The sequence below is a fragment of the Culex quinquefasciatus genome, chromosome 3 (assembly GCF_015732765.1).
Source record: "Culex quinquefasciatus strain JHB chromosome 3, VPISU_Cqui_1.0_pri_paternal, whole genome shotgun sequence".
Lineage (NCBI taxonomy): Eukaryota > Metazoa > Arthropoda > Insecta > Diptera > Culicidae > Culex > Culex quinquefasciatus.
Window position 1 is genome coordinate 183797116 of NC_051863.1, and position 54592 is coordinate 183851707.

Sequence of the window (54592 nt, forward strand, 5' to 3'; positions counted from 1 at the left end):
CCCCTACTCGGTTTCATTTTTTCTAACAATTTTTTGAAGAAAAAAAACTTGATAGAAACATGCTTGCTCGCTTCCTACTGATTGAACGTCAAAGAGCGGATATGCCAACATTAGGGGCTCGATGGAATCTCATGGCGTTATTCTATCTTATTTCCAACAACGTTGCATGTAAGTTCTTGGAGTCAATGTCAGTTAAGTCGGGTCTTTTTGAAGAGCTATAGTCGGAATCACTTAATCCTTAGGCATTTTAATCAGGGTAGTTATATCTTCAGATACTGGGGTTGGAGTTGGCAAAGTTACACGACATCGCAATCCTTAATTAAGATAATCATAACCTCAGTATAAGTGATCGTAAAAAACATTTCATCTGATTGTCACTGTCAGAACAAAGAACTTTACATTAATTGCTCATTCAGTTTCGTTCAAATGAACTGACTTATTTGCCACACCAAAAGGCATTTGTGCAATAATAGCGCAGAGCTCATCGCTCACATACCACAGGCTGAGCTGCATTTTCTACATTCTGTTGCTCGAAAGCAACGGCCATAATCTTCCTCCTACTCAATTTTTATTTTCCTCACCCAGCGTGTGCATCTTTCGTGAATTTTCCTCCTCTCGCAAGTAAACATTTGCCGGTACGGCAATCAAAACATCAAACTGTTAGGGTAGCTGTACCAATTATCACCTTAAAAATTCAAAGTGACGTTTCTTAGTGACATACACGAAATTTCAACCGACGCAGGGCGTAATCGTTAAATCGGACAGTTATTGGACAGGTTGTGGGCACACGCCGGAAAATTTGCATATGCAATTTTTCGCGCGCGGAAAAAGTGCATCTGTTTTTAATATCTCGCGTGTTTTCCCCGCCACCGACTTGGTGCATGTTTTGCGCACTGCCATTTAATTGCCTTTTTGCGCGGGCAATAAAGATCTGAAACCGTTTGGTTCACGACGCGGAAAATATGTGTGACAATTTTCCGGCGAAAATTTATACAGGCGGTATTTTTATGGTGGCGGAGAGGTTGGTGACACTTTCTCCATTCGCCGTTCGCCGATTTGACACGTGCGATGTGCCGCCACACGTCACAGTGACAAATGTTCATGCAAATTCCAATCTCCGACGGGTTTCAAATTATAGAAGCCAGGACTCGACGTAATCTTTTCGCAAAACATGCGGTGACCGCGGAAGCTCGACCTAGACATAAATATCGGGCACAGTTGTCTGTCCATCGTCGCCGCGATTTTTTTGTTTGCCCTGTCTATTTTGAGTAGAGAATCCGATAATGTGGTTCGAAGCTCGTTATGTTCTATTATTGTAAGCAGACGACCCACACTTGACGGCCCCAACCGGAGGTCTCTTGAGCCACATGTGTGCCGTAATTTACGGCGTGATCGATTCATAAATTCGATCCATTAGTGCGTCTGGCGTTTTCAGGAATCAGATCGCTTGCGCAGCGGGAGCGCACATCGGAAAATCTATTTTTACACGTCCTCGGGATGGTGTCGAATGGCGTCACTGCACGCTGCGAGATGTCAAGTTTGACGGTGCAACAACAAACCGCTATTGTTTATGAAACAACCGCGCGAAATCGCTGTGCGAATTTTTCTCCGTGTACCGGTGGCTGCGTACTTTTACGCAAAGTAAACAAGTAGCTGTCAGAGAAGTCAGTATGAAATTTGTGCAAAAAGTGGTGTTTCAAGAGGATCTTAGCTTTCAAGAAATATGATGACAAAACAGTGCCCTGTTCCAGCTATTTGTTCAACTTTTGGCAAACATGATCACGACAACTTCTCGAAACCGAATCCGACGTTGCGGCGGCTCAGCTAATTGCGCATTCTGCGGACATCAAATCTAAACGATGTCAACGGCGTATTGCCCATTGTTTTGCGTCCCCGTTGGCAAAAGGGCTAAGCTGCCCGCTTTCGCCACATAATTCCAAAACAATGAACATATTTGTCGCGTTGGGCAATCAAAATATGCTTTGCCCACCGAGCCCACGTTTAGCCACGTGCCAAAATTTGCATACATGACTGGTCCCGGCCGAAGATTCCGAGGTCATCAACGGTTTTCCACCGGCGACACGCGCTCCCACAGGTAATTTTTGGTTAATTCATAACACGTGAATCCTTTCGACCGCGGCGCGGCCCATTTGCCTGTCGGAATGTATAATTACGGCGGTGTCACCGCAACGGCGGCTGCTGAAGATGTCAAGCTGGCTCGTAAATTATCACAATTATCGTACCGCACCCCCGGGAACGTTGTTACCGTGTTTGTTGAGGGTTCCAAAGTTTACTGCTTCCGTGCTGGGCGCGAGATCGACCTGGAAAGATTTCGGTAGATGCTAACAAATTGTTCTGGCCGTTTGCTTTCTTCCCGGCTTTCGGAGGCTGGAACGTGGACCGCTTCTCAAAGCATCGTCGGCATGAATGGGGGCTGGGTCGTTCTGGGTCGAGAATTTATGTTTGTTATTTCGTTTATGGCTTCCACCTTGGGGCCAAATTAAACTCGACTCTATAGAGTTGGTAGATCTTCTTTGGTTGGACAATGGCCGACCAAAAAAAAGTGTTAATTTTCAATTCAAATCATTCAGTCGGTATTTGTATTCGGTTGAACGGTTTGAAATTAACCTTCTGAATGTGGTGAGAGGCGGCGTGATGGCATGCACACAAGTGCCGGGGATCTTCCACTCTGTCATCGCGGAGTTTGGAGTTTGCTTTCCTAGGCGTAAAATTCGTTTGGACCGCCGCCGAGAGTCGTTCTTTAGCCACGGGGCCTCCTGCGTCTTCCTGTATAATTATTATCGCATTTACTTTTACCAGGCAACACTGCCTTCAGCACTCTCTTTCGCTCTGCAGCGTTCGTTATGATTGCAAGAAGGCCGGAATGTATGCTAAAATGTTGGTGTTCACAAATTATAAGGGATCGCGTAGACGCATACATGACTAGTTGGATAATGGTGGTTTTTGCCAGGGTCTTTTGAGGACCTAACCTAGTGGAACCCTTCGCTTCTTCTTCTTCTTCTTCTTTCCGGGAGAAGGTGTGCCAGCGCTCCGTACAGGTAATGCTCCAACACGAAATTATTAAAATTAACCATAAAGGAGCTGTTTGAACAGCGGCACACACACACACAACTTCCAAGGTGTGAATTAACGTGCGGGATAGTTGTTAGCCGAACCGGCAATTATTGGACCCACCGCACCAGAATGGCCACCGGGTCGGTTGAGCGATCGCGTAATTTTTGCTCACACGGCCAAGCCCTGCAGCCAGCTCCTAGTTGATAGCCTGGAACACGCGAATTGCTGTGTGCGGTAACGCAATTTTGTTCAGTGAAACGTGCGGGCTTCGTGAACGGACCTTTTAATGGGTTGCGTTTTGTAAACGTCAGGAAACGGTTTGTAGCACGTCAGTTTGCCATAATGGCGTGAATTTGTTTGACGATTCACCATAATGTCACGCCAATGCTATAAAACCTTCATGCCAATCTCAAGCCTGATTTACATAATCCCACTTAACAAAAAAACAGATTTCGCATTGATCTAGCTTGAACTAACTAGCTTTACAACCAAAACAGCCATTAAAACAGTAAACCACGCTGATTAAAGGTGAGATAATTCAAAACCGCCCTTGTTTTCATAACATTCCCTTTCATCGAAAAGTTATGTAGTCATCATCATCATAACCGGCTTCGCCGAGCCGTATATGGTGTGGTGTGTGGTGGTTTAGTTCCGATCGAAAAAACCTTATTTTCTCCAATTTGATTTATTTTCCGTCCCGATTGCCGATCGATTCCACACGATGCGATGATGAGGCAGACCTCGGAAGGGTCCGCACGAATATACCCCCGAGTGGACCACGTCCAATCAATTCTTCACGAAAGTTACGCATTCATGAATTGGCTGCTGCTGTTGGTAGCCCCGACCCGATTACCAGCTCGACATGACCGCGTGGTTTCTTCTAATGGTGCGCGGGGGATGATTAGCCGCAAAAAAATAAATAAACCCACCATAGGGTATCGCTCGAGAGGGGCCCTACAGCAAACCCGGTGTGGTTGATCAGCGGGACACAACACGACGCAACCTGAGACCCTTCCGTCATGAAACCAAACTGCTTTCCAAACGGTGTTCGATTGCGGTTCATTGATTACTTGCAGAGTACACACAGTGCATGATTACAACAATGACAGCCACAGTGACTTTCGCTTTTCGCAGCTCAAGTGACACCTCACACAGAGGAGATTTAATTGATTTCTGCCGAAGAAAGCCGGAAGCTTCACTTGTTGGTAATTACACAGAAGCCATACAAACAGCCGATGCTTGAGGGATGGAAAAGAGCTTGAGTTCAAAAACCTCGCAATCTTGGAGTCCCTCGTTTTTTTTTATGGCAGCCGCCATTATGGCAGCAAGCTGTCATCCCACTCTTAATGACAAATGACCAGATTTGGGCAACGAACAAACGCAAGTTTGGCACGCGCCCATCATCTGATGACCCCGTTACAATGCCCATTGTCCACCTTGAAGTCTGTGTGCGCCCAGCAAATGATTAGGCCCCGATGGTAATCCGAAGAGGAAACTGTCAAAAAGAGAAAACACCATTTTGCTCATAATGAGCGGTACTGGTCATCACGGTCGCACTCCATAAACAAACAATTAGTGGACCTCGGATACCCTCCCTACGGGTTATTGATGTTCCGAGATGGACCGCCCCGATTGCTGACCACAACAAACCCGAATCGCACCTTCTCCGGCGAAGAGACAAGCAGATTCGCGATTCGAAATTCAATCACGTGATTTTTGGTGACTGGCTGCGTCCTGACATAACTGCAATTGCGTGTATTTTTGCATGATGGAGCTAGTGTAACAAATTGCAACAAAATCAATTCTGCTTGTCTGTGACCTCGTACCTTAATCATAATCCGCCGTAGTGGGCGCGAAAGACATCATCGTTTGAAGAGCGATTGGACCGGACGGTTCGTCGGATGTGGCCCTTGTTGTTTGGCGGTTACGTCACACCGGCATTGCCGTCGCGCCGTGGAGAGATTAGATAAATTTATGTTTATAAATCTTTGAACCCCCAACACGAACCCTACAGGCGCGCGAGAAGAGGGAAATGGGGGTCAAGCTTCGACTGGTCATAAGCCCTTTTATGTGAATCAAACGGGTCAGGACAGGTGGGCGCTCCGGTGGTGGTTTGTTTGAGGTTGTCTTCCGGTGTGCGTATTTGTGCGTGATGTAACCAGTTTAGGGTAAACGAGGTCGCGTCAATATCTGAGTGAATTAAGGTTGCTTATTTCTACTTGTTATTTATAGCTTTGTTTTGCAAAAGGGTGTATCCCTTTCATGCCAGATGTAAACATCCTCTAGCGTTGAATTGGCTCAAACTTTTTGGGGACTTTCCCTATGGCCAAAAATGCCATTTTGTTTCACCCTTACAAAATCCATTAAATTGGGTCCTAAAATTAAGCTTAAATTTGTGATATTATTGATCACAACGATAAAGCTTTTTTTTTTTTTTTTGAGTACAATGACCCTTTGCACGACCACAAAGGATTAGAAATGGATTTTTTAATCAATTTAAAAAAAATACCTTTGGGCCCTTCTTGACAGAAGAGGTCCTCCTTGACAGCTCGTTTCAAGGGGACCATAGTTGATCCATCAAAAAAATGTTCAATCGTGTTTTTTACCGTTGTACATAAAAATTTACATAGGGCTTCAGGACCCTATTTTGGCAGCGGCCCAAACAAAAATGATACGTAAATACAGTTCAGACTGGATTATCCAAAGGTTTGTCTGATACACCCCGGTGGATGGTCATCTATTCGTTTGACACTTTTTTAGTTTGGACCCCGTTGGTTGGTCAAAGTCGAACTGAAAAGTACGAACTGTCACTTTTTGCACAGCGCTCACACACACTATCAAAACAAACGTTTGGTGGTGTGTGTGACCTCCGTGTAAAAGGGGTGTCAAACTAAAAAGTGACCCCGTTCGTTTGACAACAGTTGGTGTCAAACCATCGGGGATTGAGTGTGCTTCGGAAAATCGAATCATAAAAAAGGGTTTTTTTCACGATCAACAAATTCGAGTTCTGTAGTCAAATTTGAACGGTTTATTGCCCTTTTAAATTACTAAATTCGTATCGCCACCATTTTGGCCGAAATTTTGGATTAAAAAAATCTAAATCACTTTAGCGTTTTTTAGAGGTCAAGCTCTACAATCAAAAATAAGACAAAGACAAAAAATGTGATTCGATTATCGGAGGTGCAATTTTTCCGAGGACTTCGGAAGCCTTGGAAAATCTGTATCTTTTGAATGAATTTTCTTATCGGTTTGGTTTATTAAATATAACGCCCTTTTGAAATGTTTTACACTCAACCCCCGGTGGTTGGTCACTTTTTTGTTTGACACTTTTTTAGTTTGGACCCCCTTGGTTGATCAAAGTCAAACTAAAAAGTAACGAACTGTCACTTTTTGCACGGCGGTGACGCCCACAAAACAAAAGTTTGGTGGTGTGTGTGACCTCCGTGTAAAAGGGGTGTCAAACTAAAAAGTGACCCCGTTCGTTTGACATCAGTTGGTGTCAAACCATCGGGGTTTGAGTGTACAAGATTGCTACAGGCTATTGAAAAAAAGCCAGTTTTTCTCGTGACGTTAGTCCGGAAACGTTTCAAAAAACAAAACGTTAAAATTGGGCCAATCTCACCGACGTTTCAAACTAAATATTCTTTTCAATACGCATTTACTCACATGTCTGGTTAATACTTCTCGACATCAATCCACCGCATGTCCGTGTCAGGAGCGTTGCGAGGGTACCACGGGTGCGGCCACCTCTCGTCTCCGATGATTGATGGGAAGATTACTTACTGCCTTCCCCTTTACTTCTCTTCTGTCACTTTTCTCCCACTTATTCCTTCTTTTCTTCCTCGCTAGCACTTCACTTGCTTACCATTTTCAAACAAAAACATTCGCTACCAAAATTAATACTCAACCAGGCACACACCGTTGAAAATAAAACATGAATAAAGATAAATCACCTCGGCTGCGATCGTTAACCTACAAAATGCACATCGTTTTTTTTTCTTCTCCTTTCCGACGAACCCCTGAACTACGCGCGCGAATGCACTTTTGTTTTCACTTTGCTTCTTTTCTACCCAAAACAAAGCCCTCATCCGGAAGGAATCTCGCTGGCATTGATTTATTTCCTTTTTACCGTGCAGAAATAGCACTAACGAATTCCACTTGAACGAGATAAATTTAAGGTTTAGAACAAAAAGCCAAACATCAACACCGCGATCGCGCTGCACTTGAGCGTAAAATTTTCAATTAGCCTTAGAATACACATAAAATTTTAATTACACGATCAACGGAAACACGTGTGCCGTAACCTCGATTTCGAAACGTCAGCGTGACGTTAACGGCGATCGCCGCCTATTGATCTCGAATCGAGCGAATTTTTGAAAGAAGCGACCATTTGGAAAACATTTCGGGCAGGTTTGACTAACTCGAAACCGAACGTGATCGCGTAAATTTAGAACCTTTCAAGCACTTTACAATCACAACAGAGCAAATGCTTTCGTTTTCTCTCATTTTAAAACCTGCAACAGAGAAACAAATCTTCTATTTATAGGTATGGACCCACCCACACAAGCATAGAAACGTGACACACTGGCTTCCAGGTCTTGGGAAAATTTTCAATGAAGTTCGCCAAGGAAAAAAAAGAGCAACACTGCACGGGAAGCATTCATTGAGAATTCGCCAGTCGCGTGCCTCCGCTAATGAGAAATGATCTTCGATTCATCACACCTCTTGTGGCGACCGGCAAAATTCAAGCCAAATTTTGACAGTTGTCCAAAAGAAACACTGGCGCCACGCGACGGCCCGTTCTGGCACTAATCTACACACACAGATTTAAGAGCGAAAAATGTCGATTTGGTTCACCGGGAACCGTTTCGGAAGCGTTATCTAAGCGGATCACGGGAGCGCTGTATCGGATCGCGGAAATCGAAGACCGGACGACGACACACGGACGGAACGTCTGAAATGCGACTGCGGAGAGAACGGCCGATCTTCGGCTGCCGGGAAAACTGTCTCGCGCGGTGAAAACACGCGCGCTAGGAAAAATCTAAGCGGAAAAAGATGAGGAGAATTCGGTAGGGGGTAGAACATTTTCGTCGACCAACACAGGCTCGGAGAAATGAGAGAGAATGACCGAAAATGCTATATTTATAAATTTTCTGAAACCGCTAACGAGAGTCACCGCGACCGAGGCTTACGGCGCGGAGATAATGAAGAAAATGCTGCGTGGAAAACTCGAGAGGATCGAGGGAAAGAAACGCGAAGACAGGAAACGTACGCGTACGCGTGAAAGATAAGAAATGTGTCGCCCTAGAATAGATCGCATACGGCAAGAGGTGAAGAAACTATAAGAAGGCGTTGAAACGCATAAACAAAAAGAAACGCAATTTTTGTGATGCGTTTCGCGTTAGGTGTGCGTTTGTGATGACATCGCGGAATTACGCAAAACTCTTTCGCCAGGTGTTTTGCTCTTCGTTGTAATGTTTGAAAGTGTGAGTAAATCTCAAAAGTCGTGTAGTGCGCGCCTTAAAAATCACTCAATTTTCGTTATAATTGAACTGACACAGAATCGAGTTAATTTCACTCACGATTCAACAAAAACTGAGTGAAATTCACCCAGATCTGATTAAAATTCACTCAAATCTGATAGATGACATATTTACTCATTTCTTAGTAGGTTCGGCTTTGACGAAAACTTAGTGATTTTGAACGTGCGTGTACTCAGCAATAGAGTAATCTACGTGCGTATGTATTGCGTGTACGTACACAAAAATAAAGTGAGGTTAAATTTTGTCAGCCAGCAGAATCAAATTGTGCCAGGAATGTACGCCGCGAAAATAGTGTGCGTACGTGAAATGTCATAAAGCTCTAAGGGTAAATTTGTCAGATTTGAGTGAGTGTCATTCACTCAATTCTCGTTGAACAGTATTTTTTTTTAGAGTAAGTTCTAATATCATAAAACTAAGTGATTTTGAAAGTTATGACATTTCCCGCACTCACACTTGTGCACCATAAGGCTTCTCAAGATTATTCTAATGCAACCTCATTTCACACACACTACATTTGCACGCAAATAGCTTATAAGATTTTTTAGGCTGGAATTTTTTGCAGTTTAACATGCAAATGGTATTATTCAATAACGTTTCCAAAGTCAGTAGATATATGAAGGATAACTGTATTGCATGCTTACAGAGCATTTTTGCATTTAAGTGGTCACTTTCTCTTGAACATCTGGGAGAGAGAACAACACATGTTTCTCACCTGATCTATAGTTTCGACTAGTTCTTGTAAATGTTGCAAACATTTTTTTTTTTTTTGTAATTGTGCCAAAATTATTGTGCAGAGCGGGTAAGAAAATTTCGTTGTTTTCGTGCTTGTTGAAAATTAATTTTCACCACAAACACAATTCTATAGTTGTGAGGATGTAGGAAGAAATGTTGTTTATTTGTCTCTTTCATTGCCATCTGCTTGTTCTTTTTTTCAAATGCTCAAAAATGCATGACCTCAGCTCTAGCCTCAGCTGTTCGTTGCTGCCTCCCACAAAATGACATCCATTCGATAGAAATTGGTTCAGCGTTTGGATGAGTCAGATTGTTAGAAAATTGTTTTGAAATGTCAGTATACTGTATACATTTTCTTTTTTTTAAAAAAAAATACATGCTTTATTGCTCTGATCTGTTTAAACTTCTATGATTAAGTTAATGGTTAATTTAGTACTTTACCTTGATCTAAATCATTTTTCCTGCTAATTGAAAAGACACACCATTCTATTATAAATGCGTACTAAAGTAAAGTATTTGTTTAAACATTTTTCATCATATTGTAAAACTATTTTTGAATTTAAAATACATACAATTTTTGCTTACATTTAAAACAAAAAATAGGTTTTCAATCAGCAACTTTAAATATTGAGAAGTGACTCAAGAAATCGTTAAAATATGCCCAAACAATAATTAAATTTAGAAAAAGTAGCCTAAAATAATTTTCATTGGAATACCTTCCGAAACTTTTAAAAATTAATGATTAACTGGTAATTACGAATAAATTAAATTATTCGAGCAATTCCAGCTCAAATCAGGAATTTTTCTGGTACTTTTGTACCCGACTCTCTCCGATTTCAATGAAACTTTGTAGACATGTTATACTAGGCCCATATAAGCTATTTTTGTGTATATGGAGCCAATAGAACTCGAAAATAACATTTGAGAAGGGCGTAAGGTATTTAAATATTTTTGTATTTTGCAATTTAAAAATTACTGTATCTCGAAGCCATTGCATCGTATCAAAAAGTGGTCAAAGACAAACTTGTAGGAAATGGAGCACCCGCAGTCGAGCAGTTTTTGACAGTTCGCTCCATAAGAAATACATTGTAGAAAAAAGCAAAAACTGCTCGAATGGAAGTGCTCCATATTGGACGGGCTTTCTGAAAAAAATACACTGAAACAAAAATACACGCCACTTCTATGAGATGCTTCAATCTTTCCGTTTAAAAGTTAAATTTGATGGTGATGTCACGATTTTTTCACTCAAAATTTTTGAGTAAATAGTCTAAAATGTTACCAAAAGACTCACGAAAAATGCAGGATGGTATGTCTCTTCTAAAAAAATACAAAAATCATTTACTACAACTGTTTTTTTTAAAGTGGTCTAAACGTCAATTTTTTTCAGAATCGATAGTGGGAATGGATTCCCTAGACAATTTTACATAACAGTCTCGATATTGACCATTGTTCTAAGTCCAATCCTTGGGAAGATACAGCGGTTTTAAAAATAAAAATGTTGAAAAAATAGGTTTTTTTGGTGGAAATGAAAAAAGTGATCAGAAATGGTTTTAAATCGTGTTTTTTATTGTGGATTTCGACGCCAACATTTCAAAAAGCATCATGTACAAACCATGCGTTTTGAGAAAAACGCATTTGAATGTTGAGCATCCATTTTCAATTCCCATTTTAATATAAAAGCAAAATAAGATGTTCTAATGATAACAAACGATGAAAAACGTTGCTTTTATGAATAATTGATCATCCAAATTCATTAAAACATTATTTCCGTAATTTTATTTGAGAAAAACAAACATAACTTCTTTTGAAATCACCAACGTCTATATCACCCTGCTGTCATTGAGGGGGACGCTTTGTTATGATTCGTTTTTCTTCCCCGAATGTACATGGCGCTTTGTTCATGTTGCTTTTTTTTCGTCACGAGGTTCATGTAGTCTTTTGTTTGACAGGTTGACAGGGCTATATAAACAGGGACTGCTGATGGCAGAGATTTTGTTTATGTAACTTTATTTAAAATCATGATTAAACAGACTTTACTGAAGTAACTTTTGCTCATTTTTGGTGGAAAGGTAGCTTATTAGGAGTACTTTCACAATATGCAATATCCCAGAAAGTGTCAAATTGTACATTATGCCTTTTGAAATGTTACCGTCGATTTAGCTCGTAGCTGGATTTTCTGGCATCTTCTCACGGTCATTGGAAACGGTCGTGGATAGACCTACCCAGTCAAGACGTTCTATCAGGATTCTAGCAGAGTTCTTACAGGGCTGGATATTCTTAGAGCATTCTAGCAGAAATGTTCTATCGTTCTAGCAGGATTCTGACAGAACCAGCTTTGCTAGAATATTTCGTGACTGGGTAGGAGTTCCCAGTTGGAGTGAAAAAAATCAATTTGTAGAAAAATTATGGATTAAAATTTTGCTTTTTTATCACTTCTCCGACATCAGGAATAATTGTTTGAACATGCTCGCAATTTTTTAATTCGGTCGGAAAAATAATATTTTTCTTGAGAAAACGTTCATTTTTAATCACATGATCACCCCTAATTCTGGCTCGATGCCGCCATCATGCGACCGCGTGCTCCGTTTGTTTGTCAACAAAGCTGCAGCTGGATGGTGAGACGAAGTGAGGGGGGAAGCAATTTTGACATTTTTATGCCCGCATCTGGCCCGCCGCCTATTTCATCGGTCGTTGAGTCGCCGGTCGTTTCCAGCGACCGAGTCCAGCTAGGAACTGATCGTACAATACCGTTGTACATTAAAATTGACATAGGGCTTTTGGACCCAATTCAAGTTAAAAAAATATGTCTTCTAATGATTTCTAATCATTCTGTAAAACCTATTTTTTATTGGTCCTAATGTTCTGTGTAGATTTTTATGTATGTACAACGTTAAAAACATGATTAAATACAATTTCTGATCAGTTTTTTTTATTGTTATGCAGAAAAAAAAATAAACTGACAAGACATTTTTTACAATGGAATAACTATGGCCCCAATTGAACGAACTGTCAAGTAGGACCTTTTTGAGTCCAGAAGGGTCGCAAAGTAATTTTATTTAAATTAATTTAAAAATCTTTTTTAAATCCTAACCGGTCCTATAAAAGGTTATGTATACTCAGAAAAATATGCAATAATAATATCACAAATTTTAGCTTAATTTAAGGACCCTTTTAGAAGTTTTTCACTTTCAAAATGTGCTCCCAAACCCCAAAGACATTTGATTTTTTAAAGGTATGTGGTTTGACAGTTATTAAACAACAATTTAAGCTTAATTTTAGGACCTTGTCAAATCAGCTGCTTCCTTGCCGTGAAGAACTCTGGAACAACATGTGAAAATGGCGAATAAGAGTTGGAATGGCAATGTTATTTTAATAAGCAGCATTTTTATCAAATGTTTTTAAAACTATGTACCATGGGCGGGCTTTGAGTGTATGAAAAACAGGGACGAACTCAGCCAGTCATAATTTTTGGTTAGAGTTTTTTGTCTTTCAAGAAACGTCTATGTTAGATCAGGACGCAGCCACTCTATTCAAATTCCAACCTTGCCCGCACAGAAAACCCATGCGCCTCCTACTTTGACAGTTTCTTATTTATTTTATATCATCTCGATCTGCCACCACTCTGACACGAGATTAAAATTTGATTTCATAACACGCAAAGCAAGAGTGCGAAAATCTAAGTTTCCCCAGCAAAAGTTCAGGGTCAGCCAAGCGAAAACCCATTCACCAAAATCTTCATCACAACACAAAAAAAACAACCAAAAAAATGAGTGCCCTCGCCAAGTTGTTCCGTGCGCCGGCCGTGTCCACCGGCATCCGCTCAATCTGCACCGGCGCTGCCCGGTTCGACATTTTCAAAATCCAGAGCCCGCAAGAGTTTGACGAGAAGGTGAAAAACAGCAAGGATCCGATCATCGTGGACTTTTTTGCAACGTAATGCTTACTCGGAGTGTTATCTCTTGGATGTTGATTTAAAACAATTGGGTTTGCTTTCAGCTGGTGCGGTCCCTGCCGGATGTTGACGCCGAGAATCGAGTCCGTCGTCGGCGAGCAGAAGGGAAAGGTCAAGCTCGCCAAGGTTGGTTTCGAGAAGGTCTTTGTATTTGGACTTGATTGTTGAATGAGTTTTTGATTCTAGGTCGACATTGACGAGCACAGCGACTTGGCCCTCGATTACGAAGTGGCCTCGGTTCCGGTGCTGCTGGCCATTCGTAACGGAAAGGTCGAACAGCGCCTGGTTGGCTTGCAGGACACTGATAAGCTCCGGAACTGGGTAGAGAATGTCGTCAAGGAAGGCAAATAAACTTCTGGATTGCGATTTTCTGGGATAGAACCTTGTTTTGTGTTAATCTGGGCAGATAGTTTTATTCTGTGGAAGCCAGTGTTAAAATAGAGATAATGAGCTTAGAATGCAATGTGGCATATTGATTTTCTAGAAGAAAATAAATGCATTTGAAAAAATTTGTTTGTTAAAAAATTTAAATCCCTAAAATTGTTTGAAGATTTACAAATGTTTGCAGATATTTCAAGCTACATGCACAGATATAAAAAATATCAGCGACGCTGTCAAAATCAAGCGTGTTTTTGTTTACGTTGTTTAAAAGTCGCACATTTTCCGTGAATATTTTGAACATAGAAATATCACAGGAAATCGGGTCAAAATCTGTAAAAATCCAATAAAATGGGCAAACGCAAGGATAAGCAACGGGATTCATCGCAGACCGCGGAAAAAACTGTAGAATCATCAAAACGTAAGTTTTCAAATATTTTGGAAAAAAGACAATTTATAAAAGTTCATTTTCTAGAAACCGAATCCACTGATAAAGAACCAGTCCCGACTAAAAAGTCCAAAAAGGGTGCCGCCGAAGCCCCCTCAATTGCCGCCGGAACCACGATCGACCAGGCCCTGGCGGTAATCCCAAAGCTCAAGCTGAACAAAAAGACCAAACGTGCTAAAAAGCGCGAAAAGCACGCCAAAAATCAGGAAGCTAAGCAGGAAAAGTCCAAGGACCGCGACCGGCAGGAAGTTCAGCAGTATCTGGAAGCGTGGCGGGACGACCGGGAAAAGTGGAAGTTCCAAAAGCTAAAGCAAATTTACATCCAGGAAAACGTGTTTGACGAGACGCGACTGGGGACGGAAGTGTGGCCGATCGCGCTGGAATATCTCTCCGGAACGAAAGGATCGGGAAAGGAAACGCTGATGAAGCAGGCTCAAACGGTTATACGAGAGATTGACCAGCAGGCCAAGGACGGCGAGGACCAGGAAGGAAGCCGGTACCAGAGGGCGCGAGAATTGCTGCAATATTTGGGGTAGGAGGGAACTTGGAAGGGTTAATGAAACTTTGTTAAAATAAACAAAAAAACTGATTAATGGAATCCTTTTTTATTGTGAAAGAAAATTAATTTAAAAATGTCTTCTGAATTATATATTTTTAAATTTAGAGTGTCAGGTCTCAATATCTATGTTCTATCATATAAATAAATTGATGGCATTGGCTTGTTACACCGTCCCTTTGAACCGCTTTCACAAAAAAAATAATCTGTATTGTCGTGGAAAAGTCTGTAACGTGAACAAAAAAGTCAGTCATGAAAATTTTGTGATTTATATTCTAGCAGAGCTGGTTCCTGTTAAAATGGTTGAACATTTCTGCTAGAATGCTGTAAGAATATCCAGATCTTTAAAAACTGCTAGAATCCTGCTAAAACGTCGTGACTGGGATGCTACCCTAGATTAATTTTTTAAAAGGTCCTATCTGCATTAGGGTGCTTCAACCAAACAAAAAAGTTCTCAGATTACGGCAAACCGAGGTTCCCCTTGTAGAGGATACCCGTAGGGACTCTCATGCTAAATATCAGCCCATTTGGTTGAGAATTGGCCTGTCCCCAGTGGTTTAAAGTTTTATGGAAATTACTATGGGATTGTTGTGCTTTTCGTTCAATCGTTCCTACAGGTCTGGGGATAACATGGATTTACTCGGAATAAAGACAGGTGTGTAGGGGATGGTCTGATGAACATATTCCAGAAGGAAACAGGGTTTTCCATTCTGTCCCCAAGGTGCGCATTGGATCGTCGACGTCTGGTGTCTCCAAAATCAATATTGTACGATCAGTTCCTAGCTGGACTCGGTCACTGGAAACGACCGGCGACTCAGTGACCGACGAAATAGGCGGCGGGTCAGATGCGGGCATAAAAATGTCAAAATCTCTTCCCCCTTCACTTCGTCTCACCATCCAGCTGCAGCTTTGTTGACAAACAAACGGAGCACGCGGTCGCATGATGGCGGAATCGAGCCAGAATTAGGGGTGATCATGTGATTAAGAATGAAGTTTTTTCAAGAAAAATAATATTTTTCCGACCGAATAAAAAAATTGCGAGCATGTTCAAACAATTATTACTGATGTCGGAGAAGTGATAAAAAAGCAAAATTTTAATCCATAATTTTTCTATAAATTGATTTTTTTCACTCCAACTGGGAACCCCTAGGTCTATCCACGACCGTTTCCAATGACCGTGAGAAGATGCCAGAAAATCCAGCTACGAGCTAAATCCACAATAATTCACCCTTCAAAAGCATCGCATTGTTCTTGCCGTCGAAGCATGGGTGGTGAAAACCACGAAACCCCATGTCAGAACGGTTTTTGCTTGCTTGAAACACCACGAACTCATAGGTTGTTTTGAAAGTTTACCGAGAAATTTACTCTAAACGCACGTTCAAAATCACTTAGTTTTCGTCAAAACCGAACCTACTCAGAAATGAGTAAAGGGGGAACCTGTCAAATTTGAGTAAAATTTCAATAACATCCCCTTCTCGTTTTTTTTTTTTTTTTTTGTAAAAATATGTACACTGTAATCCCGATGGTTTGATACCGATTTTTTTCAAACCATCGGGATCCTTTTTTAGTTTCAATGAAGAATTAGACAAACAAACAAACAATTTTTTGACATTTTAACAGTTTGCCTGCTCTGTTTGTTTGCAGAATTGTCGGCCTGCATACATTTGACTTTGTTTGCAAGTTTGGAAAACTGCCAGATACATAAGAAGTGCGAATTTATTTGTTTGCTTGCCTTAGTCTAATAGCTCCTTGACACTCCTTTCTTATGTGTAAAAATGAAAGTCTTAAAAGCTAATGGTTTTTTTTGTAAAAGTGTGAAAACAAGCATGAAAAAAATAAGTGACTGGAAAAAAGATAGCAAAAAACACACACACAATGGGAGGAGATGTAGAAAATGATGAATACAGTCCAGACTCGATTATCCGAAGTTTCGATTATACGAAGTTCGATTATCCGAAGGTCAAATTTGAATAGTTATTAGTTTTCACAATTTCGTAGTTCTTATAACCTAATAGAGTTTTGGAGTTCCTTTCATCTATGATTTGTACTATATATCATTTTGATGTAATTGGATATTTTAACAATGGAGTTGCCAAGAGAAGGAAAAATTATATATAAAAATAAACCTTCGAAATGATTTGAATAGTTGATTGCCTTAAAAAAAAAATTTCAATATTTTCGGGGGTTTAGTGTAGAATTCTACAACTAACAAATGAAAAAAAAATTCCCTTTTTTTTCAATTGGGTCCTAAAATGAAGCTTTGATTGCTGATATTTTTGTTTACAGCGATAAAGCTTATTTTTCTGAGTACAATGACCCTTTGTACGACCACAAAGAGTTTAAAATGGATTTTTAAATCAATTTTGAAAAATTAACCTCGCGGTCCTTCTTGACAGAAAAGCTCCTACTTGACAGCTCGGTCCAAGGGGACCATAGTTGATCCATCGAAAAAATGTTGTCTTGTCAAATTTTTTTTTGAGTTAAAATGAAAAAAAAGATCAGAAATGGTTTTTAATCGTGTTTTTTACCGTTGTACATAAAAATTGACACAGGGCTTTAGTACCCAATTGTCGACCCAGTAATTTATTCAAACATTCATTGAATTTATCACTAGCGATTAAAATTTCATATAAAATATAATAACATTGAAAATAAAAAAAAATTACAGAATTTATAACACCGCCAATGAAAACATCAAATATTTGTTCAAGCTCTTTTGACAGCACTTGCTGCTCTTGCAGAAAATATTGAGGCAAACATTCATGCAACCAAGCAAGCTGATGTTGCTGTCAGAAGAGAGCGTAGAAAAGTTGATGTTTTCAACGGTGGTGTTATAAATTGTGTAACATTTTAAATTGTGGACGAATCTTTTCGCAGTTGTTCCGTGGAACACGGACTATGAGCTCATGAATTTTTTGAAAAATGCAAAATCGTCAAGGGACTCAAAACTGTCAAAAACCAAAACGCACCGATTATACGGGTTAAATCCTATTTAAAATTCAAAGTCAAATCGCCAAGTTCTGTCGCAACCAATCAAGCTCATATTTGAGAATCGGGCTCAGTACACCTAAAGGATCATGCCCATATAGGCCCGCAAAATTGACCCGTTTTGTTACATTCTAATGTATTTAGATAGGACCTTTTGAAAAAATAAGCGATAACAACAATAATTTTGACCACAACTTTTCATTTTTCACCCACAGTCCGATTACACCGCGAACACCAAACGTCAAAGTTGACAGACGAAGAACACAACTACCTCGCGCAAAAGCAAGCCAAAGAAGAAGCGTAAAATTTCGACAGGTGAAATTTTTCTCTAAGATTTGTCGTCGTGCTAAATCTCGGAATTGGCTGACCTTCCGGTGTTCGCAGGTGGTTCCAGCAATCGAAAAAACGACCCCCAAGCGTGGCCGGACCTGGTAGCGGTGGAATTACTCAGTTTCGAGCGCTGCTTGGCTGCGGAAGACGGTCGGAACTTTTCCATTGCTTCGAGGGGCTCTTTCTGGAACATCACACATAGTCAGTACTGGGTCGGGAAGGAGGAGGTAGGGCGGCAGCGGGCTACGAGGCCAAAGTGATTTGATTTTGTGTGTTATTCAAGCGAGCTGCTTCTGCCGAAGAGGACAAATTTCTGAAGGATAAAAAAAAACTAGTTTCGAGTGGGAGAGTGTGCGTTTGTGTTTGATCCGGTTTTGGCTGGCTGGCTAGGTGGGAAATCAGCAAGGCTTAGCAATGGCACTTCCGGTTGCACCCGTCCGGGGACCGATCATGGCCGTGTAAACATCGCAAAAATAAATTGAAAGCAACAACAACTTCAGGTAAGCTGAGTGTGGAGTGTTTTTGCAAAAGAAACCTTGAACTTTTTTTTCTTCTTGTGTTAATTGTGTAGGATGTCGCATAGAAAAATAATATTTCAAAGAATTCATTTCGCTTGTTAAAGGTAATTGATTGGGTTGATGTTAAAATAATTTTAATTATTATTAGTCTTATGAGCAGGATTGCCAAGTTGCCAGATAAATCGGGGAATGCCAGATTTTCAAGTGTCAGCCAGAATAAGGAGTCATGCTTCTCAGTGACAGATTTTTCACTCTATGCCCATTTTAAATAACTTTTCGATTGAAATGAACGAATTTAATTGAAACAAACAAAAAATGTGTTTTTCTTAAAGAAAATGTAAATTTATCATTTTTGTGTTATTTAATTTGTGTCGGTACTTTGCCAGATTTTCCATATTTTTAGAATATTTACGTACCATTTTTGTATGGACAGCTGCCAAAATTGTATGAAGACTTGTATGGGAGAAGCAATGACACAACATGGCTTCTTTGGTCATTGAAAAGGTCCCCAAAAAGATTGAGCAAAATCAAAGAATATACAACAAATTATTTCCGGAATTCGAGGAGAATCGCTGATATGTTTTGATGTACAAATCAAATAATATAGATTTTTTTATTTTAATGCGACTGAAAATTACAAACGATTAAACAATTTAGTATTCGCTCCTAACTCCATCCAATTTGCTGATTTTCACTATTTAAACAACTAATTTTGCACAACTTTTGATCGAAACTTGCTTGCTCACTTCTTATTGAGCTATTTATCACTCGATTTTAGTTTAAAACGCTTTTAATGAGCTGTAATCGAATGTCAAAGTACTGATATGGCAACATTAGAGGCACGCTGGAATTAGATGCTGTTCCCCTATTGCAAATTCAGAATTGCATTAAAAGTTTGAATCTCAAAACGCAGAATACTGAAGTGAAGAAAACTGAAAGAACGGATTTTTCTTTTGACCAGATTTAAGTAAAACAGAGAAAAAACCTATATCAATAATCATTTATCTAATTTCCGGCAAAAAAAAAATACAGAAATTTAAATTCAAAAAACCGAAATGTTTCAAATATAATGAAATATTGATATATGAAAAATTCAAAAATTAAGAAAATTAGAAATTAATTATTGCAAAAAAAAAATCATAGCTTGCAAATTTTCAAATTCATAAATTTAAGGATTAAAAAAACCCGAAGATTCTGAAATTTAGGAACTTTAAAATTCAAATATACATAAATTCAAAAATAGTCAAATTTAAAAATGAAAGAATTTTAAAATTCTGACATTGTTAATTGAAAAATTATAGAATTTTAAAACTTAATAAATTCAAAATTCAAAGAAATTTAAAATTCGTAAATAAAAAAATCAGAAATTAAAAAATCTCAAATATTAAAATTCAGAAACTCAAAACTTGAAAATTAAAAAAAAATTAACCCAGCAATTTGAAAATTAAAAAAAAACTAATTTCAATAAAATTCATAATCGATTTTCCGAAGACCTTTTTTAAATTTTACTCCGGATAATCGAATCACGACTTTTTATTTTTTTTTCTCAAAATTCTGGAGCAACATTTGAAAAGGGCGCATAAGCATTTTGACAGCTAACTATTTAACAAAACCTGCAGCGTTAGAAGGTAGCCGGGAAGGTCAGCTATTGTTTAACACTTCGAGTTTTGTGAAAAAGTTACTTGTTGTCTTGGAATTTTCAAAAAAGTTTCAGCTGTCAAAATGCTTATCCGCCTTTTTCTCATGTTGCTCCAGAATTTGTGTCTCTGACCTAACAACTATTCCAAATATGCTCCAAAGTTATCTTTTCAGTTTTTTTTTTGTAATTTCTAAACTTTAAAATTTCATCAATTTTCAAATTAAAAAATTTAATTATTTTGGAAATTTTAAAAATCTTAAAATTTAAGAGCATACAACTTAAAAACTTTTAAATTTTAGATATTCTATTGAATTTGCCTTTTTGAATTTTAGAATTTGTACATTTTGATTCTTGAATTTTGAATTATTTAGAATTTTAATCTTTAATGTTTGCTTTGAACATTCTTATCATCAATATTGTTTACATTTTTATTAAAAAATCTATTCAACATATTTAAATGTTAATGTCTACATACAGTCATGCCTCGGTTTAGCACCGCATATGGGGGATGCAAAACCGAGGTGTGCATAACCGAGGCACAGAGCTTATGGGATTTTGGCTATATGGGAGACATTGGCTTTAATCATACGAAAAATCATGCAAACATCTAAAAATATTGTAGTGTTTTGGAATCGTGATGATGTAAGCTATCCTTTAAAATTGTTATTTCATGAAAATTATCACAAAAATGCGTATTTTTCCTGTATTACGAAAATGCATTTTTTTTTCTCTAAAGAAACCAAAAATATATTGATATTGCAATATGCGTATCAAATGATCAGGTTTTTTTCATACATTTTGGATGCTTTAACAATTTTTTTTGAAAATACTCCAAATTTTCACAAAACTACGTCTTTTCGAAAAAAATTTCCGAAAAAATAGTCAAAATTTCCGTTTATACAATGTTGGTATCAAACGATCGGGATTTTTTCAAACATTTCGAATGTAATAACAACATTTTTTGAAAATACTCAAAATTTTCACAAAACTATGTATTTTTGAAAAAAAAAATACTCAAAATTTCCGTTTTTACAATGTGGGTGTCAAACGATCGGGATTTTTTCATACATTTCGAATGTAACAAAATATTTTTTGAAAATACTCAACATTTTCACAAAACTACGTATTTTTGTAAAACTTTTCAAAATTTCTGTTTTTACAGTATGGGTATCAAATAATCGGGATTTTTTATACATTTTGAATGCAATAAAAATTTTTTGAAAATACTCAAAATTTTCACAAAATTACGTATTTTCGAAAAAAATACTCAAAAGTTCCGTTTTCACAACGTGGGTATCAAACGATCGGGATTTTTTCATAAATTTCGAATGCAATAACAATATTTTTAGAATACACTCGAAATTTTCACAAAACTACGTTTTTCGAAAAAATACTCAAAATTTCCGGTTTTACAAAGCTGGTATCAAACGATCGGGATTTTCCATACATTTCGAAAATAATAACAATGTTTTTTTTAAAATACTAAAATTTTTCACAAAATTACGTCTTTTTGAAAAAAAATAATTCAATTGAAACTGAAATTTTGAAAAGTTTTACAAAAATACCTAGTTTGTGAAAATTTTGAGTATTTTCAAAAAATATTGTTATTGCATTCGAAATGTATGAAAAAATCCCGATCGTTTGATACCCACATTGTAAAAACTGAAATTTTGAGTATTTTTTTAGAATATACGTAGTTTTGTGTAAATTTTGAATAACAGATTCCCAAAAAAGTGTCCACGTGGTTTATGGATGGTCTCAAATACGGAATTTCTGTATAAACAAAATGAACAAAAACGCAATCGACAGAAAACGAAACAATGATTCTAATCTAATCTAATCTTATCAGACCCTAGCGCAGCCAATCTTTCGAAGGGATCCTGGAGAGTGCCTTAGGTTAGATGACGCCTAGCACTCTTCTTGTCATTTATTAACATTTGTAGTGCGCCATTGCATTAGAAATGCATTGAAACATCACAAGCGTTAAAGCGGCCAGGCCTACTGCGTAAAGCCGTATCGCAGAGATAACTCGTAATTGGGTTGAGTTTGAACACTGAGTGTTCGAACAACAACACAATTCTGAATCGAAAGAGGAGGAAGAAGCGTGGGGACACACCACCATACGCTCCGAGATTTGGTTGTATTCGTTGGGAGCACCATGCTAAGAAGGTTTGGTACTCCGGGGGACCCTCTGGAATGGGACATTGTATTTCCACGAATGCCCTGGACACTATTTGCCGTGGTTATAGCGCCACAACTCGCTCTCAACAGAAAACGAAACAATGATTGTCTAAAAACTGATCTTTTCCGTAACATTGCAGGTGTTGAAAAGGCGATTTCCGAGCAAGTGTAATCGCGCGCACACGATGGAGGGCGACATCTGCCGGGTGTGCCGCTGCGAGGCCCAATCCGACCGGCCGCTCTTCCATCCGTGCATCTGCACGGGCAGCATCAAGTGGATCCACCAGGACTGCCTGATGCAATGGATGCGCTACTCGCGGAAGGAGTACTGCGAGCTGTGTGGCCACCGGTTCTCGTTTACGCCGATCTACGCCCCGGACATGCCGCGTGTGCTTCCGCTGCGGTACGTCGCCGGGGGCTTGCTGAGTTCGGTGGGGACGGCGGTCAAGTACTGGATTCACTACAGCATGGTGGCGGTCGCGTGGCTGGGCGTGGTTCCGCTGACCGCGTACCGGACGTACCGGTTTTTGTTCTCCGGCTCGATCGACATGCTGCTGACGTTGCCGATCGATATCTTCTCGACGGAAAATATCGCGATCGACGTGTTCCGGGGCTGCTTCGTGGCCATGTGCACGCTGTTTACGTTTGTTGGGCTGGTTTGGCTGCGGGAGCAGATCATACACGGCGGAGGGCCGGATTGGTTGGAACGGGACGATCCTCCGATTGTGGTACCGGTAGCGGCGGCTGCGGCACCTGTTGCCGCGCAAGTGGACCCTAATGGGAACGGTGGTGACAACGGACAAAACGCGGCCCTGGCCGGTGGAGCACAAGACGATGACAACAACAACAATAATAACAACAACAATGACGAGGAGCATAACAACAATAACAACAACAACTTTGTGGACAACAATTTGGTGCAGAATCGGGTGAGTCTCCATTACCCCTTCGTTACGTTGGCACAACTTATCGATGAGCCTGCTTCATCTTTCAGGAAGCTGCAGCAGCGGCGGCCGCACCCGAGCCCGCCCCGGAACCCGCCGAACCGGAACAGCCACCGCTAATATTCCCCCGGAGAGGCCCACAAGAAGCGGCCGAAAACAACGCCCGGATGGACGCGTATCTGCGCGACGCCCGTATCGATCCGGAGCGACCACCACCCCCTCCGCAGGACGCCGACGACGCCGGGGACGCTCCCGAGCCGGAAGTCGTGAACGAACCCGCCGAGGCGGCCGCCGCCGACGAAGCCAACTGGAACCCGATGGAGTGGGAACGGGCCGCCGAGGAGCTGACCTGGGAGCGCCTGCTCGGGCTGGACGGATCGATGGTATTTCTGGAGCACGTGTTCTGGGTCGTGTCCCTCAACACGCTGTTCATCTTCATCTTTGCGTTCTGCCCGTACTCGATCGGAAACTGGCTCGTGCAACTGCTCGGCATCATCAGTCCCGGCAAACCGCTCCTTCACTTCCACGGACTGCTGACCACCCTGCTGGGCTATTGCGTCATCGGAATCACGCTCATCAAGCTGCACGCCATCGCCCGGTTCCTGAGGTGGCGCCGTCAGCGACGAATTCTCGGCCTGTGCTACATCGTGGTAAAAGTTTCGCTTCTTTCGGTGGTTGAAATCGGCGTGCTTCCGTTGGTTTGCGGCTGGTGGTTGGACATTTGCTCGCTGCCTATGTTCGACGCCTCGCTCAAGGACCGGAAAGCGAGCTTCAAGGCGGCCCCCGGGACGTCGCTGTTTATTCACTGGATGTTCGGCATGGTGTACGTGTACTACTTTGCGTCGTTTATCGTGCTGCTGCGGGAGGTGCTGCGGCCGGGGGTGCTCTGGTTCTTGCGGAACTTGAACGATCCGGACTTTAGCCCCATTCAGGTGAGAGATCATATGATTTTGACTTTGAATAACGTCTTTCTGGAAGGTTCTGGGGTGCCACTTTGTTTAAAAATAGTGTCAATCGCCGACGTGAACTTTTAGTACTTAGAATCCCTCGGATGTATAAAATTTTCCACTAAAATTGCACTTCCCGAACACAAATTTTAATCTCAAGTATCTAAATTTATTTGTTTCCTCACCTTACTGAGGAAAGGCTATAAAAACTTTCATGAACTTAATACAAGCTCCTAGACCCACCTTTACGTATACATATCGACTCAGAATCAAAAACTGAACAAATGTCTGTGTGTGTGTTTGGATGTGGATGTGTGCACATAAATATTCTCACTCAATTATCTCAGCACATGCTGAACCGATTTGGACCGTTTTGTTCTCATTCGATTCGTCTTGGGGTCCCATAAGTCCCTATTGGAAATTATGAAGTTTAATAAAGTGCTTTAAAAGTTATGCTTAAAAAAAACATTTTGAAAAAAATCCGGAAGGTCTTACACATTTTTACAAAGACATTCAAAAGTTATGAGCACCTTAACCGAAAGAGCGCGAGGTACTTCAGCTTTATCGACAAGCCCCGCCCTGAAGAACGTTTGGACCAATAGGATTCAAACGTTATTTAGAACTTCCGAACCCTTGTCAAATGGACAAGGACCCAGCGCGTATATTAGTTGATAGTAACAGTATTCCTAATTCCAGTCATAGCTCACCAAGTCGCGAAGGCCTAGTGGTTAGCATTTTTGCTTACCAATCTAAAGGACGGGGGATCGAACCCCGACTCGAGCGGCTTTGATTTTTCGTTCATGTTCAGAGTTTCAAGATTTATATTTCCTATGCTTTCTCATTGGGAGCAGATGAGAATCGAACCCAGGATCATTCGCTTACATAGCGAACACCGAGACCAGTCAGCCACGGCCGCTCCTTGTATCTCGAAGCCGTTGCATCGTATCAAAAAGTGGTCAAAGGTAAACTTGTAGGGAATTGGACGGGCTTTCGGAAAAAAATATACTGAAACAAAAATATACGTCACTTTTATGAGATTTTTTATTTTTAAGTTTAAAAAATAATTTTCAAGGTGATGTCACGATTTTTTTTCGTTCAAATTTTTTGAGGAAATAGCCTAAAATGTTACAAAAAGACTGACGAAAAATGCAGCATGGTATGTCTCTCCTAAGAAATACAAAAATCATTTACTAAAACTGTTTTTTTTAAGTGGTCTAAACGTCAAAATTTTTAAAACTCGATAGTGGGAATCGATTCCCCAGACAATTACATATTAGTCTCCATATTGACCATTGTCCTATTTCCAATCCTTGTAAAGATACAGCGGTTTTAAAAATAAAAATGTTGAAAAAATAGGTTTTTCGGTGGTTTTCGGCAATTTTTATAAGACAGACTTAATTTTTCAGTCTCGTAAATATGTTTACCGAAAAGCTCGTCTAATTTCCCATCACTTGCGTTGTTTTCAGTTTGTTTCGGTTTTCTTTCAAATTCAAATTTGAAACAAGCTTGCGTCTTTCCTGTACCACCACTTATGTATCTTACCATAGCCGGCTGTCCAAGATTTAAAAAAAAAATCATCCGATAACACACTACTCATGTTCGAACCATCTATATTATAGTGAATCCTAACCTCATGCCCATCATACTAATCCCTCAAAGTTACGTGATACTTTGACGCAGCCGATTTATCGGTCTCTACCCGTAATCTTACCAATGGTCATGGCCGGCACCGTTATTGATCAGCATGATAGGGGTATTTGTAAGTTAAGAATTTATGATGGTTGGTTCCTGCTTTTCATCTGTGGTCCACAGAGCAATTCTTGAAGGTCCTGGTCAATAACGGAGTAGAAACTACATTTCCCAGTATACCTAAAGATATTTTTTCGAAAAGATTACAAAATTTCTCACAAGTTCACCCTATAAATATAGCAGATATAAGCGCACAGCATCTAATTCCATCGTGCCTGTAATGTTGTCATATCAGCACTTTGACTTTCAATTACAGCAACTTCAAAATTACTTTCAACTGGCACTGTGCACATATCTTTGCAGACTATTCTGGACGCACCGGATGCGGTAGGTCAACCAGAAGAAAACAAAAAGTTCGGCGCTGAGAACACCCCCTTCAGTTCAACACAAATATCTCCTTGCAAAATTGCTTTCTCCGTCGTTTCGAACCGAAAAAGAAACTCTTTTCTCCTCCCGCCAAACTAACCCTACTTTTTCCCATTTTCAGGAAATGATCCACCTGTCCATCCTGCGGCACGCCCGCCGCCTCGTGGCGTCCGCCATCATCTTCGGCTCGGCCGTCCTGCTGATGCTGTGGGCCCCCATCCAGATCCTCAAGTCGGGTTGGCCCACCTTCCTGCCGTACACGCTGTCGGGCGACTCGGAGGTCAACGAGCTGAGCCTGCAGCTGCTGCTGCTTCAGGTGAGCTTCAAAACCCTTAAGGTGTGATTTTGAGGAAGTAATTTGGATTTCTTTTTCGACCGTAGATCATCCTGCCGGGATTCTTCGAGCAGTCGCACACCCGGATCTGGCTGAAGGGACTCGTTCGGATTTGGTGCAACGTGGTGGCCAAGGTGCTGGGCATCAAGAGCTACCTGCTGGGGACGGAACCGCGACCAAATGAGGACGAGGTGCCGCCACGGGCGCAGCCGGATTTGGGTGCTGGGTTGGCCGCGGCACATCAAGCGATCATGCAAAGGGACGTCCCGGTTGGGTTCCAACCGTACGATCGGCCACCGCTGTTTGCGGTGAGACTTGCTGGTCTGCTGTTGCTGATGTGCGTCAGCTTGGTGATTGGATCGCTCATCACGTTGACCGTTCCGGTGTGGATCGGCCGATATGGAATGGCTCTGTGGTCGATGGGACAGCACATCACTCCGCCGCCGAATGCCGTGGCAACTGGGACGGAAACACCGCCGCGACCACACGAGCTGTACACGGCCGCAATGGGAACGTACCTCTGTTGGATCATCTCGCGAGGTATCGCGCTAGCGGTCAATCTCTTCCCCCAGGGTCGTGCCGTCGTGATGGAACGTGTCCGTCACTGGATCTCCGTCGGAGCTTCGTACGCCATGGCCGTCATCATGTTCGTGCTCATGCTCGGCGTGATTCCGCTCATGTTTGGTCTGCTGCTGGAACTGGTAGTCGTAGTCCCGCTGCGTGTCCCCCTCGAACAAACCCCCGTACTCTTCCTCTGGCAGGACTGGGCGCTGGGCGTTCTCTACACCAAAATCGCAACCGCCCTCACCCTCATGGGCCCCGACTGGACACTGCGGCGTGCCATCGAGCAAGCGTACCGCGACGGACTCCGCGACATGAACCTCAAGTTCATCATCCGGGAGCTGGGCGCCCCCGTCATCACCTGCTTCGGCCTGGCCCTGGCCATCCCGTACGCCCTCGCGCACTCCATCCTACCGATCTTCTTCACCAACCAGGTGACGCGAATCCTGATCGCGCGCCAAATCTATCCCTTCTTTCTGCTTATCGCGTTTATCATCGCGATCATCGTGCTCCAGATCCGGCAGTTCCGCAAGCTGTACGTGGCGATCAAGAACGACAAGTACCTGGTCGGTCAGCGGCTCGTCAACTACGACCACCAGCGCAAGAAACGCACGGAAGCGGCCGCGGCGGCAGCAGCAGCAGCAGCCGCAGCCGCCGCAGCACAACAAGCCGCCGACGGTCCCGCAGCCCAAGTTGTACAGTAATCGGGATGGACGAGAGCTAGAGAGAGAGAGAGAGGACACTACCAAATAGACACACATGTAAAACAATCACAGCGCGGGACGCCGCAATCGTGGCAGATTCCCTTTGAATTTCCAAGCGAAATTTACGTGTGGACCCTGCTGGGACATTAGAAGGTGAGTTTTGCGTTTAGATTACTTGTTCCGAGACTTGAACTCGGTCATATGTATTTATAAATGATGAAATCCAGTCTAAAAACCGCCAAAATTATTGTCTTTGAGAAAAGCGAAGTAGTTTTTATCGGTTTTGCCTACTTCACCTTACTGAAGAAAAACTAAAGTTCACAATTCGACTTGCTAGACCCAGTATCACGTATGCGTACCGACTCAGAATAAAATTTTGAGCAAATGTCTGTGTTGGTGTAGGGATGTAAAAAATGGTCTCATTCGATCCGTCTTTGGGTTCCATAAGTCCCAATTGAAAATTATGATGTTAAGTAAGACACTTCAAAAGTTATGCTTAAAAATGATTTTGGCCTAAGCCCGGAAGTTTGTAAAAAGGGTATTTTTGCAGAAAAAAAATCAAACCCTAAATCTGTATTTCTCATGATTCTAGATTTCTATGTACCCTTTGAAAAAGTAGGCGAGATTTTTATGTTTCCAACATGCTTAAAAGATTTATGATCTGACCCCTGTCAAAATTAATGATCAGTCAAGTGATAATCATTTTTTTTTTTTCGAAGCGAAATTACTTCTTGTAAATTTCAATTAATAAATCGTTTGTGCACAATAAAGGAGGAGGACTGTGGCAAACAAACAAACAAACTCTAGCTGTCAACTTTGGCACCAGAACAAAAGGGAGCTGTTAATTACGGTGCCAGCACAAAAGAACAGCTGTTCGTTAAGGAACCAAAACGAAGCTACTGCGCACTGTAAAACAAGTACAAAAACTGCAGGCATAAAAAGAAAAAACAAGTAAATATTGTTTTTATGTAAAATTTTACCGCAATGTACGTTTAAAAGTTAGTTTATGTTTTTATTAAGCACACATCGGGCCGATGACCTCATTTAATGTTGTACTTTTATCACATGAAACGTTTAACTTAACTACTGTGTAATTTGACTTTTACTACATACATACCATACCAAACAGCTTAGAACACCATACGCGGTGCCCGTGCTGTATCAAGAAGGTTGTTCCATGTTGCTCGGTTCTGGGCTGCAGCTCGCCAGTCTCCTAGGTTGCAGATCTTTCTTAGGTCCGCCTCGATCTGATTACCCCATCGTGCACGCTGCGCTCCTGCTCTTCGGCCAGTGCCGCCATCCGGTCGCGCGCGGTCAAAGAGCATCCTGACAGGATGGTCTTCATCCATCCTCGCGACATGGCCGGCCCACCTGAGCCTCCCGATTCTCGCCAGGGTGACGATGGTCGGTTCTCCCAGCAGCGCGTGCAGTTCGTGGTTCATGCGCCTTCGCCACTCGTTCTGAGCTGTACGTACTCCACCGTAGATCGTTCGCAGCACCTTCCGTTCAAAAACTCCAAGGGCTCGTTCGTCCTCTTGCCGCAGCGTCCAGGTCTCGTGGCCATAGAGGGCAACCGGTCTAATCAGTGTCTTGTACAGGGTCAGCTTCGTGGCACGTTGCACTCGATCAGATGTCAAGGTTTTCCGTAATCCAAAGTAGGCGCGATTCGCGGAGTGGATACGAGTCCGGATCTCTAAGCTGGTGTCGTTGTCGGCCGTTACCAGCGATCCCAAGTACACGAATTCGCTCACCTCCTCCAGCACATCGCCATCCACAGCTAGAGGGGTGAGTCTTGGGGGGTCAACGTCCTTTGAGCCCCTCCCTTTCATGTACTTTGTTTTCGTCGTATTCATGGCCAATCCAATTCGTCCTGCTTGCGTCTTTAAGGCGGTGTAAACCCTTTTCACCGTCTCTAGGTCTCTCGCTATAATATCAATGTCGTCCGCATAAGCAAGAAGTTGGACTGTCCTGTTGCAAATCGTGCCTCTCGTGTCTATACCCGCTCTTCGCACAACTCCCAAGTCCGATGTTGAACAGCGCATTGGATAAGCCGTCACCTTGTCGTAACCCTTGATGCGATTGGAAGGGGTCCGCTAGCTCCCTGCCACTCGCACGTGACACATCACACGATCCAAGGTAGCCTTGATCAGCCGAGTCAGTTTGTCCGGAAATCCGTTCTCGTGCATGATCTGCCATAGCTGTTCGCGGTCGACTGTATCGTACGCTGCCTTGAAATCGATGAAGATGTGATGTGTGGGCACGTTGTACTCACGGCATTTCTCGAGGATCTGCCGGAGCGAGAAAATTTGGTCCGTGGTGGCCCGAGCGCCAGTAAACCCCGCTTGATAGGGGCCCACGAACCTCCGTGCGTACTGTGTCAGCAGACGGCAGAGGATCTGGGAGAGGATTTTATAGGCCGCGTTGATAAGCGTGATACCGCGGTAGTTGCCGCAGTCCAGCTTATCGCCCTTTTTGTAGATGGGGCACACGACACCATCCATCCATTCTGCTGGTAGTTTCTCCTCCCTCCAGATCATAGAAATCACCAAGTGGATCGCCCTCGCCAACTGCTCTCCTCCATATTTGAAGAGCTCACCGGGTAACCGATCTTTACCGGCGGCCCTGTTGTTCTTCAGCTGCCTGATCTCCTTCTTCACCGTCTCCAGATCAGGTGCCGGGAACTGTTCGTCGGCAGCGGGCGGTCCAAGTTGGGCTTCAAAGCCGTCTCCATGCGCTACATCGCCGTTGAGGTGCTCGTTGAAGAACTGCTGCCACCTGTTCAACACCTCGCCTTTGTCCATAAGAAGGTTTCCCTCGGCGTCCCGACAAGTGTTGGCTTGCGGCGCATAGCCTTTGCGGGACCGGTTAACTTTCTCGTAGAACTTACGCGTCTCGTTCTGCCGGAACAGCTGCTCCATTTCGGCGCGATCGCGATCTTCCAGCTGGCGCTTCTTGAGCTTGAAGACCGTTCTCTGCTGTTTCAGCGCTTGTTTGTATCTGGCCACGTTCTCATCAGTTGCAGCTCTCAGCTTCACCGCATAAGCTGCTTTCTTCTCGTCAAGTAGCCGCTGGCACTCCTCGTCGAACCAGCGCTGCTTTCCAACTCGGACCGTACTACCTAGCGCGGCTTCAGCGGCACTGCCGATGGCCGAGCATATTCTGCTCCATCCATCGTTGAGCGAGGCAGCGCCGAGTTCCTCCTCCGTTGGCAGGCTCGCTTCCAGCTGCTGCACGTAGTGCTGAGCCGCAGCCGTGTCCTGCAGCCGCTCGGTGTTGAACGGCGGTGGGAGCCGGCTCCGTCGTCGGTGATACGTCGTCGACAGTTTTGAGTGCATGCTTGCACCCACCAGGTAGTGGTCCGAGTGGATGTCCGCACCGCGGTACGTGCGGATGTTCCGTATGTCCGAGAAGAATCGGCCGTCGATGAGGACGTGGTCGATTTGTGTTTTTGTTCGTTGGTTAGGCGATGTCCAGGTGACTTTGTGGATGTCTTTCCGGGGGAAGAATGTGCTCCGTACCACCATACCGCGGGAGGCTGCGAAGTTGATGCACCGCTGGCCGTTGTCGTTCGTGACGGTGTGCAGGCTGTTCGGCCCGATCACCGGCTTGTACATCTCCTCCCTTCCTATGCGGGCGTTCATATCTCCGATGACGATCTTGACGTCCCTCTGCGGGCAGCTGTCGAACTTCTGCTCCAGCTTCGCGTAGAACGCTTCCTTCTCGGCATCGGATGATTCCTCGTGTGGGCAATGTACGTTGAAGATGTGATAGTTGAAGAAACGGCCTTTAATCCTCAATCTACACATCCGGTCGTCGATCGGTTCCCAATCTATCACACGACTCCGCATCTTGCCCAACACTATGAAGCCGGTTCCCAGCTTGTTTTCGGCTCCGCCGCTCTGGTACATGGTGAGCTCCAAAGCATCATCCTCCCACATCTTCGCTCCCTTCCAGCACATCTCTTGCAGCGCTACAACATCGAAGTTGCGGGGTTTGAGCTCGTTCGACAGAGCGTACTCATACCCATCGAAACGTAGCGATCTGCAGTTCCATGTTCCGAGTTTCCAATCGGTGTCCTTTTCGTGCCTAGGTCTATGCCGTTTGTTCCGGATCCTTATTCCTTCTTGATTGTTCGTAATGGTTTTGATTTCGGTATGCAGCCGGATTGGGGCTGCGATACCTAGTCTCGGGGTGGGGCTGCCACCTTGAAGCTACCGAGACCCAGCTCCGGTTTTCTCTCGACACCGTAACGGGGGCCTTTCTCTCGAGGCCTAACGGTATAGCTACACCCTCCGAAGAGGATGGAGCCCCCCTTCCCTGTCAGCATACTACCATAGTTCCCACCGGGGTTGGTTACCCGATCTCTCCAATGGTTACTAGTATCCCGGCTAGCGCCGCGGGGAGGCCAGGGTATCGGAGTTACTGGACAAGAGGCTAATGGACCACTTGGTGGGTCTATTTTATTCCTGCGGTACTCGAAGTACCTATGGTACGCCATGTCCAGTCGTTCGCCAACTTGACTTTTACTACAGCAATTCTTATAACAATAATTGAATTATAGAAAATTTGCAGAAAAGCTAAAATACACATGTAGCAACCTATGAAATAGCGCAAACCTATGATTTTTTGAAAAAATGTTTTTTCCTTCATAATCAACATTTTTATAAAACTTATGCCGGATTCGGATGAGAAAATTATTTTTATTTTCTTTGAGAAAACTGTAAATTTAGAAAAAGATAGGAATTTGGACTATTTGGCAAGAAAGTATGTCAAAAATCAATAAAAAATGTTGAGTATACGTTAACACATCTGTTATCAACAGTTATATAACAGTTTATTTCATTGATGTATGCGGGGAAACTCATTTTTTCGTGTTCCAAAACATGTTTTTTTTTTTAAAGAAAAAGGTCACAAATTTTTGCGCGCCCAAAAAATGATGTTCATTATTTTAAGGCAAATTTTTTTTCTTGTCTTTTGCAACCAGTTTCATTAAGATTGATGCAGGGAACCATGAGAAGTAAGCGATTTTGTTTTTCAATCCAGCAGAAAGGAATACGATTTTTGGCAAGTAACCTCATTTTTGCGCCACCTACATTTGAAACACAGGCGCGCTGCAAAACCTCAATTATAAAAAAAATAGTTTTCACTGTGCACTGTTTGCGCGCGTTATCAATCTCTATCACCCAAGTTGGCGGACTTTAGTATCCTCCTGGTCAAGTAGGAACTTTTCTTTCAAGAAGGACCGCGAAGTATTTTTTTTAAATTGATTTAAAATTCAATTTTAAATCCATCGCGCTCGAACAAAGGGTCATTATTGTTCTCAGAAAAATAAGCTTTATCGTTGTGAACAATTATATCTCAAATTTAAGCTTAATTTTAGGACCCACTCGAAAACAAAATTCACAGGAAAAACTCAATTTTCTTCAAACATAATTACAGTTATTATTTTACATTAAAATACCGTTTTTCCTCTTATTTTTCTTTGAAATTTGGCATAATTTTTTTAAGACACAAAAGCTGAACATTTTTTTGCAATGGGCCATCCTTTTCGAACTTGAACATAATTTTCCCATCATAACATTATTTTGAATAGTTTCGAGAATGAAAAAAAAGTATTTAATTAATTTTCAAGCTTTTGAATGAAAAAAAAAAATATTTAAAATTTAGTTTGGCCGTTGCAAATATTTTTCAAAGCTTCTGTCTTTTTTTTTTTTTTTTTTCAGTGAAATTCTAATGTACAGAAACGCAAAAAAAAAATCGCAAAAAATGAAATGTTCGTTAACACTTAGATATTGTGGAAACTAATGATGGCAAAACAACCGGACAGATGTGTAATGCATTTTAAAACACTTTTTTCATTAAAATGTTGAACCCGAAACGAAACTATTGGCACTACGCCCCCGGGGCATGGCCTTCCTCTAACGTGGGATTTCTGCTCCAGCGCCTCTGACGAGACAGGAGAAACCGGGACCGACGTTTTACTTCACCATCCGATAGAAGCTCAGTGGATAAGGCGGGAATCGAACCCGCGTCTCATAGCATCATCGGGATCGACAGCCGAAGCCGCTACCCCTGCGCCACGAGACCCAGGGCTCGTAATTTCAATTTTTAGACTTTTTTTTTTATTTTTTTGCCCTCCTCTACTCGCATTGGTCAGAGTCGAGGGACATAAACTTCAGGCCTTAAGTTTTTTTCTGATAACTGACATTTCATTATTATAGAATTGAAGCGAATTAAAACAAAAATAGCAAAACTATTATGAATATATTTAGTTTGACATTATTCTGTTAACCTAGTCTAATCAAAACTTGGTGAAAATCTAATAATTTGTAAAAATCATAATCATTTGATTTTTGGTGATTTTTTTAGTAAAAGGTATTTTATCATATACTTCTTGTATACTATTTTTATACTCACAAGTATATAAGCTGATTTCTTTTCATCGGATTGTTAATAACTCATCAGGATCAACTCGGAACTCCTTGCACCCTTCGACAAATTTGTAGGAAGTTGAATTTCCTACAAGAATCTCACACTTGAGCAAAAGTGAGCGAGACCTGCGCCACCTGCTGCCAAAATTCTGAAGCGATGTTTTTTCCCATATATTTTCACGGTTTTCTCCACTTCAACGAAGAAAAGCGACCCCTCAACTTTAACGTGAAGACTTCCATCATTGTCTTGATTTTTCATTCAAAGATATAAATTTTGCGCCGCTTTCAATATTTTGACAAAATTCCTTCAACAAGTTGTTTAGAATAGTGCCCTACACATTTTGATTCCTTTTGGTAACGATTATCCAATTCCTTGTTAAGTTAAGGAAATCGTCATTAATCAATGATTGCCAACTAGGACGTCAATGACTGTTCCACAAAATTATATAAATTTTGAAGCACAATTGATTTAGATCAAAAATTCCTTCAGTGGCTTCAAAAAGGCAACAACCGGCACATGCTGATTCCTTTTGGTGCTGAAATTTGTTGAATTGAATTTAATACAGAATATTTTGTAGTGATGATCATTTTTCTTCGAAAATGATCAACGGCTTCACCTTAACCGATTTGATTCAAAATTGACACACCCAAAGTTAAAGAACGAGGGGATAGTCCTCACGAAAAGAAACGTGAGGAAAGTTCTATATTGCGAGAGTATAGTCCTCTCGCGTGTTCATTCGTTCATTGGAACAGTTCATCCTATGAGTGGCTTATATGGACAAACGACCGCCACTTAGTCACCGAACCATGGTGGCCCATGCGGCAAAGGCACGGTTCAATATGCCAAAGGTCTTGGGTTCGAGTCTCGGTACCGGTACTTTTTTTTTTGATAGATGAACTTTTTTGGAAAATGAACCATGAGTAAAGTACTCTCGGTAATTTCGGGATTTATCCTCTCCGTCCGCACACAGTACCATTTTACTACCGAATCTTGCTCTTTATCCTCTCGTATGCCGATGCCCAGTTCTGGGTGCACAGTTACTTGTTTTTGCCGTAAGAATCTAGCCAGTCACCCTTCTGGAATAGTCTATTACCTAAAATATAATCTAACATAGACGATGAAGGCAAAAAGTCTTAGAGTTAGATTACGCCCCACTTTGCTTGTCATTATTGAAATAACTGCAGTACATCCGAGAACACCCGAAAAAATAACACAAAAATTAAAGCGGCCAGCCCTACTGTGTAATGTTCACCACAGAGAGGATTCTGTGATCGGATCACATTATTATCGGATCACATACCGTACCAAACGCTCCATTTTGTAATTTCAAAAGTGTTATGATCAGCGATCAAAACCCGATTTGCTTTTGAATTTTAATATTTTTTTCTTAAAACTTTGATCTTCTTTTTTTCAGATATTACAACCAACGGGGCAGCAGCAGCCCAGTCTCACGAACCGAATGCATGCAGTGAAAGCAGTAATTGCGCATCCAAAAAGGGAATTTTTGTGTTTGTTGTATCTTTAGTTTATTTTCTACGGTAATTTTAACGTGGGAATCGTGTCTTTTCGCGTGAAGCAAAAAGAAAGAAAACAAACAAGAAAATAAAAGAAGAAGAAAACCAAGCAAATCAAATCAGCAAAATAAATCTGAAGATACACTGTTGTTATAGTAGTAATAATTAGTGAGTTTAAACACATTAATATATGAATTAATGGAGCTGAGGGGTTAAAGTGGGAGGGACCGTAGGGAGGGAGAGACTAGCGAGTAAGGTATTTATAAAGTAAGTAAACAAAATGCAAGCGATATCTTTTTCGAAACACTTGAATGAAGATTGACGCTAGGGCAAATCATATGTGGAAGAAGGTCTATCCGAAAACGTTGTTGTTTTTAATTTGAATCATTTTACGTTCACTTTTGGTTTATGTGCTGTAAATTTTAATCACCTTGAAAGTGACGGGGCGTTTAGGCAAAAGGGCTCGAAAGGTGCGGCCCGTAGCAAAGATTAACCCTTCCTTCCTTCTACCCTCTCTTTCAATTTAGACTATATTTGCAAAGAACTAACACAAAAATACTAAACGAAACAGAAGAACTGAATCAAAATAGACAGAGTAAAATTTAGAATTGATGCGTTTGATTAATTTTTCGAAGCAATCCGAAGGCGGTCATCTTTGGCCAAAAATTGAGAAAAAATAATCCCTTACTTTACTCTTTTATTTGACTTCCGAGCAGTACCACCCGGGCAGGAACGACTCCTCGTTCGGGCCTTCAAAAACCTGATACGTCACGTTCCGACACCGATTGGCGTCGTACTCGAATCGATACACGGTTCCCTTGCAGTCCACCCCCGCCATCGTGTCCTTGACCATCGCCAGGAACTGCGAACAAAACGCCATGCAAACCGAAGCCGACCAGTACTGCCGCGAGTCCCGGTCCAGCTCCTTCAGACCCATCTCGCGAATTTCGTCCACCACGCCCCGATCGTCCCGCAGCCCTACGAAAATCCGGCCAATGTTCACCAGGAAACTCTGGCACCACCAGTTGCGCGTCTTAAACCGATAAAAATTGTCCACCTGCCTTTGGTTCGACTCGCGCCGTTTCACCTTGACCTCGACAAACTCCAGCCGGTTCAGCAGGGCAGCATCCATCAGGTGGCGCTTGTCGAGCGGATCTGTGCGGAACACGCCGTCCATTTCCGCACCGTACAGGACCCGGTTGCCTTCTAGGGTTGCGCTGAACATGGCGCAGAATTCTTCCGATTCAATTACGGGGGCGGTTGTGTCCGGTTTTTGGTCGGGTTCGTCTAAAAAAAGAAAAACATCTTGAAATCCGATGCTCCTCGCTCGAATGCTCATGCAAGACTGATGAAACATTCCCGAAATCGAACACTTTTATACTAAAAACCACAGGCGCTCATGAAAGGGGCGGAGCCTAGCTTGGCGTTTCTCTCACAAGGGTAACTCACCACTCAGCACGTGCTGCTCAAACTTGAACCCGTAGTAGCAGAACCGTTTTTGCTGCTCGGTTTGGCTGGCCTCTTCCCGGATCTTTTCCGGCGTGTCTTTGGCGCACAGATAGATGGTTCCCCGGTAGCGGGTGGCCAGAATGATCCAACCGGTTCGGCGCTCGTACGGAGTGCACATCACCATCCGGAGCAGCCCGCGGAAGCAAACAAAGTCGGTGCCAAGCGTGCGATCCGCCTCGGGGTCACGCTCCCGGAACCCCCGGTTCAGGTTGTCCACGATGAACCGCAGCAGGTGGTCAATTTGCTCATCCTTTGCGGAGGCCGGTTTGGGCTGGCGCACCTCGAAACCTTCGTTCAAATCCAGGTGAATCCGACCATTCGATCCGGGCTTTGGCAGTGCAAGGTACTTGAGATTGTCCCCGGTGGGAATGTACCGCCGGTCGGCGTCGACGCTGAAGCTGCCCACGATCTTTGGTTGCGTTAGCGAGGGGAACGCCCTGGTGTTGTTTACGGAGAATTCCGGATTGAGATCCGTTTGTGGCATATTTAATACACTTTTACACTCACTAGAAAATGGAAAATACAACCGAATACCGTGAAAATCACAACAAAAATTCACATTCGTGAAACTCCGTGCGCAATTTGTTTGTAAACAATGCGGAACTCACCAGATGCGATGTGCGATGTCACTCATCGACATGTGATTGCGATGTTTTTACACTGGAAAATCATTATTTTATTTTTATATTAAAAAATTGTCATTAAAAGTTGTAAAAATAAATAATTATTCAAGAAATTCACATATTTTTTATAGTTTTCACGGAAATTCTTATTGAACGATAAAAATATTTCAAATACAGTCGACTCTCTGGCTGTCAATATTGAAGGGACCGTCGAGGAAAAGAGTTATCAAATTATAGAACCAGTGCGAAATGAGTACTAGATTAAAACTGTAAATGTGCAAAGTGGAGTACAGCTGTCAGCAAAACAAAGTCAAAGGTAATTAATTGTTTAGTTAAATCTTCGATGTATTCTTAGGTCGCATTCAATTATAAATAAAACTGCTTCTTGTTTTGTGAATAATAAGCTTAGTTATATTATTTAATCGTTCATAAATTCAGAAAGCAACAACAATAACAAATCGATCAGTACTTCTGCTGAAGAAACTGTTCAAGCGCATAGTAAATTCCAAACATTTCAGCAGGAACATTTTCAGTAGCCGCCAGAATGTTGCTCATAGCGCCCAGCGTGTTACGAACCATGCTGCTGGTCACTTCCAATGGCTGTTGGGGTCGTCTTCCGTATCTTCGACGTCTTCCCCGTTTACTGATTTTGGCTCAGTAACGAATTCGAGAATGTCGTCGTCCGACATCAGCTCAGCAGTGGTCAAATCGTCATCAACATTGCAATACGCCGAAAATGAGACACCTTCGGACAAGTGCGCCATCATATCATCTGTAATGGTGGGGAGATCTTCCTGGATGTCTTCATTCCATTGTTGATCAGCATCCGGACAGACGAATCCGGCTTTGGCGAAGCAATTGGCGATAGTGGACGGTTTCACGTCCGCTGCCCAATTCCTGGACATGTACTTTATCGCATCCAGAACGGTTATGTCGGAGAAATCCTTTAAATAAGTTAAAGTTAAATACATTTTTTCATTCAATATTTAAAAAATACCTTTTTCTGCTCCATTTCATCCAATCTGCGCTTAACCAAAGAGTAGCGATAGTAATGCTTAAGATTCTTTATGATTCCAAGGTCCAACGGTTGCAGCACTGAAGTCGCGTTGGGCGGGAAAAACTGCAAGTTGATGTTTATCAGCTTGTCTTGAAGGCGTTTAGGATGAGCGGTGCAATTATCGACAAACATCAGCACCTTCCGATTCTCTTCTCCAAACTTCCTGTCAAGATCGTTCAACCACTTCTCAAATATGAGTGAAGTCATCCAGGCTTTCGAGTTGCTCTCGTAAATTACGGGGAGAGATTTCACGTTTTTAAAACAACGCGGCTTCTTGCTCTTACCGATCACCAACAACGGTAACTTATCCGAGCCGTCCATGTTGGTGGCGCACAAAACGGTGATTCGTTGCTTGGAGTATTTACCGCCGTGGCACGCCTCACTCTGCATCGTGTAGGTTTTATCGGGGAGGCACTTATAGAACGAGGCAGTTTCGTCAGCGTTGTAAATGTCCTTCGGATCGTAGCCGCGAACCAGATCCGGCTGCGTTTTCTGCTTGAAGTCGTCGCACATGTTCGTATCAACGCTGGCACTCTCGCCACAGAGCTTCTTGAACGCAAGATTTTGCCGTTTTGCGAACTTTGAGAGCCAGCCGGCGCTTCCTTTGAACTCAGTAATGCCGAGCTGACAGGCGAAATCCTTAGCTTTTTCACGGATCATGATCCCGGAAAGCGGCAGATTGTTTTCCCGCGCTTGTTGGACAAACAGCTTCATGGCCTTTTCAAGGCGTTCGTTCGAGACGGCTCGTGGCTTTCGAAGATTGCCCTTGTCTTGCATCGCAATCCACTTCTCCTTGTTTTTGACGACAGTGGACACGGTGCTTTGAGGGACGCCGTAAGTTTCCGAGATTGCACCGATCTTCCAGCCAGCTGCGTGCTTTTCAATAATCTTCATCCGCTCGTGAACGGTCAAAACCGTTAGTTTCCTCCGAGTATCTGGCCGGGGCGACATTTTCGGGATAAGAGATGGAGACAACTTCGAACCGGAACACAGCACAAACGTCAAACTTATGTTCGTAAAACTTCGCTTCTAGATAATCACATCATTGGAGGCCATGACACGTAACCATATCGATAGCCAGAATATAATTTTCATTCAATCATGTTCCTAGGGACCGTCGAGGAAAAGGGTCGTCGAACAAAAGAGAATATTGAGGAATGAAGAAAATCAAAGTATGCAAACTGAAGGGACTGAAAAATTTATTGACAGCAGGAGCAATATTAGGTCTATTCCCGTACTTGCAGAATTGCAGAATTTCTGCAGCTTCTGCAGAATTCTGCAGCCAGCATAAGTCACTTTTTTGCAGCACGTTCCCGTACTTTTCAGCTCGCTCTCTTCATCTCTCTCTTTTGCAGAAGTTCTGCAAGAAGAGAAGCAGCAAAAATTTTGCCTGGGTAGCGCGTTCCAGTACTTTTTCTGCAATATTGTACACAGTTGAGTAGATTTACTCAAACTGGGTATTAAGGTTTTATCGAGAAATTAAAAGTGCAACATGGAGTTAAACTTTATGTCAAGCTACTGTGAAGTTTACCATGACAGTTACGAAAGTTTAACTCCATGTTACCGGCTCACATCTCTCTTTTTAATTTCTCGATAATTATTTCAAAACATTAAAATAAAGGGATTGAGAAAAATAGTAATTGAAAGGAGTTTACCTCTAGAACGGGGGCATTATTTTTTATTCAACTCAACATTTTATTTGAAAGATCAAGCATGTACCATTTATTTGGTAACTAGAAATTAATTATGCTTAGGATGAAATTATACATTAGAAATTATTCAAAACTTTTACATTAGGTAAAAATAGTGAGAGATGCAGGTACGTTTTACACATGGACATTGACATTTAGAAATTCATGATTAAAAATATTTACAAAAAAACTTATATTTTCAAATTGAGAAACTTAAAAAAAATCTGATATCTGAGAAATTTAAAAATGCTCCTATTTATATCAGAAAAATAAATAAAACACAAATTCAAAGCCTCGTTCAAAGCTTGAAAAATACAAATAATTAAAAATTAAAAATTTAAAAATGTTTAAAATATCAAAAAAATCATAATTTTAAAAATTCTAAATAAAACAAAAATAAAATAAAACTTAAAACTTCCTAAACTTAAGAATTCTTATATTTTGAAATTCTAAATAAAAAAGTTCAAGATGGTATGTGTTCTGGTTGCACTGCCATATTTCCCCAACCAGCGTGATGCACAACCCTGCGCATCTCGTTCAGCTGTGGTTTGGCGCGCCGTTAACGGCGGATGGAAGGTTCGAGAAAGCAAGCAACAAAAGGAAGGTTCAAGAAGAAGAAAAATCGGCGTTCATCAGCATCAGTCTTGTTTTAACACGCGAAGCAAAAGGAAGAATAAAAGCGGAAGTTAGTTAGTTATTCCGGCGTGTTTTATTTCGTGTCCGTTCCGGGTTCAGCGACCAAGTCCAAGTTCTACGTTAAACATATGGTCCTTCAAGTCCGGATAGTCGGGAACCGGTGAACATGGACAAACTGGAACGGGTCCGAAATGCGCAGCTTGCGCAGGTGAAAAGGGAGCTTGCAGCGGCCGAAAAGCTCGGCGAACGGAAAGCATCCATTGGAGAAGCGACGGATCGGCTGGAGCTGCTCAAAGAACTCGCCGGAAAGTTCCGGCAGACACAGGAGAGCATCGAACAGGAGCAAGAGAATCCGGAGGTCATTGCCTCAGTCCACGACTATCGGGAGGAATTTAACGAATCGTACTACGCCGCACGGAATCTTTTGGAAAAGTACATCGTTGACAACAATCCGGATGAAACAGGTTCTACGGATAGTGGCCACACGGTGATCGATGGAAACGGCGAACTGCGCGAAGCGATGCGACTACTGCTGAACACTCAGCGTACCATGATGGAGCGTTCGGGGAATGCAGGTGGAAATCTGGAGCCGGCGGGGAACAACGTACCGAATGTTAGACTTCCGGCGATCGACGTGCCAAAGTTCAGCGGGGAACGGAAGCACTGGAGCTCTTTCAAAGATATCTACACCACGACCATTCACAACCGGAACGATTTGAGACCGTCGCTGAAGATGCAGTACTTGGTCTCGTATGTGGACGGGTTCGCGCAGCAGCTAGTAGGCCGGTACTCGATCTCCGATGCCCACTACGAGGAGGCATGGACAGCGCTCAAGGACTACTACGACAAGAAAAAGTTCACCGTATTTGCCTTGGTTCGAGAGTTCGTGGAACAACCGGCGGTGGAAGAAGCAGTTTCTGGCGAACTTCGAAAGCTCGCCACGACTTCCGATGAGGTCGTGCGTCAACTCAACGCACTTGGAGCTGAGTTCAACACACGAGATCCGTGGCTTATCCACATTCTGCTGGAAAAGCTCGACGACGAAACGCGTTCACTGTGGGCGCAACGTATTGTCGAAGTGGACAACCCCCTCGTTGGACGACTTCCTGAAATTTTTGGGCAACCGGTGCGATGCGCTGGAAACCTGCTCAGCGTTTTCGAGGAAGGTGTCGCCGAACGTTCTTCCCAAGAAGGAGACCACGAAGAAACCGCCGTCGGAGAAAAAAAGTGCAGTCGTTATACTCGGCGGCGGTGGAGGAAAAGTGCGCGAAATGTTCCAAAGAACATCCGTTGTACCAGTGTGACGAATTTAGGAAGATGGACCTGCAGTGCAAACGGGATCTGGTGGCACAGGAAAAGTTGTGTTACAACTGTTTGCGATCGTCACACATTGCCAAGTCCTGCAGTTCGAAATCAGTGTGCCGGAATGCGGACTGCAAACAGCGTCACCACACGTTGTTGTGCCCGAAAAGTACGGTGAGACAAGTGGTGAACGAGAGCGCAACGGAAGAAAACTCCACGATCGATCCTGTCGTCACGATGGTGGCGCAAGTGCCAGCGGATGTGCCACGGAAAGCGTTCATTCTGCCCACAGCCATCATCCGCATTCGGGGAGTTGACGGCCGTCTGATTCAAGCACGGGCACTCGTCGATTCCGGTTCAGAAGCATCGTTGATCTCGGAGGCCTGCGTTAGCAAACTCGGACTGCCACGTGCCAACGGAAAGGTGGCGGTCACCGGTATGGGGCAACAAGCTGCTGGAACAACGCGAGGAGTGGTGAAGCTCGAAATTGCCAACCGGTTCGACGACACAAGCGTGCTACAGACGATGGCCTACGTCATGGGGAAACTGACGTCCACACTCCCAACGCAGCTCTGCCAGGTGCATCCAAGCCTCTTGGACAGAGATGTTCAAGATTTCCTCGCTGATCCGGCGTACCAGCGTCCGGGGCCGATCGATTTGATCCTGGGATGTGATGTCTTTCTTGCTCTATTGCGGCCGGGGCAAGTCAAGGACGACGGAGGGGTTCCTGTTGCGCAGAACACAATCTTCGGGTGGATTGTGTCCGGGAATCAAGCCATCTACACGCATCGTATCCAAGCCAACGTCTCGATAGTTAATCTTCACGCAGAGTTAGACATCAATCGCACCTTGCGGATGTTTTGGGAGCAGGAAGAGATTCCGAAACCGGCGCAACTTACTCCATCTGAAGAAGCTGCCGCCGAGTTTTTCAAGTCCACGCTTTCACGGGAGAAAGATGGACGTTTCATCGTACGATTGCCGTTTGACGAGTCGAAACCGGCGCTTGGGGAATCGCTGGGTCCAGCCATCAAACGATTGCGATCAATGGAAAGGCGTTTCCGGAGTGATTCGGAGTTCCACAAGCTTTACTCCGATTTCCTCACCGAGTACCAGGCCCTGGGGCACATGGAAGAGGTGCCAGCGAACGAGGTGGAAGTAGAAGCTGGAAAGTGTTGCTATCTACCTCACCACGCCGTCGTCAAGGACAGCACGACAACAAAATTGCGAGTGGTTTTCGACGCCTCCTGTGCAACGTCGACCGGAGTGTCCCTCAATGACAGGCTGCTTGCAGGACCTAACGTGAACCAGGAGCTGTTCTCTGTGTTTCTGCGCTTTCGAACCTACAAGGTGGCGTTTACGGCAGATGCTGAAAAGATGTACCGACAGGTGTGGGTGCATCCAGCGGACCGGGACTATCAGCGGATCGTGTTCCGCGAAACGGAGGACCAACCCATCAAGCACTACCGGCTGTGCACCGTTACTTACGGCACCAAGTGCGCTCCGTACTTAGCAATCGAATCGATGAAGCAAGCAGCCAGCGAGTTCAAACTCAAGTATCCGGAGGCGGCCCAGAAGATCGAGTTGGACACGTACGTCGACGATTTTCTCTCCGGAGCACAAACGGTGCAGCGGGCGAAGGAGTTAAAGAGCCAAGTCGTGGAGATTCTGGAGTCCGCTGGTTTCCACCTGCGGAAATGGACCACTAACTGCCCGGAGCTACTTCAACACGCGGCGGAGACAGACCAGACGCCGGTTGAGGTGAAACTGGACGAACGAGCGAACGCGGTCAAGGCACTTGGAATTTTGTGGCATCCCAAGGAGGACGAATTCTCGTTCAAGGTCAACCTCAGCCCGAACAGTGTCAACACCAAACGACAACTACTTTCGGATTCTTCCAAGTTGTTTGACCCGTTTGGATGGCTGGCACCGTGACCATCAAAATCAAGATTTTGTACCAGCACTTGTGGCTCTGCGAACTCTCTTGGGACGATGGTCTGCCTGCTACTGTTGAACCAGCGTGGAAGGAGATCAAGGAGACGCTACACCTCCTGGAACAAATACGCATCAGGCGATTCGCACCCAACAAGGACGGCAAGATCGAGTTGCACGGGTTTTCGGATGCATCGGAAGCGGCGTACTCGGCGGTGGTGTATGCGAGGGAACCTGACGAAACTGGACAAGCGGAGATGAACCTACTGGCAGCTAAGACGAAGGTGGCGCCGATACGCCAAGTGTGCGTACCCAGACTGGAGTTAAACGGTGGGACTCTTCTGGCAAATCTGATGCTGGCGATAGTTGCGGCGCTTTCGCATCTCGAGGTGGAACTCTACGCATACACGGACAGCAGCATTGTTCTTCACTGGCTATCTGCGCACCCACGCAAGTGGAAGACGTATGTGGCCAATCGTACGTCGGCCATTCTCGAAGTGCTGCCACGTGATCGCTGGAGCCACGTGCGAAGCGAGAACAACCCGGCAGACTGCGCCTCTCGTGGGCTCACCCCAGCTGAGCTGGTAGCGCACCCAATGTGGCCCCATGGACCCAAGGAGATGAACTCGAAGGATGACAGCTGGAAGAACGTACCACTCGAACCGATAGACGACGAGGACCTGTTGGAAACCCGCCAGCTCAAGGTGTTGCACAGTACTGCAATGGTCATCCGAACGGACTACAGCATCGAGTCACGGCTGTTGGCACGGCGGTCGAGCTACACGCTCATTGTACGTACACTGGCGTACGTCAATCGTTTTCTGTTGGCACTCAAGTCTGAAGATGCAAACTTGGAACCAGGTCTGTCCCCAAACGAAATTTACGATGCGAAAGCTCAGTTGGCTCGATTTGCACAACACGGCGCGTACGAGAAGGAAATTCAGCTGCTACTGAAAGGCGAAGAACTCCCGGCTAAGGACAAGCTGTCTGCTCTTCATCCGTTTCTTGATGGCCAAGGCACAATGCGAGTAGGAGGGCGGCTTCAGAACTCCTCGCATCCGTACGATGTCAAGCACCCCATCATCTTGCCGGGCAGCCACAAGGTGACGGAGCTGTTGCTGCGAGAACTACATTTGCGAAACCTGCACGCCGGACCTACACTTCTCACAGCTACGGTCAACCAACAGTACTGGGTGATTGGACTCCAAGCAGCTGTTCGTCAAGCGGTTCAAGGTTGCGCCCGGTGCGTGCGGCTCAAGGGAAAGACGGCTTCGCAACTCATGGGCAGCCTGCCTGTGACTCGAGTGATGGGGACTAGAGCATTTGCGCACGTCGGCGTGGATTACGCAGGTCCAGTGAAGGTTCACGCATCCTGCGTGCGAGGCGTAAAGACCACAAAGGGATACATCGTAGTTTTCGTGTGCATGGCCACAAAGGCCGTCCATTTGGAACTCGCCAGTGATTTATCTACCAACACCTTCATTGGCGCACTGAAGCGGTTCGTATCGAGGCGTTCGCACCCGAACGAGATGTGGTCCGACTGCGGCACAAACTTCGTGGGAGCAGACACGTGGCTGAAGGAGATCCGAGGTGCGCTGGAGAAGCACAACGTAGCTGCTAACCGGTTCCTGACTAATTTGGGCATCAAATGGGTGTTCAATCCACCATCAGCACCGCACCGTGGTGGGCTCTGGGAGGCCGCGGTAAAGAGTGCAAAGAAGCATCTGGTCGCGGTGCTAGGATCCGACGCAGCTACATTTGAGGAACTTTCAACGGTGCTGACGCAAGTAGAGGCATGCCTCAATTCACGTCCGTTGTGCCCACTTTCAGCGGACCCGGATAGCTACGAAGCATTGACACCTGGTCACTTCTTAGTTGGACAACCGCTAAACCTCATCCCGGAACCAGGTGTGCAGCACCTCCCGATGAATCGCTTGGACAAGTGGCAATTGGTACACAGACATACGACGGATATTTGGAGCCGTTGGCGGGATGAATATCTCGCTCACCTGCAGCCAAGAACGAAATGGAGGACGACCGAGACCAACGTAAAGGAGGATCAGCTGGTGCTGGTCAAAAACGACAACGCACCGCCGACTCAGTGGGAGTTGGCCAGGATTGTGAAGCTGCACCCGGACGCATCTGGAGTTGTCCGGACGGTAACGCTGCGACGAGGTCAAGCGGAGTACTTGCGCCCCGTTCAAAAGATCTGTGTACTACCAACTGATTGAGGCACAGGTGCCTCAAGGTGGGGGAGTATGTTCTGGTTGCACTGCCATATTTCCCCAACCAGCGTGATGCACAACCCTGCGCATCTCGTTCAGCTGTGGTTTGGCGCGCCGTTAACGGCGGATGGAAGGTTCGAGAAAGCAAGCAACAAAAGGAAGGTTCAAGAAGAAGAAAAATCGGCGTTCATCAGCATCAGTCTTGTTTTAACACGCGAAGCAAAAGGAAGAATAAAAGCGGAAGTTAGTTAGTTATTCCGGCGTGTTTTATTTCGTGTCCGTTCCGGGTTCAGCGACCAAGTCCAAGTTCTACGTTAAACAGTATGTCAGAGACATAACCGAAAGACATAGGACCAAACAATTTGAATGTGTTTTTGGATTGCTAGTGAAATCGAGAGTGAAATCTGAAATAACATTATTTTATTTTGTTTTATAGATTTGTCGGCAAAATTGTCATAAATGTTCTCCCAAGGTGAACCTTCCATGAGGGCACCGGCAACTCCAGGTTGTGGCCACTACGGTCGAAATGTCAATTTTCATGTTCAGTATCAAAAACCATGAATTTTGATATCCATATTGCCACAACTCGTATGGTTCTGTAAATGTCCTCCCAGGCCCCGAGGAACCTGCTTTGAGATCACCGGCCACTCAAGGTTGTGGCCACTACTGTCGGAATGTCAATTTTCATGTACAGTATCAAAAACCACGAATGTTGATACCAATATTGCCACAACTCGTATGGTTCTGTAAAAAGTCCTCCGGGCCCCGGGGGAACATGCTTAAAGGGTACCGGCCACTCCAGGTTGTGGCCACTACTGTCGAAATGACCATTATTATGTTCAGTATCAAAAACCATGAATTTTGATACCCATATTGCCACAACTCGTATGGTTCTGTAAAAAGTCCTCCGGGCCCCGGGGGAACCTGCTTAAAGGGTGCTGGCCACTCCAGGTTGTGGCCACTACTGTCGAAATGGCCATTATTATGTTCAGTATCAAAAACCATGAATTTTGATACCAATATTGCCACAACTCGTATGTTTCTGTAAATGTCCCCCCAGGCCCCGGAGGAACCTTCTTTGAGGGCACCGGCCACTCCAGGTTGTGGCCACTACTGTCGAAATGGCCATTATTATGTTCAGTATCAAAAACCATGAAATTTGATACCAATATTGCCACAACTCGTATGGTTCTGTAAAAAGTCCTCCGGGCCCCGGGGGAACCTGCTTAAAGGGTACTGGCCACTCCAGGTTGTGGCCACTACTGTCGAAATGGCCATTATCATGTTCAGTATCAAAAACCATGAATTTTGATACCCATATTGCCACTACTCGTATGGTTCTGTAAATGTCCCCCCAGGCACCGGGGGAACCTGCTTCGAGGGCACCGACCACTCCAGTTTTTTTTTCACCACTGTCAAATTGGCCATTTTTCATGAGAACCGCCGCATCATAGCGACTTCCACGCCGTCCGCTTCGCTCGAATTTCCTCCTTCTGCTGCCGGTGGTTCTTCCTTCTGGTTGCTGGTCCTCTTCTTCTATTGGCCGCTGCTGCTGCTGCTCCGCGCCGGCCCGACGTGCACAGTTCAAGTGCTCGTTCCAAAGTGACTTGCTTTTGCGAAATTTTCTGCTTAAATAGCGGCACAGCCGGAGAACGGCACAAAAGGGGCGCGGTCTCGAATGCATACGCTCGCTCTGATTGGTCATTTGTCCGATTTGTATTGAAAAATTACTCATTTTGATTGCATGTTTTAAGTGCTTTAACTATGTTTAGTCAGACTATCTATGTAGTTAACAATAGCTGAAGTCTTCCTCTTTCGATTGGTGGTCCAACCATCTGGATTGATTCACAGGGAAAAAAGATATAAGCGTTCAAAATGTCCCCTTTTTTAACGCTTAAAAGTGACGCTTTGGATCGAATTTCTGAACTGGCCCCCCAATATAGTAAGTAAAGACATAGTCCTATGTCAAAAATCAAAAGTTTGAATACTTCAGAGTTCAGAACACCAAAAATTCAAAAGCTACAATTAAAAGAAAATTAAAGATACTAAAAAATTTCAAAAATAAGTAAAGTTTTAAAATTCTGTGAATCAAAAATTTTAAAATTCAGATATTCAAAAAATAGAAACAGTTAGTACCGAGATTAGTACTCTATTTCCCGAAGAACTTGTCAAAATTTCCAACCTCTAAAACCTCTAATCTGAGCTTCTAACCTAAAATATAACTCCAATAAAAATTGTACTTTTTATGATTCAAGATGGCAGCATTTAAAAATTTCCGAATTTTAGAATTTAAATTTCTTAAAATAGAAGAATTCGACAAAACTATATCGAATTTTTTGGTTCGTATAAGAATACAAATTGGTAGTACCGTTTTAGGTACAATGTATTATTTGCCAATTAAATTTACTTATTATTTAAACACACATATTGCTTATTGCGAGATAAAATCACGTTTCTCCATCGCTGTGAGTGACAGGAGATTATTGCCGCCTAACTACCGCAGTGTAAAAATCAGCAAGTTGAACTGAAATTCTGCGTTGATTTGGCTGTCAACTTGGTTTGTTTTGAATATTTTCCAAAGTCAGCTGAAAACTCAAGGCAACCTTTGACAACAGCCAAAAATTTGTTCTGCGGCTGTCATGCGGCCATTATCCTGCGGTCGTATCACCGCGCGTGAACTCTAATTATTAACGCCCGCGATAATATTTAGCCTATTCTTTAGTTATCTTTTTTTGTCAAGTTAAAATATTAACACTAAAAAAATCGCTATATGATAATGAACTAAGCCTGAAATCGTTCTCAATAAAATCAGACATTTAAAAAAACTACCCCAAAATCCATTAATTCAAAATATACAAACGTCCCTTCAAAAAAACTACTTCAATTTAGTAATAATAAAACATAAAACTTATTGCAACTAATAATAAAATGCATAATTTCACCCAACTTGCCACTTTTATGTAAGCGTGTACTCAACATCCATCACACCAAATTGCAGTAGCTTTTCAACAAGAAAGAGAAGAGAGAGCTTGCAGAAAAGTACGGGAACGGTTTTGCTGCAACTTCTACCTCTCTCACTGCAGAAGTTCTACCTGAGAGAAAAGTTACTTTTGTTGCAGAAAAGTACGGAAACGCTCTGCTGCCGTTTTTGTGCAGAATTGCAGAATTCTGCAGTACGGGAATAGACCTATTGATATCGAGAAGATCGACAGCCAGAGAGTCGACTGTATTTACATTTTTCAGTGTGGAGGAACTCACCGTCAGCCCGACAGAGAAACGTCAAACGCGGTGCACGTGTGAGGTTATGTCAAAGTGTTATGTGATTTTTGACAAACAAATCGAAGAACCGGATCAAAAGTGACTTTGAATTAGATTTTTTCACAAAATTTCAAAAATTACACCAAATAAAATATAATGTTGCGAAATAGTTTAATCAGCTTGGTGCGACAGTCAAACTGTGGTAAGCAAAAATGCTCGCTATACTCTAAAACCTTCATTAAATCATTTTTTGTTCCCCGCTCAATAAAAAACAGTAAACACGTCCCGCAGTTTGTACTCCGCGTCGGTGCTGGGCCTAGATGGGTACCGGAGCTACCGGGAGAAGACGCGCACCCAGCACCTGCACAATGTGGACAACTTCAAGCGCAAGATGAAGGAGTTTGTGGCGGCGTCCGCCACGAACATGGTCTTTACGGAGGATTTGAAGAACATCATCCACCTGGCCGAAGATACGCCCGAGGACAAACAGCTGCTGGTCGATATGCTGGAAAAGTGAGTTGATTTTTGAACGGGTTTCAAACGAATTTTGTTTTAACATTTTTTTTTTCATCTTTTTCAGATACAACTCCCAGGCCCAGGAGCTGCGCTTTGGCAACTACGTGTTCGGACCGGTGGTGATGCGGGCCCTGTACGTCCTCAACGACCCGGCCCTGGCGCTGAAGCTGTTCAAGGACGAAAAGTACGCCGGATTCTTCGACCAGCTCACGTCGTACCAAATCCTGGGCGATCTGCTCTTCGAACGGGGCCACTATGCGGACGTGCGGCAGGTGTTCGACCTGGTCAAGAGTCGCCAGGTGCAGGGTGGCCGCTACCCGAAGCACTCGATCACGCTGACCTTTGCCGCGTGCCACAAGGAAAACACCCCGGAGGCGTTCCAGTACGCGATGGACCTGTGGAAGGAGCTGAACGCCGTTGGCCACGTCCCGATGAGGAAGGCAACGGCGTACGCGGCCGCGCTAGCGTTGAACCAGAACCAGCCGGGCATCGCGCTGGAGATCGTCGGCACCGTTACGAAGGGCAACTACGTAACGATCCGACAGCTGAAGATCCTCGCCCTTATCGCGATGGAACGCCTCGAGGACATTGTCCCCATCTTCCGGCTGGTGCTGGAAATCGGCGGCCCCCTCGAGCGCAAGCAAACCTTCTGCCGGGAGGTGATTGCGAAAGTTGAAGCGGCGATAGGTGCGACCAAAACGGAGCTGCCCCAGGATCTTTCCCGCATGCTGGAGTATCTGGAGAAGAACGGCCACATAACGGACACGACGTTGGACGAACTGCTGTGTCAGGAGATTGCATCGACCGCGCAGAAGAAGGATCCGAACGCGAGCAATCTGGCGGACAGCTACCGGAGTCGCGGTGGGTCGCAGAATCTGCGGAACTATGTGCCCAAGAATCAGCGGTCGAGGTTTACGCGTCCCGGGCTGGCGGAGATGAGTTAGAGTGCGCGTGGTAGTTTGTAGAAAGTGGCGATAATAAATGTGGTAAACTGAACCTATGTGTGGATTATTTTTAATTGATTGATGACTTCACTGAAGCAACTTGCCAAAAATGACCGAAATGACCACAATAAATAAAATAGCAAATACAGTCGACTCTCCGGTTGTCAATATCCAAGGGACCGTCGAGGAAGAGAATCATCAGTTTACAGAACGATGCAAAATGAAGACTCGATTGAAATTTGTTTTTTCTTGCTAACCAGCTATAGGAAAGAATCATGGCAACGTCCAGCAAACAAAAACAAATAAATGTCAAACACCCTTTAAAGCTTCGTTTCTCAAAGAAAAATGTCTATGTAAGCCATGAGAAAGAAAAATTATTGACAACCAGAATAGATATTTAAAGCAAATAGAATTCAAGGGACCGTCGAGGAAAAGATCCTTCAAGCAAGAGAAAATATCTAGGAATAAAGACAATCGAAGTATGCAGTTTGAAGGGACTGAAGAATTCATCGGTACATGGAGCATTATTGATATCGAGAAGATCGACAGCCAGAGAGTCGACTGTATGATCAAAACGACCAGAACGACCAAAATGATCAAAATGACCAAAACGATCAAAATGACCGAAATGATCAAAACGACCAAAATATCAAAATGAACAAAATGGTCAAAATTACCAAAACGAATAAAATGACAAAAATGATCGAAACGACCAAAATGACCAAAACGATCAAAATGACCAAAATGATCGAAACGACAAAAATGATCAAAATTATCAAAACGATCAAAATGACCAAAATAACCAAAATGATTAAAATTATCCAAATTTTCAAAATGGCCAAAACGATCAAAATGGTCAAAATTGCCAAAACGATCAAAATGACCAAAATGATCAAAACGAATAAAATGATCATAATGCCCAAAATGATCGAAATGATCAAAATAATCAATATGATCAAAATGACCAAAATAATCAAAATACCCTAAATGAACAAAATTATCAAAATGCCTAAAACAATCAAAACGATCAAAATAACCAAATGATCAAAATTATCGAAATTATCTAAACGATTAAAATGACCAGAACGACCAAAATGGTCAAAATGACCAAAACGATCAAAATGACCGAAATGATCAAAATGACCAAAATGATCCAAATAATCAAAACGATAATAACCAAAATGATAAAAATTACTAAAATGATAAAATTGAACAAAACGACCAAAATGACCAAAACGATCAAAAAGACCAAAACGATCAAAATTACCAAAATGATCGAAACGACAAAAATGATCAAAATGACCAAAACGATCAATATGGTGAAAATGAACAAAACGATCAAAATGACCAAAATTATCGAAATTATCAAAATGACCAAAACGATCAAAACGGTCAAAATTACCAAAACGATCAAAATGGCCAAAATTATCAAAATGACCAAAACGATCAAAACGGTCAAAATGACCAAAACGATCAAAATGACCAAAATAATCAAAATTATCAAAACGATCAAAATGACCAAAATAACCAAAATGATTAAAATTATCGAAATTATCAAAATGGCCAAAACGATCAAAATGACCAAAATGATCAAAACGAGTAAAATGACCAAAATGCCCAAAATGATCGAAATGATCAAAATTATAAATATGATAAAAATGGCCAAAATGATCAAAACGATATAAATGACCAAAAAGTTCAAAATGCCCTAAATGATCAAAATTACCAAAATGATCAAATTAACCTAAACGACCAAAATTCCCAAAACGACCAAAAAGACCAAAATGATCGAAACGACCAAAATGATCAAATTTATCAAAACGAATGAAACGATCAAAACGATCAAAATAACCAAATTATCGAAATTATCAAAACGATCAAAATGACCAAAACGATCATAATGACCGAAATGATCCAAATGATCAAAACGACCAAAATGATCAAAATTATCAAAATGATCAAATTGACCAAAACGATCAAAAAGACCAAAATGATCAAATTGACCAAAACGATCAAAATGACCAAAACGTTCAAAATTACCAAAACGACCAAAATGACAAAAATGATCAAAATTACCAAAATTATCAAAACGATCAAAATAACCAAATGATCAAAATTATCGAAATTATCAAAACGATCAAAATGACCAGAACGACAAAACGATCAAAATGACCCAAATGATCAAAACTACCAAAATGATCAAAATTACCAAAATGATCAAATTGACCAAAACGATCAAAAAGACCAAAACGATCAAAAAGACCAAAATGATCGAAACGACCAAAATGATCAAAATGACCAAAACGATCAAAATGACCAAAATTATCGAAATTATCAAAATGACCAAAACGATCAAAACGGTAAAAATGACCAAAACGATCAAAATGACCAAAATGATCAAAATGGTTAAAATTACCAAAACGATCAAAATGACCGAAATGATCGAAAGGACAAAAATGATCAAAATTATCAAAACGATCAAAATGACCAAAATAACCAAAATGATTAAAATTATTGAAATTATCAAAATGCCAAAACGATCAAAATGGTCAAAATTGCCAAAACGATCAAAATGATCGAAACGACTAAAATGATCAAAATTATCAAAATGACCAACGAGTAAAATGATCAAAATGACCAAAATGATCAAAATGACCAATACAAACAAAATGATCAAGAAGACCAAAATGGTCAAAATGACCAAAACGATCAAAATGACCAAAATGATCGAAACGACAAAAATGATCAAAATTATCAAAACGATTAAAATGACCAAAATAACCAAAATGATTAAAATTATCGAAATTATCAAAATGATCAAAATGACCAAAATGATCAAAACGAGTAAAATGATCAAAATGCCCAAAACGATCGAAATGATCAAAATAATCAATATGATAAAAATGGCCAAAACGATCCAAATGATCAAAATGACCAAAATAATCAAAAATGAAATGAACAAAATTATCAAAATTCCTAAAACAATCAAAACGATCAAAATAACCAAATGA

At 42.8% G+C, this 54592-nt stretch overlaps 7 protein-coding genes across 9 annotated transcripts; 5 read left to right on the forward strand and 2 right to left on the reverse strand.

Annotated features, from left to right (window-relative positions):
- Positions 1-12948: 12948 nt before the first annotated feature.
- On the forward strand, positions 12949-13811 carry LOC6035321 (thioredoxin, mitochondrial). The gene is made up of 3 exons (XM_001845484.2): positions 12949-13283; positions 13347-13428; positions 13489-13811. Exons 1-3 carry the CDS (start codon positions 13117-13119, stop codon positions 13651-13653), a joined length of 414 nt encoding a protein of 137 aa, XP_001845536.1. The 5' UTR covers positions 12949-13116; the 3' UTR covers positions 13654-13811.
- A 105-nt stretch (positions 13812-13916) lies between these two features.
- On the forward strand, positions 13917-14721 carry LOC6035322 (uncharacterized protein C7orf50 homolog). The gene is made up of 2 exons (XM_038264431.1): positions 13917-14101; positions 14156-14721. Exons 1-2 carry the CDS (start codon positions 14032-14034, stop codon positions 14662-14664), a joined length of 579 nt encoding a protein of 192 aa, XP_038120359.1. The 5' UTR covers positions 13917-14031; the 3' UTR covers positions 14665-14721.
- Positions 14722-17897: 3176 nt separating this feature from the next.
- On the forward strand, positions 17898-36499 carry LOC6035323 (E3 ubiquitin-protein ligase MARCHF6). Of its 3 annotated transcripts, none has more exons than XM_038264428.1 (7): positions 17898-17987; positions 18057-18502; positions 22481-23269; positions 23335-24216; positions 26468-26662; positions 26728-28098; positions 35792-36499. In XM_038264428.1, exons 3-6 carry the CDS (start codon positions 22526-22528, stop codon positions 27943-27945), a joined length of 3039 nt encoding a protein of 1012 aa, XP_038120356.1. In that variant the 5' UTR covers positions 17898-17987; positions 18057-18502; positions 22481-22525; the 3' UTR covers positions 27946-28098; positions 35792-36499. The 3 variants fall into 3 exon arrangements, with proteins under 3 accessions (XP_038120356.1, XP_038120357.1, XP_038120355.1); XM_038264429.1 differs by having other exon boundaries at positions 17941-18229; positions 18286-18502; XM_038264427.1 differs by having other exon boundaries at positions 17941-18502.
- Positions 36500-36574: 75 nt separating this feature from the next.
- LOC6035324 (decapping nuclease DXO homolog) lies at positions 36575-37995 on the reverse strand. Its single transcript, XM_001845487.2, has 2 exons — positions 37341-37995; positions 36575-37178 (listed from the first exon to the last, which is right to left on the reverse strand). The coding sequence occupies exons 1-2, from the start codon at positions 37882-37884 to the stop codon at positions 36589-36591; spliced, it is 1134 nt and encodes a 377-aa protein (XP_001845539.2). The 5' UTR covers positions 37885-37995; the 3' UTR covers positions 36575-36588.
- Positions 37996-38900: 905 nt separating this feature from the next.
- LOC119769344 (tigger transposable element-derived protein 4-like) lies at positions 38901-40116 on the reverse strand. The gene is made up of 2 exons (XM_038261374.1): positions 39365-40116; positions 38901-38920 (listed from the first exon to the last, which is right to left on the reverse strand). Exons 1-2 carry the CDS (start codon positions 40029-40031, stop codon positions 38901-38903), a joined length of 687 nt encoding a protein of 228 aa, XP_038117302.1. The 5' UTR covers positions 40032-40116.
- A 1457-nt stretch (positions 40117-41573) lies between these two features.
- Positions 41574-46869, forward strand: LOC119769345. The gene is made up of 3 exons (XM_038261375.1): positions 41574-42634; positions 42721-44619; positions 44778-46869. Exons 1-3 carry the CDS (start codon positions 41574-41576, stop codon positions 46867-46869), a joined length of 5052 nt encoding a protein of 1683 aa, XP_038117303.1.
- Positions 46870-50162: 3293 nt separating this feature from the next.
- Positions 50163-51633, forward strand: LOC6035325 (pentatricopeptide repeat-containing protein 2, mitochondrial). The gene is made up of 3 exons (XM_001845488.2): positions 50163-50323; positions 50397-50634; positions 50702-51633. The coding sequence occupies exons 1-3, from the start codon at positions 50278-50280 to the stop codon at positions 51579-51581; spliced, it is 1164 nt and encodes a 387-aa protein (XP_001845540.2). The 5' UTR covers positions 50163-50277; the 3' UTR covers positions 51582-51633.
- The last annotated feature ends 2959 nt before the right edge of the window (positions 51634-54592 follow it).

Coding starts and splice junctions, on each gene's coding strand:
- LOC6035321 (XM_001845484.2), top strand. CDS start 13,117: ATGAGTGCCCTCGCCAAGTTGTTCCGTGCGCCGGCCGTGTCCACCGGC. Junction 13,284..13,346: donor ATCGTGGACTTTTTTGCAAC/GTAATGCTTACT, acceptor GTTTGCTTTCAG/CTGGTGCGGTCCCTGCCGGA. Junction 13,429..13,488: donor GAAAGGTCAAGCTCGCCAAG/GTTGGTTTCGAG, acceptor TTTTGATTCTAG/GTCGACATTGACGAGCACAG.
- LOC6035322 (XM_038264431.1), top strand. CDS start 14,032: ATGGGCAAACGCAAGGATAAGCAACGGGATTCATCGCAGACCGCGGAA. Junction 14,102..14,155: donor AACTGTAGAATCATCAAAAC/GTAAGTTTTCAA, acceptor TTCATTTTCTAG/AAACCGAATCCACTGATAAA.
- LOC6035323 (XM_038264428.1), top strand. CDS start 22,526: ATGGAGGGCGACATCTGCCGGGTGTGCCGCTGCGAGGCCCAATCCGAC. Junction 23,270..23,334: donor ACAATTTGGTGCAGAATCGG/GTGAGTCTCCAT, acceptor TTCATCTTTCAG/GAAGCTGCAGCAGCGGCGGC. Junction 26,663..26,727: donor TGCAGCTGCTGCTGCTTCAG/GTGAGCTTCAAA, acceptor TTTCGACCGTAG/ATCATCCTGCCGGGATTCTT.
- LOC6035324 (XM_001845487.2), bottom strand. CDS start 37,884: ATGCCACAAACGGATCTCAATCCGGAATTCTCCGTAAACAACACCAGG. Junction 37,179..37,340: donor TGAGCAGCACGTGCTGAGTG/GTGAGTTACCCT, acceptor TTCTTTTTTTAG/ACGAACCCGACCAAAAACCG.
- LOC119769344 (XM_038261374.1), bottom strand. CDS start 40,031: ATGTCGCCCCGGCCAGATACTCGGAGGAAACTAACGGTTTTGACCGTT. Junction 38,921..39,364: donor GTTACCGTTGTTGGTGATCG/GTAAGAGCAAGA, acceptor GTACATGTCCAG/GAATTGGGCAGCGGACGTGA.
- LOC119769345 (XM_038261375.1), top strand. CDS start 41,574: ATGGACAAACTGGAACGGGTCCGAAATGCGCAGCTTGCGCAGGTGAAA. Junction 42,635..42,720: donor ACCGCCGTCGGAGAAAAAAA/GTGCAGTCGTTA, acceptor TGACGAATTTAG/GAAGATGGACCTGCAGTGCA. Junction 44,620..44,777: donor TCTTCCAAGTTGTTTGACCC/GTTTGGATGGCT, acceptor AATACGCATCAG/GCGATTCGCACCCAACAAGG.
- LOC6035325 (XM_001845488.2), top strand. CDS start 50,278: ATGTTGCGAAATAGTTTAATCAGCTTGGTGCGACAGTCAAACTGTG. Junction 50,324..50,396: donor GGTGCGACAGTCAAACTGTG/GTAAGCAAAAAT, acceptor AATAAAAAACAG/TAAACACGTCCCGCAGTTTG. Junction 50,635..50,701: donor CTGGTCGATATGCTGGAAAA/GTGAGTTGATTT, acceptor CATCTTTTTCAG/ATACAACTCCCAGGCCCAGG.